The sequence below is a fragment of the Notolabrus celidotus genome, chromosome 21 (assembly GCF_009762535.1).
Source record: "Notolabrus celidotus isolate fNotCel1 chromosome 21, fNotCel1.pri, whole genome shotgun sequence".
Classification (NCBI taxonomy): domain Eukaryota; kingdom Metazoa; phylum Chordata; class Actinopteri; order Labriformes; family Labridae; genus Notolabrus; species Notolabrus celidotus.
In genome coordinates, this window is record NC_048292.1 from 1980893 (window position 1) to 2052981 (window position 72089).

At 41.3% G+C, this 72089-nt stretch overlaps 1 protein-coding gene across 6 annotated transcripts; it reads right to left on the minus strand.

Moving 5' to 3' along the window:
* Window positions 1-9907: 9907 nt before the first annotated feature.
* Window positions 9908-28612, minus strand: gata3 (GATA binding protein 3). Of its 6 annotated transcripts, none has more exons than XM_034673091.1 (7): window positions 22832-23125; window positions 22291-22677; window positions 20975-21457; window positions 18604-18660; window positions 18400-18446; window positions 14507-14632; window positions 9908-11446 (listed from the first exon to the last, which is right to left on the minus strand). In XM_034673091.1, exons 2-7 carry the CDS (start codon window positions 22520-22522, stop codon window positions 11168-11170), a joined length of 1224 nt encoding a protein of 407 aa, XP_034528982.1. In that variant the 5' UTR covers window positions 22523-22677; window positions 22832-23125; the 3' UTR covers window positions 9908-11167. The 6 variants fall into 6 exon arrangements, with proteins under 6 accessions (XP_034528982.1, XP_034528980.1, XP_034528979.1 ...); XM_034673089.1 differs by having other exon boundaries at window positions 20918-21457; XM_034673088.1 differs by lacking the exons at window positions 18400-18446; window positions 22832-23125 and adding an exon at window positions 28478-28612 and having other exon boundaries at window positions 18515-18660; window positions 20918-21457.
* Window positions 28613-72089: the final 43477 nt, after the last annotated feature.

Consider the following 72089-nt stretch of genomic DNA (forward strand, 5'->3'; position numbering starts at 1 on the left):
TTACAGTGGAGAGGAAAAACTTCCTTTAACAGGCAGAAACCTCCAGCAGGACCAGACTCATGTTAGACACACATCATGCCTCGACCGAGTTGGGTCTGGAAAGACAGATAGAGGGGAGTAAGAGACAGAAGTGATAGTGATGAGACGAGTCGTAGAAGCTGTTGCCGCTGGAGTCCAGCACGTCCGTATCAGCTGGAGTCCAGATCGTCCGCAGCAGGAGGACGTCTACGGCAGCTCAGAGGAATCTACGAGACAAGGGAGCTCAGGGACTCCAGAAAGGTCTATGGTTAGTAACTTTAATGGGACAGGCAGAGTTAAAGTAAGTGATGAGGGGGTTGGGGGGGAAGGGGGTGAGCTAGGATCCCAGTGTGTCAGTGTGCCAGTTCCCCCGGCAGTCTAAGCCTATAGCAGCATGACAAAAGCTGGTCCAAGCCTGATCCAGCTCTAACTATAAGCTTTATCAAAAAGGAAAGTTTGAAGCCTACTCTTAAAAGTAGAGAGGGTGTCTGCCTCCCGGACCCTGACTGGTAGATGATTCCAAAGGAGAGGGGCCTGATAACTGAAGGTTCTACCTCCCATACTACTTTTAGAGATTTTAGGTACAACTAGCAAGCCTGCATGTTGGGAGCGTAGAGTTCTAGAGGGGTCATAGGGCACTATGAGCTCTTTAAGATACAAGGGTGCCTGATTTTTTTTTGTATCATCTGCATAGCTCTGAAAGTTGATGCCGTGCCTCCTGATGATACTTCCGAGGGGTAACATATAAAAATTAAAAAGAGTTGGGCCTAAGATTGAACCCTGGGGAACCCCACAATTCATTTTGTAACTTTTTGATAAAGTCACTTTTTTTACACTGTCTCTTGTTTAATCTTGCTTCACATTAAATTCAAACACATTTCAGGATTCGATGATAAGGAAGTATCTGTGTTGGATAAATTGCTCCTCTTTCCCCTCCCTGCTAACAACATGTTTACCTGTCTACTCTGAGTTCTCTCTAAAATATTCCACCTCTCCTTAACCCAAATCCTTCGCTCCTTCATGCCTCAACTGTTTTTCTCTGAAACGCGTCACCTCACGCTCTTCAAGACCCTCTCAGGTCTTCATTCATTCTCTCTGACATTTTCCCTCATAGACCTCCGAGCTGCTCCTTCAGTGAACCTGTGAACTTTTTACCACCCCCCTGTTCTCCGTAGTTCTCCTTTGCAGAATCTCAAAGAGGTGAGAACACACACATTTAAAAGAAAAGCTTCTCACATAAAAAAAAATCTGTTAAAAAGACTCTGTTTTTCATGCTGCAGATTCACACATTTAAACTCATCTGTTGACAAATCTCTCATCACAGCAGCAGCAGCAGCAAAAGCCTGTTGCAAGTCTGAGTGTGTGTGTGTGTGAGTGTGTGTGGGATGAGGGTTTAGGCACGTTGTCTGCTAGGCCGTCCAAGAAGCCCCAGGGCACCTCAGTAAAAGAGATAATTATCTTTTATCTGCTGTGTTGTGACGGGAGATTATGGTTCAAATTTACGATTGTTAAGGAGACAATGCAACGCGAGGCTGCTCTTTTCAAAGTGGCGAGGGGGTCTCCAACAAGTGAGAGAACTCCCACAATGCCGTACGAGCTCATCCCTCATGTTTCAGGCTTCAGGTCTTTCTAAACAAAGGGGAAAGGATAAGAACTACAAAAGCCATTTACCTCCTAAAAGGGACTGCAGTAATCCCATACTCATTTTTAGGATACTATATAAAGTGTGTATTTAATCTGGTAACAGAATCAACATGAAATCAGAGATTAGAGATACCACAGACTTCAGCACAGCTCCTGTTTCCTCACTGTGGAGCATCAAATACTCTGAATATCTCCAGTGTAAAGCTCATCATCGTCTGCAGAGTTTTCTTACTCAACATGACTTCACTGCTTCTTAATTAAAATCAGAATGTTTACAGGCAGAGTATTAGAGGTAATAATGAAGGAAATAATGTCCATTTTTGAGTTGTCCATTTTTGGCAAAAAAGTTGTGGATTCAAGAGAATAAAGTTCTAAATTTGAGAATATGTTGTCATAACTTTCCAGGAATAAATTAATATACTTACAAACTATTACTCATTAAGTTTGATGGCTAAAGTTTTCATAAGTATTCCTGTAATAGTAAAGCAATGAAGTTGTTAAGTTGTGTAAACAAGTAGATTTACAAGATTGAAGTTGTAAATTTGTGTGAAAAAAGTTGTAAATTGATGAGAATACAGTTTGTAAAGTTGCAAAACTAGAATGCTAAGTTACAAGACTAAAAATGTAAAGTTGCAGGACTTAACTTTAAAGTTGCAAGGCTAAAAATCGTCAAGTTATAAGACTAAAATCGGAAAGTAAGAGGACTAAAATTGTAAAGTTACAAGACTTAAATTGTAAAGTAAGAAGACTAAAATTGTAAAGTTGCAGGACTTAATTGTAAAGTTACAAGACTAAAATCATTAAGTTACAAGACTAAAATTGTAAAGTTACAAGACTAAAATTGTAAAGTAAGAAGACTAAAATTGTAAAGTTGCAAGACCAAAATTGTAAAGTTGCAAGACTAAACTGTAAAGTTACAAGACTAAAATCTTAAAGTTACAAGACTAAAATCGAAAAGTTAGAAGACTAAAATCGTACAGCTACAAGACTAAAATCGGAAAGTAAGAAGACTAAAATTGTAAAGTTACAAGACTAAAATTGTAAAGTTACAAGACTAAAATTGTAAAGTTACAAGACTAAAATTGTAAAGTAAGAAGACTAAAATCGTACAGCTACAAGACTAAAATTGTAAAGTAAGAAGACTTAAATTGTAAAGTTACAAGACTAAAATTGTAAAGTTACAAGACTAAAATTGTAAAGTTACAAGACTAAAATTGTAAAGTTACAAGACTAAAATTGTAAAGTTACAAGACTAAAATTGTAAAGTAAGAAGACTTAAATTGTAAAGTTACAAGACTAAAATTGTAAAGTTACAAGACTAAAATTGTAAAGTAAGAAGACTACAATCGTAAAGTAAGAAGACTGAAATTGTAAAGTTGCAAGACTAAACTGTAAAGTTAAGTGACTAAAATTGTAAAGTTGCAAGACTAAAATCGGACAGTAAGAAGACTAAAATTGTAAAGTAAGAAGACTAAAATTGTAAAGTAACAAGACTGAAACCGTAAAGTTACAAGACCTATATTAGATGGATGGATAAAGTTATTTTTTCAATTTGTAAACATTGTAATAAATTAAGCTGTGGTTATCAAACAGATTTACAAGACTGAAGTTGTAAATTTGTTCAACCAAAGTCGTAAATTTTACGCAAACACAGTTGTAAAGTTGCAAGACTAAAATCGTAAAGTTGTATTGATATATCTGTTAACAAGTAGTTTCAGATCTTAACTTTTGGCAAAGCTTTGCTAGCTTAGCTTAGCTTTAGAGCACCTCATCAGAATCCATTGGCAGCTCTGTCCATGTTTTCCACAGGCTGTTTTTAAGCTAACCAGCTGCTAGCTTTAGCTTCAAACTTCGAAAGCAGTATTGTTTATTTTATAAGTAGAGCGCTTTTTAAAAAGCATGTTACAATACAAAAACAATTTGTACAAAAAATGTCCACATTTGAGGTTGAAGAGAGTGAGAATATATCTCTAACTGTTGTTGAACACCTTTCTAACAGTCCAAACCTCATATTGTAACACATGCTGACTTCTAGGAGAGTCATTTAGAGAGACCTCTAACCCACAACACACAGCAGCCCCCCTCACCTGTGACCACACTCACTCAGGTGGGTGTGGCCTTCAGACCAACACTACTAATAAAAAGACCTCTGTGTATTTATATGTGTGAGAGGAAACCGTCACACACCCAAACACAGGCTGTTTGACAGAAACCATGGGCACTGCAGAGAGAGGTGTCGACACATCCTGTAAAAACAAGTTTCTTCCACCTGTGCTCAGATGTTCATTTTTAGCTCTGTGGGGTAAAAAGGTGTGAAATGTGTTTTTTTTATTTTACTTTGAAGAAAAACGATACATATGAAACATACAGCTGAAGGTGTCTTCATCGTTTCAGGCATTTATGGAAATAATATTTCAGCAGTGATGACAATCATTTTTATTTCAAGAGACAAAGTGTTTAAAATTAAAACGTTCATTTTTAGAGCTCAGATTCTTTACTTTTTTTAATATTAGCTATCAGGACAGACAGAGTGTGAGGCAGAGGAAAAAGATCAATGCATAAACATAAACATAAAACATGCATTTTAACATTTTAAGTAATAAGATTTGTTGAAAGAGTTATTTAAAAGTTGATAGAAAGTTGGATAAAAAAGTAAAGGGTTTTAAAAAATGTTTAAAATTATTTGGGGGAAAAAGTTGAAAAAAATAGAAAATAAGTTTGTAAACAAATTGTTTTGAAAATTAAAAATAAATTGATAAAAATTTGAAAAGAAGTTGAAAATAAGTTTTAAACAATGATGAAAGCACTTTAGACAATAGACAAAGTGTTTAATATTAAAACGATCATTTTTAGAGCTCAGATTCTTTACTTTTTTTAACATTAGCTACCAGGGCAGACAGAGTGTGAGGCAGAAGAAAAGAAGCCATGCATTCAGACTTGTTTTTTTTTAACATTTTTAAGCAAAGGGGTCTGCATTTCAAAGTTGAAAAAAAAAAAGTTTTTAAAAATGTCAAAATTATTTGGGGAAAAGAGTTGAAAAAAGCAGAAAATAAGTTTGGAAAAAATGTTATAAAAATTTGAAAAGAAGTTGAAAAATAAATCTTAAGAAGATAATCTAAACATTCTAGTTTAGCTTAATTTAAAAAAAATTACCAAGAGGGATAAAATATATTGCACAAGAGGGTATGGCGATACCAAGATCTCTTTTTGTACTTTTATCTGACAAAAACTGTTTCAAAATTAACATTAGCTTAAAAAAATATATAATAATTAACATTTTATTCATCTGAGTTCTTCAAAATTTAAGCAATTTGTGCGAGTGTGTTGCATAAAAGTGGATGAACACATCAGGACTTATTGTTAATGAATCAGAGTTGCAAAGTGAGTACTTTATAATAAAAGATATATTTTAAAAATGCATATTTTAGCTTTTAATTCCTAAAATTATAAAAATAGCAACCAGGATTTATAGTTGCTGGACAGTCAGTGCATTAAGACTGATGTATAATCAACTTTTTGATGCAAAGTTAGATTTTTATGATAAAAGTTTGATGAAAAAAATGAGCATTTAAATTTTTCACAGTGTCAATGAAAGGTTGTGAAAGAGATAGTTAGTGTTGCATAAGAGATACAAAAATGTAGAGAGACAGATTTTTCAAGACTTAAGAAGGTTTTAGTTTTAGCATTCACATATTTAAAATTTCAAGCATGGCCACAAGTTTTAATTTCAACCTAACATTTAAGGACGAATACCAAAATTCCTCTGAGAAGTTGACCCCAGATCTGACCTGACCTCTGCTGATGGTGATGAAGACGGACTATTCCTCAGAGCCACAAATCTGTCAGCATCCTCACCTGAAAGACGAGAGGCAGACGCAGGAAGAGAGACAGACGGAGAGAGAGAGAGACAGAGAGAGAGAGAGAGAGAGAGAGAGACAGAAATAAGGGACAACGATGATGATGATGGAGGGCAGAGAAGAAGAAGAGATCACAGAAGAGAGTCCGTCATTCATCCTCACCTGAGTTGCACGTCCACTCACCCCTGGCAGACGACCACAGCCAAACACCACAGAAGAAGAGGTCAACCAGGGGCCATGGGGTCCCAGCGCAGGGCAGAGAGCTCTCCTCAATCCCTCTACACACACACACACACACACACTATTTCCATCCCCGTCCCACATGCCCCTTTGACCTCACTATTAAAACACAGGAGCAAATCTCCCGATTGGTCACAGCGGCTCAGAAACAAATGACGCCAAATACCTGACTCCTGTTTGGCCTTTTCCTGCAGGGAGGCATGAGAAGGCCACAGCCGCCGGATTTGGTCGTCCACTTGTGCAAATATATTCCAATATTGGAAACGTGGTTCTCCAACGGATCTCCACATGATTTAGATGATGGGAGATGAGTTTGATTCATGTGGAGGCCACGGGGCAACAGTTCAACAACAGCTAGCAAAACAAAGAGTGTGTGTTGCATAAGAGAGGATTAACTGATGATGTGCACATAAATAAACACTGAGTTTCCTTCCTTATTGGACGTCCTGATATTTACAGCTTGTTTTTACTCCAACATCCCAGCAGAGAAGTTACCTCAAAGTTCCAGAATCTTTGCGTGCATTAGCATAACAGAGTAAATATGTTGGTTTGGGTTGTTTGTGGACTTTTGTATGTAAGAGTCTGACTTTAAAAAGTGAGGAAGTTCTTTGTGTAACTATGTTTGATTCCCACATGAGGCTCAGCTGTGATTTGTTGTTGATTCAAGCTGCAGAAACTTTCATTTCAAACTGCAGAACAGCAGAATAACAGAGGTTTATATTCAATGTCATGCATCAAACTTCCACATGACACCATGTTTGTTTTATGTACTTTTTAAAGTTTGTTTTATCAGTTTTGCTTACATTTTTGGAATTTTTACTTCTTTTTAATTGTATTTTTTTAGCATTGCATGACAACATTTTGTTGTTTTTTATGATCTAGAGTTTATTATGAATGTATATGAAAAATACATTATTTTATTATTTTTATTTTTTTACTCAACTTTGAAAACAAATAAATAAAGTTAATAAAAAGTTGAAAATAAAGAAAGAACGCTTTTTTTATGTTTTGAATTATTGGGGGGAAATTTGCAAAAAAGTTGAAAAAAAATAGAAAATAAGTTTCCATTTTTTTTTTTTTTTATGAAAATTTAAAAAATAAATTGATACAAATTTGAAAAGAAGTTGGAAAAAAAAGTTGAAAGTGATGAAAGCACTTTAGACAAAGTATTTAAAATTAAAATGTTAATTTTTAGAGCTCAGATTCTTTACTTTGGAAAAGTTGGAAAAAAATAGAAAAAATTTGGAAAAAAACATTTTGTTGTTTTTTAGATATAAAGTTTAATATGAATATATATATATTTTTTTAAATATTATTTTATTATTTATTTATTTTTAGTGGTGATGCAAAAAAACTGAACTTTACTGCTGAATAATTTTCTTTATTATTCATACTTTGTCTATATTAATAATAATAATAATAATCATAATAATAATAATAATAATAATAATAATAATAATAATATGTTTTAAGATTGATATATTAGTAATACTGATATTTCTCTTGTGCAATCTCCCTCTCCCTTTGCCTCTATCTCTCTGCCCCTCTCTCTGCTCAGCTGGTCGGTTCTTAGCACCAATTTCTTAACAAGATCTTTTCCTGATAAGACCCCCAACACCTTATTTTACTGATCAAATAACAACAGATTAATAGAGATACTACACATCATGGCGTTTCCTCCTCCCTCTCCTTACGGTCAGTTCAGCACGCTTGGTACCTTGACAGAGGTGACCAAAAAGCAGGACGGTACAGATCGGTTATTTTGGATCTGTCTCAAAGTTTCAACCATGGAAACCCAAATGATTGCGTATCAAAACGAAACTGAAATGGGCCGCTTGGTGGAAAAGAAACTTCACTACAGTGACAAGAAATCTGCATGACACATTCAACATCAGGATGAAGTGTTAAGGCAGAGTGTAAGATGCAACTTAAGATAAAATAGAAGTGTGTGTGAAGAAAGGAAGTAGATTCAAAAACAACACCAAGAAAAAAGTGAGAGGAAGTCAGGAGGATATTTGTAGAAAAGAAGATTATGTTCATCATTAGAACTGCTTTCATGATAACATGTAGATTACACTCAGTATTGGAATCTGAATGAAGCTGCATTGCTTAATACATGCAGAGGCTCCAAGACTTTTCAGCCCACAACCCCCAAAATATAGATGCCAAGGACTCGTGACCCCCGCTGTCCCTCAAAGTGTTTTAATGTGTCTTCATTTAGCTGGTCTGCAGATTTACCCTACCTATATGAGCATGTGTCTGTGTTTCCTGTGTGTTATGAATGAACCTGCTGCTACTGATGCTTTAGATCATTAACTGTTCACTAACCCTGAACTTAGGAGTCATCTGGTGAAAAGAAAGGCAGAAATCTCATTACATGTTCTATTTTCAAGGTTTTATTTCAAGTTGAGCAACTATTGTTGTCGATATTTGGGCCTCAGACCCTCCAGGGGGTCCTGGCCCACACTTTGGGAACCCCTGCCTTAATAGACCGAACTAAAAGAGGATGGTTTGTTTCTTGAATGAATTAAATCGAGTGCAGCTTCTGATCTGGTTTGGTAAACTGCTTGAAAACTCCACTTTATTGTGCATGTCGGTCTCAGCAGATGTGAGTCTGGTCCTGCTGGAGGTTTCTGCCTGTTAAAGGAAGTTTGTCCTTGCCACTGTAACTTGCTAAATGCTGCAAAGTGCTCTGCTCATGGTGGATTAAGATGAGATCAGACTGAGTCCTGTCTGGAAGATGGGACTTGATCTTGATGTTGGGTCTTTGTTCATAATAGATCATAGAGTACGGTCTAGACCTGCTCTGTAAATGCATCTTGAGGTGTTGGGATTTGGTGCTTTAGAAATAAAGATTGATTGATTGAACATTTAAAAAATAAAGCTACCTTGCCTTGACTTATAGGGATACACTTTAATATGATGCATGAAAGAGTGTTCAGGTGTTTCTATTTTTTCTACATTCTCATTACGAGCTCCTGCAACTTCAATCATTCATTATTAACTTCATTGGGATCCTTTATTTGTCAGTCACTGTTAAAGGAACCTGGGTGTTAGTTTACTGAATGAAATATGCATCAAAGACAGATATGTTCTGCACTTATATGCATGCAGAAAAGCAATATTAGAGTAAACTCTGGTTGCATTTTCCTAAGATTGAAGACGAGAGGACGGCGATAATGCAGCTCTCAAAACTCACTGATTGTCCCGTTTTCCAGCTTCTGAAAGTCAAAGTAGTCCCAGTACAAGTTCACATCTGATGTTTAAGTAGATGTATCTGACGTTCGATTCAGATTCAGTCCCAAAGCGTTCTAACTCTATATAAAGTCTTCTATCAGAATATCTGCGGCGACCTCTCTGCAAGAACAAAACCAACAGAGGCTTCTCTCTGCTTCCCCTCCCTGCTGCATATCACAAGCAAACCGTGGTGCACTGTGCAATGTGGTCATGCAGTTTATTTGTGGTCTTTTAAAAACCAGAAGTATTTGATCTGTGGGCTTTCTTCAAACTCTTCTTCTTTATTTATTTATTTATTGAACCTTTATTTAACCTCCTCTGACTTCATCCTGATATCTTCCGGGGGGGGTTGCACAACGAAAAGTTTCAGAAGTATTTTGATCAAATTCAGCGAAATAGTTCGCGCAGTTTCCCCTCTGACACTTTGAATTTACTCATCAGCTGTAAAGTGAGATTGTGAGATGAGTGTGATGAGATCAATCCTCAGTTTTAGAGATAGAGAATGCGCTGATGATGTGTTTAGGTTTTAGGTTGCAGGTAAGAGGGAAATGCCTGAAATGATGCAGCTTCTTGATGAATCCTCCTCTTGCATTGACTGATAGCTGTTTGATGTGTGTGTGTCGGTGTGTGTGTGTGTTGGTGTGATGAGACAAAAAGCCCCTTCAGCCTCTCTGACCCTGCTGTTTGATTTCTTCCTACGTCCTACGTCCTACGTCCCCTCTGTTTATTTCTGCTCTTCCTGTTTGTGCTCGCCTGACCCGCACGGGCTGCCCCTGTGAATGCTGGGTAGGGGATGTAAAAATAAAGATGGCGGTCGCTGCCGCTCGCTGCTCACGCTCGTGGGTGGAGAGAGAGGGTGTCAGAGATCACACAGAAAAGACGGCTCTGGACCACAGCGCTAACATGTCAACAGAGATTAAACTAGTTTATTATTTTCAAAGAGGGAAAAAAAATTACGAAACAAAAAAGCAGTCATATTTTACACTAGTGATTATTATTAAATTTTTACAACCATTCAGTCTGCATAACATAAAGAAATAATTCTACATCTTTGTTTATTTCGTATTTTTGGTACTCTGATTTATACATACAAATAACAAATACAGGAACTTTTTTCACAATGCATATAATCTGTGGGCAGGAAGAAAGTCTTTCAGGTGTGAGTGTATGTATGTGTGTGTGTGCGTGCATGTGTGTGTGTGTGTTTATGCAAGTGTGTGTGTAGGTGCAACACAAACCAATTGCCCGAGACCTATAGCACATCCAAAAAAACAAAAAAAAGAAGAGTCTCCTGCAGCCGGAGCCGCCGACTCTCTGCAAACTTAATGCAATGCAATTCACGCAGGCGAAAACAGAGGCCTGCCCTTTCTCAAAAGTCTCTCCTTCTTCCTCCTCCTCCTCTTCCTCCTCCCTTTTTTCTTTCCCTCCGAAAGGCGTCCTCTCCACCTGCCGCGACTCGTACCCTTCTCATCGTTAGCTGCCCGGGGGCATGTTTTCCTTTTTTTTTCTTCTTGCTTAATTAAAAAGTCTTCATTAAATGTACTGTATTTCATACAATTTGTACAAATATATTCAACGTCTGTCTCTCCTCGTTGAAGAAGAAAGGGGAGGAGCTTGTGAGGAGGGAGTGGGGGGGCGGGGTTTTCCTGTTACACAGGTGTAAGGGAGGGAGAGAGAGGGAGGTGGGGTTTTGGGGGGGTTTCAGGTTTCAAGGAAGGGGGAGAGTAAAAGTCTTTTTTGAAGTGTTTTTTGTGATGAGTGGAAAAATGGCTTTTTGTACAGTAATGGAGGTCCTGTCGGTGTGGAGTCAGCCGGGAGGAGAGCCTCGATGCAGGAGTGGCGGTTAAAGGGGGGAGAAAGTGTTCTTTCTCTCCCCGCGTTGGAGGAAGAAAACTCTTCCTCGTCGGAGGTCAGTGCGCCAAAAGTTAAAAGTCAGGTCTGCAAAGCATTCACGACGCAGAGGTACACTTTGATTTTTATAAAAATAAGATACAACCGAGGACAAAAGGAGGCTGTTGTCGTGGCACCGCAGCTCGCCGGTGAGAGAAGAAGGGGGGGGGGGGCGTCAAGGAAAAAAGTGTATCTGTCTTTCAAAGAAGCGTGAGCAGGTCAGCAGAGGTACCGAGGGGTTAAAGTGGTGCGGGGAAAGAGGGGGCGTCAGGTGCAGGTCTTTAACCCATAGCTGTGACCATACTGGAGGGGTGGTGTGGGGCGAAGGAAGGGTGCATGGGTGTCGGGGTGGTCAGCATGTGACCGGAGTGCGAGAAGGGCGGGAAAGAGGACATGTGGCGGGAGAGGGCGGCCGGGCTGAAGGAGCTGCTCTTGTCCATCAGGCTCTTGGAGAAGTCGTCCATGCTGTCTTGGGACTTTTTGCTCTTCTTGGACTTGCTCGACATCTTCCGGTTCCGGGTCTGGATGCCTTCCTTCTTCATGGTCAGAGGTCGGTTGATCTGCTCTCGAAAGGAGACAGAAAGGATGGCAGATTAGTATTTTGTTGAAGGAAGGATGTTGTTTTTTTTGAAAGACAGGATTCTTAAAAGTGGAGATCAAGAACGGCAACAAAAAACAGAGTTGGAGGCAAAGGGAGGGACTTGTTTTTGGGATGATTCAGCCAATAGTGCTCAGGTTGGCGCCCATCATTGTCCGTCAGCTTCCAAATAAAAACATTGAAACATTCTTTGTTTTATCAGTGATCTAAGGGCTGCCACACTTTCATTTCTAGCTTTTAAAGTTATGAATAAAGGGCGTAAAGTTTGAGTATTATTTCAATAATAAACGCCGTGATTACAGGGTGTATAATCAGATTAAATACCACAGAGATTAGCTGCAAAACTTCTGTTTTAGTCCCCACTGAGCCGGACATATTGGTAACAATTGATCCAAACATCATGTGAATAAATAAAGCTGAAACATGTGTGTGATTGATCAGGGTTTTAAAGAGAAGGGAGAGTCTAAATATTTGAAAATAGAAGAGAAAGTTCTGTTTCTGGGGCAGATTTTGGGGTTTCGGGCAACATAAGGCCGTGTAATGGAGTCCCATTGTAACCGAATCTGACTGTCCCATCCTAAAACACAACACTGTTTACATAAACGCTGAGTGAGTGTGTGTGTGTGTGTGTGTGTGTGTGTGTGTGTGTGTGTTATTGTGTGGTATCTGAGTCTGCGCTCATGCCAGAAAGAAACAGAGAGAAAGGGAAAGGACGGAGGAAGAGATGGAGAGTGTCTGGCAGCTCATGTGCGAGCCAGTCGACCACAGAGACACATGGCCACGACGACCGCCAAGTTCTCCCCTCTCTCTCTCTCCTTCTCTCCTTCTCTCTCCCTCCCTCCCTCCTCAACCGCTCGGCCCCGTCGTCTCCTGGCCAAAATGGCCCCAGCTGCCGTATTCCAGCATCGGTTTAGCCGGCAACGAGAGCTGGATGATGGAATTCGGGGCTGTGGGCAGGATTACGAGGGGAGGTGGATGAGGCCGACTGGCTTCCTGATCTTTCTTCCCGGGGAAATGGGAGCGGGGATTTCTTCCTCGTTGTCTGAGACGGTTTCTCTTTTTTTTTCCAGAGTGGCCTGGATGATTAGCAGAGGGCAGAGATCTGTGGTTTCACTCTCTCAGATGTGGCTCACTCTCTCTCTCTCTCTCTCTCTCTCTCTCTCTCTCTCTCTCTCCTGGTCTACCTCACTTCCAGCTCTACGCCCACCTAAAAGCCCGGTCAGGCCCTCTTTGATGCCTGAGATGTCTCACAGAGGAAACCCCGGGCCTCCGGACTTGCACTAAGGCCGCCGCCCGCCCCCCCCCCCTTAGACTTCAAACAAAAAAAGCCACGCCGAAGTGTTTTTCAGTCAATGACCGCCACAGAAACACAGCACAGACGCCCCGACACCTTAAACCTCAGCGTCCACACAAGAAGGTGTAAAACGCAGAGATGCAGACGTGAGAGAGAAGAAGACTTCACAACCTCTGAGGAGAGCCTGTCAGACTTTCTGAATGCTAACCAGACAACAGGCGGCTTCCATCAGGTGTTTTTTGGACACACATGCACTAAATTCCCCGTGAAGAATGAGGAATTTGTTTCAAAGGGAGAAATCCAAAACAGAAGTCTGGATTTACCAAAATAAACTTCCAAATTACGCCTCAAAGGTCAGGGTCGGTTCAGATGCTAATACGCAACAAGGAAATATTATTCTCTGTGTTCTCTCTCTCTCTCTCTCTCTCTCTCTCTCTCTCTCTCTCTCTCTCTCTCTCTCCATCGTCTGCTGAGACTGAAAGTTGGAGCCAAAAGTAACATGGGAAATTCATTTAACAAAGAGCACAGGGAGGACACTGAGCAAATACTTCATCCTGGTTCTGAAGTCCACTTTTCAGGTTTCTACACTCCTCTTTCTTCTTCCCGTACTTTCAAAACATGCTTTCTGCGCTGATATCTTTAATTCTGCATGATTGTGTTCTTCCTTCCAAATCAGGCCTCTGCTGTTTCTACTTTTACAAACACCTCTAATGTCTCCTTGGCACTTTTGAAAACAAACTCATCACATTAGCTGTCATTAGCCTATTGAAACCTGAATATAAGAATTCAGAATGGAGAGTAAACGCACTTCGTAGGCGTATGCATGAGTGCAGAACACATGCAAGAGACGTAACAGAACAAAAACACCTTATAGAGGAAAGTTTGGGTTCAGTGTTTTCTTTCTTTTCTGCAAAATATGCACAAAAATAGCTAAAAAACTCCCTCAAAGGGATGCTTTTTACTTTAAAACATGTTTTGCATTAAAGTGCATGTCTTTTTTTAACTTTTACACCCTCTTAGAAGTTAAATCAGCGTTTCTACTTTTACATAAGTGTGTATTTTAGCTGCACCTTTCTCCTCACGCACCTAAACGTATAAATATGCAGCCTTTATTTGTAGTCTGACGGAAGGATGTTACCTCAGCCTCCCTTTATCACCTTTCTTATTAGTTTAATCTGCGGTGTCAGTCAGATTCACAGTGACAGCTTTGTGCTGCAGAAATAGGGGGGGGGGGGATAAAGTAGTCCCTGGGGTTTTCAGATTGAGGATGTGAAATGATGTGATGAGGCGACCCAAAACGAATCAGTGAGGATTGGTGGTCAGAGAGGGGGGGGGATTCTAACTCCTGAAGAGAGGAGGAGAGGAGAGGAGAGGAGGAGAGGGAGAGAGGAGAGGAGGGGGGAATCAAGCTGGAAATTAATGGAATTTTAATTAAGCCCCCTCCTTCTTTAATATTCAAAACCACGGCAGGCTGCGGGCTTAGTTCACTCCGCTCTTATACATTTTAGATTCGCACTTACTGCCAATAAATCATATTAATTCTACAGTATTTGTTATCAGTGTGGCCCGGAAACTCTCTGCAGGGACGAGGCAGATAAATATTCACAAGGAGGAGGAGGAGGAGGAGGAGGAGGAGGAGAAGGGAAGGTGCCCAGCAGGACGTGAGGAGCAGAAAGATGCAGGTGCAGGGAAAATAAATGTATTCACAGGGAGGTGTTTTCTACTTACATTGTGCAGTTTGAAGTAGAGGCCGCAGGCGTTGCACACCGGGTCCCCGTTGGCGTTTCTCCGCCACAGCGTCGTCGTTGTCGTTTGACAGTTTGCGCATGACGTCCCCGCCCGCCTGGCTGCAGACTGTATAAGACAACACAAGAATGGACAAAACAAAAAGAAGGGGGGGTCACATGACAGCGAAATCACCCAAATCAACATGGACTTTATTGTGACTGACTACACACACCAAGATTCAGGGCGTTAAATTCCTGAGAGCTTTAAAAAATGTGAAAATTTAACAACAAACAGGCACTCATGATGAGAAAAAAGGTGATTAAATTATAAGTTAAATGATTTAATGGCTCTTTTAAGTCTTGTTTGCATTGATTCTGACTACATCTGCCATGAACGCGCTCAGTAAGATTACAAATAAGTGTTTAGTCTCATGGTTTGGCCAAATCTCTCTGAAGGAAAGGAACTCTTTAAACCAGATTGTTAAATGGTCAAGCAAGTTGATTGGTGAGCCACAGGCATCCACAGCATCCCTGTACACTAATCAGTTACAGCGGATAGCCACCTCTATTTTAAATAACGCCTCACACTCCTCTGTGACAGTGATTTCCAGCTTCTACACTCTGGACGATGGGTTTAAGTCCCAAGGTGGAGCAGGACACAGCGTCACAAGAAAAGCTTTGTTCCTGCTGCTAGTACTTTTTATTTTCTCACACAGTCAGCCCCCAATTTTAAGACTTGGACCTAGATTGTCTTATTTTTTATTCATGTGATTCTATTGTTTTTATTGGTTGACTGTTCTCTGATATGCATTTTAAATGGAACCTTCAGCACTTTTAGTATTTTATCATGTCTATTCTTTATACCATTTTTAGTGTTAGATTGCTTTTAGGATATTTTTGTATGTTTTGCACATTAAGTAGTTTGTTCTGTCTGAAGTCTATCTTGTAATTTTTGTATCAACCTAACATCTCACTGGCTGCAAAACAAGTTTGGTACAAATAAAGGAACCTGAACCTGAACCTGAATGAGCGTCTCCATTTTACGCACATGCGCACGTCTAATTAAAATCCTCAAGACAGCACAGTCATGAGATTTTATTTTATTCTATTGCAGCATATAGTTATAGTTATGCACACTATTATTCTTTGCATTAACTTGAAGCTGCAGAATTTAGAGAATTAAAAAAAATAAATATAAAAAAAAACCACACAGAGCTGCTTTCACTGGAGGCTAAAAATAGCCACAGAGCGCATACCTCGTGCTGAATAAATATTTACAGAAGACATAAAAGCAGTGCCTTGAAATGGGAGAGCTATTAAATCTGATTAAATTTCCCTCCTTAAAACGCGTGGCCTGTTTTTAAAAAAACGCCGACCTCGTGACGCTTAAAGAATCCACATGGGAAAGAAAAGAAAGAAGGGAAAAAGAGGGCCTGGGCATTATCGAATAAAAGGCTCTGATGTGAAAGGGAGCAGGCTTTTTGTCTTTTTTTTTTTTCTTAAAGATATAAATTATGAATTCATAAAGTAGTGAAATGAATCACGTGGTGATAATTGCACGCCAATTAAAAGCATGATAAAATAGAAAATGCGGTTATTTTGAGGCTTCGCTGCAGGCAGAGTGAAAACCCTCCTTCATCCTGACACACTGAAAGTCATGTCTTCTCATGGATTTAGCTGCCTGCCTGTCTGCTGCTGCTGCTGCTGCTGCAGTGCCTTTGACATTGATGTTATAATCTCTAAAAAACAATCAATAGACAGGTGACCGCAGAGGACACGCTAACGTAAAGGACTACATTATCTCTCGGAGGGATTTCCAATTATACACACGTGGTGGCCTAATAACCCCTGCTGCTGGGGTGTGCTGTGCATCACCAATAACCCTAAAACGTCTATATGTGACGATTTGACTCCTTAGTTTTGTATTTGTGTGATTATTTGTGTGATCCATACCATTCCTGCATTGACTCTCTTGACTGCTGCTGGCATTATAATGCATAATATACTGTATTATAATTATCTGTGCCATATTATATTATGTTATATTACAGTATTATTCTAACTACAACTCATAGTCATAATACATACCCCTATTTAATCTGTCATTATAACAATAATCACACCATGTCAACCTGTCACTACTGAAACATTTTTAATACTGCTTGGAATTACTTCTATTTAATCTAAATTACATTTTGTATTCTAGCTTTATTTATCTATTTTTATTTTTACTTATTTTATTTTATTTTACTTATTGAAACTTCTTCTTGATTGTACTTCTGTCTGGGTTGCTGTAACAACTGAATTTCCCCCCAGGGGATCAATAAAGTAATATCTTATCTTTTCTAAAATTACGCGTGTGCCATTCTCTACTTAAATCCTTTAAAGTATTACCTCCTCTGCACATAAGAAGCCAAATGTGACGTTTTAACAATATATTATGTGTTCCATGTGATTAATCACCACGGGGATAATCGAACTCTCCTCTGGTGTCACTTTTCTAGCCTCCAAATTACAGTTTAGCGTCTTTTTTCTCAGTTTTACGCGCTAAAGTAAAATCTGCAGCGTCAACATTGGCGTGGAAATCACCTTTACCTGACCATAATCTTTATTTAAGGAACAACACTAACAAATCTGGAGTCGTGACTGTGTGCCTGGCTGTGCTGGGGCTCCGCAGCCCTGCATGTTATGACTGGGGAAGCGGGGCTTGTGTTGTTAAAAGCGACTTATCTGCGCTGCTCAGATATCCGGCAGCCCTTTCCGGGGAAGCCGGCTTTTCACATTATGGAGGTCCAGAGCATGCAGGACTGGACTGGACTGGACTTGGGTTTGCACTCTGCAGCCATGTTTGCCTCGAAAGGTTTTTTTTGTTTTTTCTAAAGAAAGGCAGAGAGGAGGAGTCCTCTTAAAAAGCTCTGGCTGATGAGATTAAGGGGGTTTCCCTGCAACAACAACAAAAAAAACCAGCTCCACCTGAATTACAAACGTTACTAAATACTAAATTCTAAATATCGATACTTCCGATACCAGATCTTTCTGCTCTAAAATCGATTCTCAAATCAAAATATGGATACGTTTGATCCTTCAGTCATTTGAGGGGATGTGTATCATTAACAGGAACACAGTGGAAAGTAACTAAACCATTGAGAGCTTGTCTAAATGATGCACGGTTGGTGGGAACTGCTTGTCCTAGTTCTTAATAATAAACAATAATTTATTTTAATGGTTTTATTATTTTACTTATTTCTTTTTTGTGTGTTTAAAACACCATTTTCACATATTTTGTACGATTGTGTCCTCTGTTTGGTTTTTCTGTTGTATTAGCTCGGCTACATGCACCATTGTTGTGAGGCTGGGTGGATGTTTATTGTTTATTGTGGTTATACATGTATTCCTGTACAGGCGGTGGCAACAAATCTCCTTATTAAGGACAAATAAAGATCTTTCTATTTATCTATCATATTGTAAATGAGGCCGCTACTACAACATACTTATGAGTTTAAAAATAAATAACTCAGATTTTTTTTAGATTTATGCAAAACACATTGGATGTATTTGCACAAAGTATCGGTATCGGATCAGTATCGCCGATACCAGCCTGAATGTAACTCAGTATCGGATCAGAAAAGGAAAATCGAGTGGTATCGAACATCACTACTTAATGCAACTCAAAGTTCACATGATGGAGCTCACAGTGTGTGCTATGAATGCAGGCCTGCAGCTATACACACTGCAACAAAAGCTGCAGAAGCAGCATTCAAAGAAAGAGGCCTTTATTGTTTTACACTCCGTGGATCAATGACATTTTTTTGCAAAGAAAAAATAGCATCGTCATTGCATTTAAGGAGAGAAAAATGTGCAGTTTTGTCTAATGTAGTATCTGAAAACAGAGACCTGCACTTGTCGAGTCAATTTCCTGCAGCTAATAGGCCTACTTCTTCCTGGATAGGGGAAAAACAGAGAGAGAGACGGAGAATGTCGTCAATAAGGAAACGTGGAGGAGACGTACCAGCCGCCGCTTGGGCTTGATGAGAGGGCGATTCTGCCCGTTCATCTTGTGATAGAGTCCGCAGGCGTTACACAGATAGTGACCCGTACCGTCCCGCCTCCACAGAGGAGTCGACGTGGCCCCGCAGTTCACACACTCTCTACCTTCTGCAAGAGCACACACACACATATACACACACACACACACAGAACATGGACAAAGTGCACCGGTCAGTTTGTCCTTAAATATATAAACACTCTTTATGCATGAACATAAGCTGTGAGTTAAAACAGGTTAGAGGTCAGATATGCAACATTTATATATCATGCAACATCATCAAATATCAGTTAATGCAACAGTACATGTATATGCATGACTTCTTATGCAGCAGTTATTTTCTTCTTGTCCTCTTCTTGGTTTTTGAGCTTCAGGGTCGCCTGAAACTGGATTGTTTAATTCGATTGGAGGATTTCAAAACTAGGATAAAGGATGATCTGTTTTAAGAGCTTAACACTGATCATTTATAAATTGATGTAATACTTGTCACGTGTTCTATTTTGGTGAAACTTTTTAATGCTGCTGTCTTGGCCAGGACTCTCTTGTTAAAGAGACTTTGTATCTCAATGGGACTAAAATAAAGGTTAAATAAAAAAATATATTTATTTATTTATAACGCAGACACACTCACACACACACTTAAACACGTGGTTAATGTTGGTGTGAACACAGCATCAGTGTTAAGGTCCTCTCTGTGAACAAACCACAGAATCTCCAAGCTGTTTAAGACGAAATGTAATTCAAATTTCGACATTTTTTCGAAACCCTAACAATAACAGATTATTTCTTCCTGTTATTAGTTGATTTTTCAATACCATGAGATATGAAATCCATGTGTAACAGTTTAAATGAGGGGCTGTGTCCCTTTGTTTTGAAGGATTGAGGGGCTTTGACTGGCACTTCTCTAGTGACACCGACAGGTGAGGCGCGCACTAACAGTTTGATTATAGAGCAGAGAGAGAAAGGGGCCCTGAAACTGAAACAAGTGGAGCTGCCACATTATTTGAAAGCAGACTCTCACACAGCGCTTTTGTGCTCACGCCGAGAGCCTTTTTGCATTTTCATGCAGCCGCACTTCCCCCTTTTTTTTTCAACGCGAGCTGCAAAAACAGACCGACTTCTTCTTCTTCTTTACAAAGACTCACAAGGAAAGAAGAAGAAGAAGAAGAAGACAGATATATGCGCGAATCTGGCTCGTTTAGATGTGATAGACATGCAAGCACCTGGTGAGAAGTGCTTCTTTACTGCTGCTGGAATCAAATGAAGAACTCATCCAATGCAAACATACACGACCTGAGATTTAAAAAAAAATGCAGGCTCTTTTGCATTGAGCACAATTTAGCTTTCAGACAGCTTTAATGCTGTGAAAGTTTAAAGGGAATGCTCACATCTTTAAATGCACATTATCTCATATTATCCTCGAATTAAAAATCTTGATTTGCATTAGTGTATGATGCAGAATAATCCCGATGATATGCATCAGATAATCCACTGTTTTCAATGCTCCTATCAAAAGCTCTGATATTAATCTCATTACTGCAAACTGGGGTTTTCAGCTGCAGAAATAACCTTTAAAATAATTACCAGCTCTCCTCTTCTTCCTCATAAATTGGAAAATATCTCCCTCTCTCCCTCTCTCCCTCTCCCTCTCTCTCTCTCTGTCTGCCCTCCCTCTCGGTGCAGGTTCGTGCTCTCTGCCTCGGCGACGGTTCACCCGCTTTTTCCCTGTGAATGAACATGCAGCATCCGGTGCTGAACCGCTGGGTAAACAATGCAACTGTGGCGCGCACTGGTCTGACAGTAATGGGATTATCTTAAACATATAAACGGGGCGACACAGCCCAGAGAGCTGGCTTCCCCTCTGTCTCTGTTTCTCTCTGTGTGTTGGTGTAGAGGAAGGTGGAAAAAAATGACCTAAATTAATCACAGAGTTTGGCTTTGGACTCTTTTTTCATCTGGATTTTTTATTTTATTATTTATTATGGTTTGGGAGAAATTCAATAAAGTCCAAGAAAATATTTTTTATTTAGTATTTTTATTCTTTAAATATATTAATGTCTATTTAATCCTTTTGAAAACGCATTAAATTATATATTTAATTGTATTAACCTGAAACATATTTGTGTTATTGTTGGTGTTTTTATCAGATGATGAAAGAAAGAGCTCTCAGGCATTTTGAAGCGTCTCTACAGAATCAAGGTTTAGCCTTTAGCCTCAAACTGAGAGCTTTCTTGTTCATGTGAGGGATGAATGAGCTGCTCGTGGGCATTTTTTAAATATGAGATTAAACATGGCTGATCATTAAGGCTGCAAATCTGGGGAATATCATGTTAGATCAAAAGGGAATGTAATAAAGCGCACGCCTACCTGAACAGGACCTTGTTTTTGGTCTCGTTTTGGAACCATAACTAGAAGATGACCCACCTATCAGGCTACTTGGTGGGAAGAGGCCTGGGCCGTATTCAGGGACATAGGATGGGTATGCGGCGATGGGGTGGTGGGCAGAGCCTGACCCTGCTCCGATTGATGCCATGCTCCGGCTATGAGCTGACTCCAGTTTCATACTCTCGGCCAGGGTCACCTGGTACTTTATGCTCTCTTTGTCCTCCTGCCGCAGCGAGCTGCTGGAGCCCGGGGTGGATATGCCCGGGTCCGGGGACACGTCTTTCGGTGGGGTGGGGGGAAACGTGAAGAGGTGAGGGCTGGTGTGGCCGGTGGACAGAGAGGAGGAGGAGGAGGAGGCCGAGGGGTAGACGGACAGGCTAGCCGGGGAGCCATGGTGCAGGGGGTTCTTGGGGAAGGGGCTCAGGTTCCAGGGAGAAGTGCTGTGGTGCGGGGCGATGCCTTTGCTCCCCTCCAGCCAGGGCAGAGAGCCGTGCAGTAATGAGGGACGGCACACCTGGCTACCTGAGGCAGCACAGAAACACAGGAACACATTACGAGCTGCACACTATCATCAAAAATACACAGTCTTACATTTCATTATTACAGGATAAGATTTTGGAACACTTTTACGCACAGATTCACATTTCAATCTTTTTATACGTTTGGCACAAAAACTCTAAATTAACAAGCGTCCAAAATAATCTCTGAGGAGGTGAAGATGAGGTTCCATGTACGTAATTTTTCCCTTTTTCTTTTTCCATTCATCAGGCCTTTAGTGCAACAACCTGCACGTCAAGAATTTACATCGTGATTGATTGTTGAGGAAGTTAAATTGTAAAATAAAGGAACCTCCACAGTGACTTTTACGCGCATGGAAAGCACATTACAATAAAGGTAAACATGGCGCAAACACTCCACAGAGCAACTCCTAAAATATATATTCTGTGTCCAAACATGTAAAAGATTAAAATCCATAATTCAACATTAAATTGATCCAGAACACACCTTTTTTTTTACGCGCGTCATTTCTTCAAACACCTCAGCTGGATTTAATATTTGTGAAGTTTAAACTGAGGTGACAGAAACCAAAGACAAACTCGAGGTAAACCAAGCGTGTTTACTGCGTGGTTTCACAACACTTAAAGCTCTCAGGTTTTTCAGACAAAGTCAATTCAGGCCAAAACCGAAACCTGGCCCGGATAAGAGTCAGATTATACAAATAATTCCAAACACGGTGACAGTAATTGAATATTTGGAGCAGGGTTTTGAATTACGCGCAAGGATCCAAACAGGATAATGTGCACATAATTAAATAAATAAAAGGCCTACTAAAGAGGCTGTTTTCTTTTACTTACTGTGAGGAGGAGGAGGGTACCTCTGGACGGCTCGGACTGGGTTTCCATAGTACGGAGAGACGTGGTTCCCCTGTCCATCGATATTAAAGAGTACATCCACATCGTCAGCGAGGGGATACTGCGAAGGGTCCATGTAAGAGTGGCCGAGGCCCGGGTGATGTGAGCCGGGATGCTGCTCGTTCAACGCGGGGTGATGGGTCATCCATCGTGGCTGATCCGCACTTACTTCCATGCTTTTTTTTTTGTTGTTGTATATGTGTTTGCTCTTTTTCTCTCTCTTCAGTAAGTGTTCATGCAAACCGGCACAAGTCTCAAGAGAAGAAAGAATCAGTCCAAAATCCCTTTACTGTTGTTAAATCCACAGGTTCCGCGCGTGCTTCCGATCACCTGGAGACAGAGAGGAGAATTTAAAAGTCTTATTTCTTTAAATTTTTTTGCTTTCACATGCAGCACGGCTTTAAAAAAAAAACAAACAGGCACGCTGAAGTCAATTTACCAACCACAAAAAAAAAGAGAGAGGAAATTCAAACACGACACATACCCCACATTACAAATGCGACAAAATAAATACGTCCAAAATGGAATCCAGTCCCACGCAGAGTTCCTGAACTTCTTCTTCCTCTTTGCAACAAAAATATATTTCAGCTTCAACAAGTAGTGCGCAGATTCACGCAGAGGAGGCTTCACCGCACTCTGAGCAGCACCAGCACCAGCAAGTTAAACTCACTGATCAAATCTGTGTTTGTGCGCTGTTGTAGCCTCTCTCTCTCTCTCCATTAACTCCTCTCTCTCTCTCTCGCCCCTCTCGTCTGTGTGGCTCGTGCTCGCTCACCCTTGCTCTACCTCTCTCTCTCTCTCTCTCTCTCTCTCTCTCTCTCTCTCTCTCTCTCTCTCTCTCTCTAGCTCCCCTCTCTTTTTTTTTTTTTTTTTACAGTGAAGGCATTCTTTCAGGATGGCGCCAGGCAGCTCAATGCTTGCAGACAGCTGTGGCGCGACGCAACTTAAGGAGGGTCTGTCAGTGTCATCAGTTAAGGGGAGGGGCCTGCCCTAATTGAATATAACGTGGGGGCCAAGGAGAGATGCAGAAGTGAGTGCTGCAAGATTTTTTTTTTTTTTTTTTTTCAATGACCTTGCCAAAAAAAAAAGATGTTATTAAAAATGAGGATATTTCTTTTTAATAGGCCTGATAATAAAACTTTCACCTATATTACGCATGAAAACACAGAAGAGTGCTGAATTAATGCTTTAGGAAGTTATTAAAATATGTGACACCTTCACAGAAATTCATTTAAATACATTATAAACAGAAAAACAAACATTTTTAGATTTTTTTTAAAACTCTTAAAAGCTTCAAAAGCAGATTCATTCAAAATAAATAAAATAAATCAGATGTATTTCTGTTAAAACTCTTCACTTTTGCTGCAGTTTCTCTAGAGAGAGGCTGCAGCCTGCAGAGCCTGTTGCTCGGGGGCCAAAGGCAGGTTGCGGGACATGAACACACACACACGCTCTTAAAATTGTGACAGTGCGTCCTCTCGCGGTGACAGCCACATTATTCTAATGGCACCATCCAAAAAAAACAACTCAGATCTCCTCAGAGTGAGGCAAGGACGCAGGAGCTTAAAGTCTCAGAGGAAATACATATATCAAAATTTAATGTATGCTATTATGGGCTGTCAGTGAAGACACCAGTAACCGTGCTGTAACCTTGCAGCAACTCGGACAGACAAGCAACAATGGAGCATGTCATTATTTATTCAAAACAGTGCATTAAATGTAACAGGATAGCGCGCGCGCTGGGAGTGATTTAACCCCTCTTTCGATTTCCATCTTTTTTTATTTGCAAGTTCAACATTGAAGCACTTCAAAGGGCAGACCTCTCTCCTTAAATCAGAGACGAGTTCACCCCTGCATGTTCAGCCTCAAACGAGCGTTCCTCACCCCGGCTATAGAGGGCTCCTCCATGGGGAGCTATTCTATGACCAAAGGAGGCTCACTTTGGGCTTCTCCATACACTTCCAGATTTGTAGCGTGTAATAGTAGAATATGTTTGTGTATGAGTGTGTGTGTGTGTGTGTGTGTGTGAGAGAGAGTGAGTGGGGGCAGCCTTGGCGACGCCACTGGATGTGACGTCACCGCGGTGTAAACAGTCAGGAAATGAACCCACTTCGCAGAGCTTGTGCGTATTTTGGCAGCGTGAGCGCGCACGCCCTTTCCCTTTGCACGGCGTAGAGGTATATCAGTAATATTCTGTCACTGTCTAACACCAGGTGAGGGTCGGCCTAATGAATTAAGACTGAGGATGCATGAAATATACACAACATGAAGGGTGTGGAGATTCTCTGACATGATGTTTCGTATTTTTCACAGCTGAGATTTTAAATCTGCAGGTGATGGCTGCATTATTATTATTATTCCTCCTTTTATTTTGTAGTTTAAATGTTTTTTTATTGAGGTAGCAATAATAGAACATTCAATGTTACAGATATTTTCCCCCTTTCTTAATTAAATGAAGAAAAACATAAACATATAGTGAGTAACACTAAAAGAAAAACAACCACAACAACAACATAGAGGAAAAATAACATTCAAAACCCACCCACACACCCTGTACTTCCTGCCACTCCAAAGGAGGCCATTAATGTTATGTTGTAATTAGTTTAGCTTGTTTTTTTCCTATACATTCAATATATTGAAGAAGGGGAACCCAAGTCTTGCCATATTGCCCTAGATTGTTTATCCTTGTTTTAAATCCTTGTTCCTATTGCGCGTTGGGAGCATTGACTGAGGCAGTCTTGGCAAAGCGTGTTATTTTTCCTCTCCAGGATAGCCCTACACCTGGAAAGAGAGAGATTGAGAGAGAGAGGGAGGGTGAGAGAGAGAGAGAGGGAGAGAGAGAGAGAGAGAGAGAGAGAGAGAGAGAGAGGCAGGCAAACCTGAGACTGAACTTGGATGCAAACTGCTGTAGCTGCCATTGTCAAGCTGTCAGCGGACTCGTGTAATTATCCTCTTGAAAAGTATCGCAGAGGCCATTATCCACAAAGTCCCCGTTCTAGGTGCTCAGAGGCAAACACATGACGGTAAATGTAGCCTAAAATCCCGATTATGTTTTTTTGTTTCTTGACTGGATGTATCGAAGCTTAGAGAATGGGACATGGAAGCCGTCCCATGACTTGATTCCCCAAGCCTCGGTGTCAATAACGCCGGAGCTTATTCAGCGAGGAATAAGGAATAAAAGCTGGCTCTCTTAAAAAGTTGTCATTTATAATCCTGAAAACTGTCTCCACGGAGGGAGAAACGGTGGCTTCAGCTTTCTTTCCCTCTCTGTGTGTGTGTGAGAGAGAGAGAGAAAGAGAGAGAGAGTCTCTGTGAGTCTGGGTCTATTTTGGAAGTTAATGGCCTACAAATAGCAGCGCCGCGTCTGTGCGTAAAGGTTGATTCATAAAAGCAGGCGAGGGGCCAGTCCGGCTCTGTGATTGCAGAGATAATTTCTGAGTGATTATGTCAGCCAGCTTTGATTAAAATCACGACATGGCACAGTTTCTTCTTCTTCTACACCACGGCTGAGAATTTAAGACACGAACGGATTATTCCACTGCCAGTGTGTGTGTGTGGGGGGGGGGGGGGGGGGGGATGAAATGTTGCAGATAACGTCTCTTTGTACGTGTGTGTGAGAATAAGAGAGATTGTGTGTGTGTGTGTGTGTGTGTGTGGATGTGTATGTGTGTGTGTGACTCCTCAACCATTATAGAGTCTGTTCTCACCATGATTTATAATTTCCTTTCGTCATCTGATTAATCAGAGGTCAAGGAGATAAAATCACACAATTGTAATAATGCATTCATCACCATAACTACTACAGCAATAATGCTAATAAGCTAATGATGGCATGAATCATATTGTTGTGTTTTTTAAAAGGCTAATTTGAAATATTAAATACATTAAGATCTTTAAAAAAACACATTTTATATCTATTTATTTTATTATGTCAGTGTAATCCGGATTTAAATAATGGGGCCTTATTTTACATATTTTTCAGTCATTTTAAAAATCCACAATTACAACATTTTTTAACCCTTCATTTAGGCAAACATATATATGATAAAATAATAGAGAGTGTAAAGCTGCAGATGTTGTTTGATACCAACAAATAAGCCCAGTCACTGTTGAACTGAGTAATAATGTTTAAAGCCAGCAGTCATAACGGTGTGATGCGTAATTGTGAGGACCAAACGCTCATTTCTCGGCTGTATTTTGAAACCGGTAGCTGTCTCCTAATGTAACAGTTCCTCTGCACCTGACTCATTTGTCAACCTTTCTAGTCTTTTCAAGAAAAACAGTCTTGCTATATACTGGCTGTCAGCATGTGAACACACACGGCTTCTTAGAACAAAACGAGGGCGTCAAATTCTGCGCCTGGAACTGAAAACTGAACAAAATTTCCTAGAACGATTTAAATGAGAGCACGAACATAAATCACCTTTTTTTTTTTTTTTGCTTGTGAGTGTGAAAAAAAAAAAAGAAAAGTAGGCTAATTTGTGTCATTCCTCCCATCGAGAAAGAAAACAAAATGGTCTGCCAATTTTCTGACTTCTTCTGATGCTTATCTGCGTCTATATCGCAGCTCGCCAGACGCACTGATGTAATCTGTGATTTAAAGCACGTGCAGGGCCAGAACAGGAAGAAAGTGAGTTCATTTTTTGGATTTTATTTTTCTTGTTTGGACTACAAAATGAGTCCTTTCTGTTTGATTTGACTGAATTTGAAAATTTAAATAAGGCTCATAACTAAGCAAATCTTTCCCCCTGCTACTGCCACCTTGTGTCGGCCATCTGTGGATCTGTCCTGTGTGTGTTTTAACTTGTGTTGTGTTGTATATTCGTTGTGTGCATTTGTTGCTCAGTTTAATGATTGTGTACAACACTGTTAAATGTTGTCCTGTTCTGTCTGCTTGTGTCTTCCTTAACATTTCCTTATTCCTCCTTCCCTCCGTGTATTTCTCAAAGACTGTCATGTCCTCTCCTTATGTAGCTTTTAATCATTTTTAATCCTATGTTCCTATTTCTACTTTTCTTTTCCTCTCTCTTTTTTATTTTCATTTTATTCTACTTCATTTAATTTTTATCATTTAATCTTCATCTTTTATAGGGAGCCTTTTTTTTAAAACATCTGGCAAGGGACTAAAATGTGTAAACTAGCCTTTTGGCTAAATCTGTCATATTTACAGAAGTGTTAATTTATATGCATGGTCCTTTTTAAATCAGAAATAAATAAATAAAAAGGGAATAAAACAGTAAATCGACACTGAAAGCTACGGATTCAAATGACACCACTACCTGCTGTCTCTTTGTCTCCCTAAAAGACAGTCATCTAAAGCTTATTATCACTGATTTATAATAATTTGATACGAAATTTTTGATTTAATTAATTAAAAAAGACGATTTCAGTCATTTTTGACGATGAAATTGTTTTTAAAAAACAGCCTTTGGGGTTTCCATTCAAGTGCGCGTAAGATGCCCTTAATTTGGCGTCCTCTTCCTCCACCATATCAAGACATATCGACCAACCCCGAGATGGAGAGAGCTAATAACGGAGGGAAACGCAGCTTCAGCAAGCCTGACTCCTTTTTTATGACCCGCCGGCAAGGTAATCAGATCAATTTCACGGCTTGTGTGAGAGTCTGCCTATTCCAGCAACCTGCGCGCGAGGTAATAGGTCGTTAAAACCCCCTCATCTAAGCTATTTGAGGGGGGAGGAGGAGGAGGGGGGGGGGTGTCTCGGTTTGGAGATATGTGGTTAAATATTTTTAGAGAAAGCTGTCAGTGTTGGAGCGAGGTTGACAGTTGTGGCGTCAACAATGGCGGACGTTATGGGTGTTATAGCCGGTGTTATCAGCACCACAGCCCCCCCTTTTACAAGCAAGTGCACACACAGTACAGTGGGGAGGAGGTGGAACCAGGCGGCTTCATTCATTAGCTTCACGTTTCTCCTGTTTTTTCGTTTGCTTAAATATTTTTCTATCAAACACAAAAGTTTCCCATCATTCAGAACGCGAGCAACATCACAGAGCTCTCATATCAATACAAAGCCACAGCACGGGGAAGAGGGAGCAGGCGGCAGCAGCAGCCCACAGGACGCAGCGTGGGGTTTTAAGGAGGCTTCACAGCGGATCTAAATATTTACTGACCTGTAGTTGTGGACCTGGACCTGGACCTGGATGCTGGTCGGATGATGGAGGAGGTTTTTTTCCCTGAAGAAAGAGTGACATAGAGATGGCAGCGCCGATGGCATTTGGAGAGAAAGAAAGAGAGGGCGAGAGTGAGAGCTGTGTGTGGACGAGGGGAAGAAGAGAAAAAACACACACACACACTCTAGTCTGCAACAGTGGTGGTGGTGGTGGTGGTAGTAGAGGTGGTGGTGGTGGTGGAGGAGGTGGTGCGCGTCCTCGGTCCTGGAGTCACAGCGTCATATAACGAGGAACAACACGCGTGCACATAGGCTACCGGGCAGGCTGTGCGCGCATATGGGCCAACCAAAGGCAGGCCTGCTTCACCGTGCTTACTGTACAGAGCACGCCTGCGCTTCCGGGTCTAAAACATCACAAGAGAGAGGGATAGAAACCAAAACAAAACCAAGACAAGCCTGACAATTTAATACATGATTGTAATCCAATAACTAGTCATATTTATTATTTAGTCTTTTTTTTTTACATGAAATACTCCCTATTTTTATTCTAAATTAATTCCTGTGAATATTTTCTCTACTATTTCTATTTTTAAACTAATATTTCTGTGCAAAACTACAAAATATGCATTTTTCTTTTATAATAAATACTTTTTTGTCATTACAACGAAGAAAGTGGTTCAAATGATGACATTAAGGCAAAATATGGTTCATTTTCTGCACATTTAATGCAGATTTAAGTGTATAATCTGTAAGTGCATTATAGGAGAGACTGGTATGACAACCACCTCCTCCAATAAGGGATAACACAAGAGGACTTGCATGATTTATTTAGTTACTTTCATATTTATACAGAAATGTGAAGAAAAAAACATTTTGAGGTGAGGAAGTATTTATTAGATCCAGAATACTACATTCTTAATTTTTATTTTAAAGTTAAATTTTTGGGCTTTTAGCCTTTATTTTGATAGGACAGCTAAGGGGAGGACAGGAAATGTGGGGAAAGGAGAGTGAGGGAAAACCTGCAGGAAACCAGGACTGTAGCTCCTGTATGTGGGGCACTTAGACCAAAAGTGCCCAGAAAACTACATTTTTATTGTGTATTCCAATTCAGATAAATTCAAACAACAAATATAAAATATAATGCCTTTATTTACTATCTCATTTTAAACCGCTACACTAACACAGCTTGCTTAGAGGTGGCTGACAGCATGTAGTGGGTTGTAGTTCATCTTCAAAAGGTGCTGCAACCATCCTCTTACATTCCACTCATGCATTGATTTCATAAAACCCCCTTTAGAATAAATATTTCATGTGTATTTTGAATTTGAAGTTTGACCCATGTCCTATTTGTTCACATACAGGAGGCGGGGTTTACGACCCATACTGCAGCCAACCACTAGAGGGAGCTCCAGATGCTTTTGGCTTCACTTTTTAAGAGGTGCCATGCCGTCAGCTTTTTATACAGAACATGGATGTGTCCAAAACAACATACTACAACCACTTCACACTGCTTACTGCAGGATAACATCACCGTAAGTGCTGCTAACAACATGCTAATGCACGATATTTCAGGGTCACGTGACTTCATCAATCACATATGACTGGTATGAGCTACGATGGCGGTGCTGGGCCATATATGAAAGTGAGCATCAACACACAGATGCATCTATTATTTAAATATATGATATGATATTTCTGCATATAAATCATTTAAAGTATGACATGATGTCCCCTCTGTTTTCATAGGGTGTAAAAAAGGACCACCATGTATTTGACATCATCTCATGGAGTCTAAGGTATGCTTGCAGAGGTTAGATATGGTTCCTTTTGTATTAAACACACTGTGTGAAATAATGATAACAGTAGCTTAAAAGGTGCTGAAGCAAAAAAGTGTTACACCCAAACCTGGTCTCCCCTATGTCTCTGAAACCAGGACTACTTTTTGGTCGTTTTCTATATAAAAACTGTGTCGGTGGTTCAAACCAGGACGTTTATAGTCTGAATGTGTTTAATTTTGTGTCCATGTGATGCAGATTTCAGCATGTTGTGTAAGTGTATTATCTATATATCCATCCCTGTAAGAATGGCGCAGATATTGCAGCGCAGAATACAACATCTCTGCGTGACACACAAAATGTTGCACCTCCTTTTGTGCTGCAAGAGGAGCCTCTTTCTCTCCTCTGCCACAAAGGGACAGATGAAGCCGTAGCTATAGCTCGGGTGTCTAATCAACACAGGAGATCCGCGCCAAACTCCACAGCAATTAGAGCTCCATTTGAACAATGTGCGAGCAAACAGAATCTGAAATCTTTGCGTATCGATATGCTAATGTGAGATTGGAGCTGCTCGCATTGTGGCCCTGCATGGCTTGTGTGTGTGTGTTTTTTTATTTTAGCAGTTGGAGGAAAATAAAAAATGGCACATACATCCAGCACTAACCCGGAGCATATAGAGGGGCCCTGCTAGCCTGCTTATTGACACCATGGTTCATTGAAAGGAGCACCAAGCAAATCCGATCCTTCTCTGTGTGAAATGCACTGAGGAAAAAAAGAGAGGAAGAGGAGGAGAGGGAGGATGATGCTGGAGGCTTGGTATATCTCTCGTGTTGCGCCTTGACTCTTCGAAGGAGAATGTAAACTGATCACACCCAAATCTGTCTTTTTTTGAGGGGGAGAAATTCAATTAAGGTAATAAATGAAAGATAATTGGCGTTGTGTGAACTTAGGAATGCGGATGTGTCTTTTTTTTTTTTTTAAAAAGGGATGAATTATTCAGTTTTTCCAGAGTAAGCAGAATTAATAGAATTACAAAATAACACATGCAACAGATTGTAATGATTTATTAATCTGCGTTTTAAATAAAGTGCCAGATTCCAATGTAAAGGTGGATTTGATAAATGCGCATATTGATATGCGCAGATAATTAAAGCAAATTATAGGTGTTATAAAAAGATTAATTATGAGAGGGGTGGGGGGATCAATTTTGGTCTTGTTTAGTCTCGATACAATTAAATAAGAAGGGGAAATAAAATGTGCTTTTGAAGAGGAGGGGTGCAGATTCAGATTCTGTGGAGTCAATCCTTAATTAATTCTAAATGGAGACAGCAAAAGGCTGGGATGCCGTTTACCTCACACTGGATCGCGTTAAAGAGGGAGAGTCTCCTCTTCTTCTTCTTCTCCTCCTTTTTTTTTTCTTGCCTTCTTTTTGCAGAACCAAGTCCAACTCCCCTCTTCTCCTCTTTCGCGTGAAATCGCGTGATTAATGTAGAATTTGACGCGAGAACCCGCGTGACAGCAGAGTCTGACAACAAGCTGAGCACAAACCCTCCCGGTAGCCTCCACACACACATTCACACACACACACACACACACACACACACACACACACTGCACGGGCCGTAGCAACACGCAGAGCCCGTGCGCGCGCGCACTGGCCCTGCTGCTGCTGATATTTATAATCTCAAACTGAAGCGTCACAATGTCACCTTTATGTCCTGATTAAACACTGCAGCATTTTTTGCTCACTTTTTCTTGAAGGGGTTAATTTTGCAGTTTTGAAATCACAGTGGAGCATCCACCACCACATCCTCTCTTTATCTGCTGCGCCGTGGCTTTTCTGCACCGTTAGTGCATAAACGGAGGAAATCATTTATGGTCAACTGCTTTTATAGCTTCCCTGTGTATCCTAAATTTTATTAGACTTCCCACTCCAAATGTGGAATAAACCCTGCTGTATATATCTCCCTTTTTGTCCCCCTGCCTACACGATTCTGCGCTGTAAATGTCGAATAAGATGACCTTAATTTGAGACAAAACACCTCCAAAAATGTATGGGCCACGCATTATCTATTTCCTTATTTATTTCCCTCAATGTGTTTTATTATTCTCGTCCTGTGCAACCCTCCAAACGTTAAGCCAATGTGTGTTTTCCTTTTTTTTTTTCCTTCTTTCCCTTCACGCCGGCTTCTCCCTGCGATTTTATTTTAAAATATTAGGCCGAGGTGGGGAGAATTATAAACGACTCTGCTCTTATCTGCTCCCTTCACGTATCCAGGATCACAGAAGCTGATTAAGAAAGAAGTCACAGCCAACGCTGGATTCATAATGATTTGGAATAATGAATCCTTATCTCCCCTCTGCAGATTATCAGCCTTTCAGCTCGCCATGTTTTGTTACATGGGATAATTTATTGCATCTAATACATCACAATGAATCTGATGGGGGAAAGTGATGGCCATGTTAGGAGAGAGGCAGCCTTTTTTTATCCTGGGGCAATGAAATGCCTTTACGATTTTTAATTGGTAAAATATAAGGGGGATCTGATAAAAAGAGAAAAAATAGAAGCACAGAGGTATAATCTTGCCTGCTAGTGTTCCAGCAGCACTCTGCACTATAATTAGTGTGTCAATTTCAACCTGAAATTAACAGCATCGACCTGCCATCTCTGCTTACGCCGGTGGAGTCAGCTAGATCCTAATTTCGCATGATTTATTTTTCACCAAGAAGAGATAATTAATCATAAACACTGAAAACAGTGCAGCAAAGTGGAGATAACAAAATATTTGCATCTAAAAAGATTCGATGAAGCTAATTCGTTTTCACCCTCCCCTCCACCCTCCACCCTCCCCTCCATCCCTAAGCCCACCTGATCTACTGCAGTCCTCGTGCAGCACCTCCAAGTTTTTTAATTTTCCATGATTAATCTTTGGGAGGTGGTGTATCATTAATCACTACACAAGATGGGGGGGAGACATGTAGCCTCCCCTCACAGCCCCACCTCCCTCCTCATCCTCCCTCCTCATCCTCCTCTTGCGTAAATAGAGGCTACAGTGTGGGGAACTGTAATTGTTGGATTGTGGATGTGGAGCAGGATGTGCATGGTGGTGTCACTGCTGTTGGGAAATGTGCCATCTTCTTTTTTTTTTCCTCCTCCCAAGGAAAGGGGGTAGAGGGGGTGTAGCCTAGAGTCTGACAACCACCAGGATGCAATGGGAGGAAGCTTTAAAGTCAGATTCATGACTTTAATCTCAGGATTCGGAGTTTATTTTTATTACTAAGACAGGTGTTTTATTTTTGTCTTTTGTTAAAAAGTCAGGATTCTGAGATTTAAGCCAGAAGTCTGAATTTAAATCTCAGACTACTTGTGTTTATTTTTATGTTATATCTTTAGATATTACAAATTCTAAAGTGATGCAAAAAACAGAGATATGGGACTTTAAATTTAGAGTCTGAAATCTGGGATTAATGCAACAAATTTCAGATTTAAGTCTGACTTTTGAATTTTAAGCTATTTTATTAATTTAAAGTAGAAAATCTGGGATTGAGGCCATAATTCAACATTAAAAGTGGTGTTTTAAGATTCAAAATAAAGTCATAAATCTGGGTTCAAAGTTGAATTATTTAAGTCTACAAATAAAGCCAGAATAACCAAAAAGTCAGACTCAAAATAAGATATCCAAATCTGTAGTTGAAAGCCAGAATTCTTGAAATAAAATCAGAAATTTCTGGATTAAAATCCAAATTCTGAGATTAAAGACAGAAGTCTGAATTGAAACCTGGATTTTGACCTTAATCTCAGATTACTCATGGTTATTTTTTTATATCTTTAAATATTCAATTTACAAAACATGATTTAAAAACCAGACTTTAAATTTAGAGTCTGAAATCTGGGTTTAATGTGCCAAATTTGAGGTTTAAACCTGAATTAAGAATTTAAAGATATATTCTGAATTCAAAGTATAAAAATCTGGGATTGAAGCAATAATTCAACGCTCAAATTGGGGTCATGGGATTAAGAATAGAGTCAAAAATCTTGAAAAAGTTGCATTTTTTATGATGTAATCAGAATTTAAAATCTTAAAAGGTAATCAAAACAATAAAGTCAGATTAACCAAAAATCCAGACTTGAAATAAGATGTCAAAATCCGTCATTGAAACTCATAATTCTTGAAATAAAATGAGAAATTTCTGGATTAAAGTTCAAATTCTGAGATTAAAGACAGAAGTCTGAATTAAAACCTGGATTTTGACCTTAATCTCAGATTACTCACGCTTATTTTATTGTGTCTTTAAATATTCAAATTACAAAACATGATGTAAAAACCAGACTTTAAATTTAAAGTCTTGAATCCTGGGTTAACGGACAAATTTGAGGTTTAAACCTGAATTGAGAATTTAAAGATATATTCTGAATTCAAAGTATAAAAATCTGGGATTGAGGCAATAATTCAACGCTCAAATTAGGGTCATGAGATTGAGAATAAAAGAAAAAAACCTTGAAAAAGTTGCATTTTTTATGATGTAATCAGAATTTAAAATCTGAAGAGGAAATCTAAAAATAAAGTCAGATTAACTAAAAAGTCAGACTCTAATTAAGATGTCAAAATCCATCATTGAAACCCAGAATTCTTGAATTAAATCAAATATTTCTGGATTAAAGTCAGAAATCTGAGATTAAGTTAAAATCTGAGATTAAATTCTGAATTAATAAATTAAATTTGGATGTTTTCGTCTTTATTCTGACTCTTAGAAGTATTTCACATGTGCCCCCTCCTTTAATAATAATACTGATTATTATAATATAGAGGTTATTATTATTATTGGATAATGAGTCTTTGTTTGGGAGTCGTCACTGGCAGCGTGCCCGTGCAGCTCTGAGTTTTTGGACGGCGTTGTGTTTAAACTTGGGTGTGCTCACCGTGCCAGGATAAATTTGCATTTTATTTGCAGCTGTAATTAGCTGATCAGCATCTCTCTCTCTCTCCCTCTCTCCCTCTCTCACTCTGCCCATCTTTCTTCTCATTATGATTTTCTGTTCCCTCTTTCACTGCCCCCACCAATCCCTCATTTTCCAATGTCCTGGCAGCACCACCAGATGTTTATCGGTTTTATACCCAGGGACAGTGCCATGTCAAACAAACCGGGGATGGACACTTACAGGCAGGCGGCTGGGTATCCAGGCAAGCCCTCCCTCCTCCACCTCCTCATCATCATCCTCATCCTCCTCCTCCTCCTTCTCTTCCCTGGCTGAGCAGAATAATCCTGGACTGGGTGGGCCAACTGGGAGTCCAGTGAGAGCCTCATATGAAAGACCAGATCACATTGGTTGTTGCTTAAAAAAAAAAGAAGGGGAAGGGGGAGGGGGGGTTGACTGAAAATAGCCTGATTTTCTCTCCCTGTGAAAGGAAATCTTAATCTTTTGTCACATCCAGGGGAGGCTGATGCTGCGGCCCTGATCCTGCAGATAGAGACGTGGAGATGAGCTCATAATGAGATGCGAGTCTGGGGACAAACATGCAGTCAGGAGTCCTCCCAGGAGACACCCTCACAATGCGACCTGCCTGTTATCTGCTGGGGGAATGTACTCCCTCTTTAATGAGCCGCCGTTTATTAAAAACACACACTCTTTTAACCTCATAATTGAAAAATTGGCTGTGCAGGAGGCGTTTCCTCGGGCCCCCCCAGCGCTGCAGCTGTGCATGCATACAGTGGCTCTATCTCAGTGTAGATCACCTGTGTTGCAACAATCACAACAACATGGCAGAGGGTTTTGCAGAGCCCCCCCTGGTCGGCCATGATATACAAATATTTATCCACTGATAAGGAACCGCAATGCGAGCAGATAACCTCCTATTCCACTGCATCAGGACTCTTTGTCTGTCGAGTCTCAGCTGTTACAAAATATCTCCCTTCTCCTTTTTCCTCTATCAACTTCTCCCTGGCTTTAAATTCTTTATTATTAGGACTCTCCCTAAGCTGCTTTAGTCAATGACTGTTAGTGAGGAAGCAGAAGAGGAGGAGGAGGAGGAGGAGGGAGGAGAAAAAAAGAATGAATGAAACAGTAACTTGATTTTCCTCGCAGTCCATGGAACAAATAGCCAACATTTAACGTTTACACCCTGCCTGGCGACTCACTGGCGCTGCAGGGCCGAGCCGAGCCGGGCTAAAGTGTCCCGAAAGCCTTTGGAGGGGGTGTAAGTCCCCGGATATCGGGTTCTCCAGATCCCCTTTAAGTGACTGTCAAAGAGGCAAATATCAAATTGCACGGGGGTCTCACTCACTGCTCCCCACCCTCCTCCTCCTCCTCCTCCTCCTCACACTCTGTGAGGACTCTCTGCCAGCCTGGCACCAGGAATGTGTTACTGTAATCTGATTACTTCTGCAGGAGCAGGAATTAAACCTTTATTAAGAGAATCTTTCATTTACGCTGAAAATAGACTTCAAGAGAAATTAGGGAGCTTTTATTTGAAAAGAAAGATATTTAAGGACAATTTCCTCTGATGAAGAGTTAGATCGGGTATCTGTTTCTAATAAATTATCGTGTCTATCTTATCAGCTGTCTATTAGAGCTCAAGCTGGTGGTTTTCAGCATCATTTACTCAAACTGAAGCCCAGATTGAGACAGAAATATTAGAATTTGGGGTCAAAATGAACGGTGGAGGAAAAATAGTCTTCGTAGTGAAATTTGTTGCAGAGGAAAGTGGTTTTATTTTACATCCTGAGCAGAGTATGTGATACTTTTGTGACTCTTAACTCACTTTACTCTTGTATCTTTGAGGTAACAGGTAGAAATACATTCCTCATGCAACTCTGACATTTGAAGGAGGTAAATCAACACTCTGACTCTTCTCTCCTCCAATTAGAAACCTTAAAAGGAGGATAAAGCTTGACTTATTACTGCAATTAAAAGAAAACTCCACTACAGTATCTCTAATTCACTCCATCCTGACGTCAGCAGCTGATCTCGTAGGTCTCCTCACTTGTTGTCTCTCATGTTAGATTGAAAACAAAAGGTGACACTGCCTCTGAATTTGGGCTCTGACACATTCCCCGTGCATGCATGCTCTGCTGTCCTTTGCAGGCGCTTTATTTCAGGTGGCTTTTCATCATTTGATGTCATTTTTGCAGCTCTGTGTCATGGGTTTATTATTATTATTACTGTTCTTCTTTATGAAGCACTTTGTGACCTTGTTGGCTCTACCAAAAACCAACAGTAAGGATAACTTCCTTACTTAAGTAGCGCCTCTTAGAGACACCAGGAAACCAATGACTTTATTTGTTATGTTGCCTCTTAGATGGAGAAAAGCATGCACATGATTAGTTTGTGAGAATACTTATTTTTGAGACAGGAAATGTGGGGAGTGGAGGGTGGGGGATGACATGCAGCAAAATGTCGTGACTGGGAGTCAAACTAGCAACCTCTTTAAATAGGACTTTAGCCTCTGTACACACAGGGTGAGAATACATCTTAACATCTGTTGTTTCTACACAAATATAAAGATTCAATTATTCACAGCTTTGCAAGAAAAACAAAATGCATCATGCAAGGTCTCATGATGATGTCAGGATACTTTTATAAACACCTTGCTTCTGAATTTCTGGATTATTCTGCAGGTTCAAATCTCAGAAAAGTTTCATTCAATAAGTTTCTAAATATTATATCACTCTTTCTACTATGACCGCTGACCAGAGCACTTAATATTGACTGTTTATATAGGGGTGGTTGATCCACTCTTTAGTATGCTTTGGTGTGAACAAGATCTCCTGATTTCCAAATGTATGTGTATGTGTGTTTATATATGTGTGCATATATGTATATAGATATTTTTTCTCACTATGATTTTTCTTTCCACATATAAACATGTGTGCATTTTTTTTTTTTTCATTCTTTTTATTTTTTCTCTAAACATTATTTGTTATGTAAGCTGTCAAACTTTTTGAAGGTGATACATCTCAAGGGATTATTCCTAATAAAATATCTTCATCACAAATACCGGGGCCTAGAGGTCTACGCATGTGCCCCATGGACGAGGCTGTAGCCCTCGTTCCTGCAGTCACAGCTTGGACTCCTAACCTTGGTTATTTGCTGCATGTATTCTCCTGCTTTTGCTCCCCACACTTCCTGTCTCTCTTCCACTGTGAAGGCGAAAATGCTCCAAAAATAAATATTTGTAATTGTTGGCTGAGACTTTTTCTGTAGTTATGTTTTTGGCCATTTTTGCCTTTAATGACAGGAGAGCTGAAGAGAGACAGAAACTGTGGGGAGTACAGAGTGAGGGGACGACATGCAGCAAATAGTCCACTGGTCGGGAGTCGAACCAGCGACCTCTGCAACGAGGACTGTAGCCTCTGAGGCATTTAGACCACTAGGCCAACTCTGCCTGAGACTTTGACATCAAATTTAATCCTATAAAATTCTATGAGATGCATTCAAAAGTGGCCTTTTTTTTAGTTGAATGCAATAACTCCAAGCAGGTAACAAACACACCTGCAGCACTGAAGACAGACGAGAGTTAAAGCTTCAGTCAGCGTTTCTTACTTCATACAGCATGTTGCTTTGAGACAGCTGACTAACATGGTCGGTTTGTTTAACTCAGTGCAGTGGGAGAGCGTTGATGCATGAGTCTCTATTTTGGTTTCTATTTCACACACAAATAATAAAAGTGAGATATCTCGACTCTGTTTCAGGAAGTAACACTAAAGTCAGTGAGATTCCCCTCCCTCTGATTAATGCAAATCCAAGCTGTGAAGTCTCCACTACAGAGTCATTTTAGGAGGGTTTAACTTCAACCACAAGTTTCCCAAATTAGACACACTCTGGTGTTGAGAATAACACATCCTTGTTAACAGTGCACAGCTTATCTACACAGCGGCCTATGCATTGTCATTAATCTTCACCAGGCTAATTAAATTAATCCATCGCCTCTTGGCATTGGAATATAACGACCAGCACTAAATCCTCTGCAGGATAACAGATTTGTTTTTAAAAACCAGGAGAGTTTCCTGCTTTAATAGCTTACAAAAAAAAGGCCAAATTCATTATCATCAGTGTCATTTATTCTACACCCTTTCAAAATAAAACGCACCTTTTCAAAGGTTTTTTTTAGTTTGTGTAAAAATGGAGGGGAGGTTGGAGAGCGGTGCCTTTTGATTGACAGTCCGTCCGCGGGATCATGTTTAATCCCTGCCTCTCTCAAGCCCGTTCAGAACTCATTTCTCCACCGCGAGATGGGGGACTCAGATGGTTGCCAGGGCAACGGTGATAGTGCTAAGCCATTTCCATTTTCTGCGAATGAAGGGGTGGAGGGGTGGAGAGGGGTGGAGGGGTGGAGGCGGGGGGGCATCTGCAACAGAGGTCGCCACAAAGTCATTCACAAACACAGGGGAGGGAGGGGGGGGGGGGTCATTACTCTGGAGGGACAGATTACTCGTTACTTCACTGAAGAGGAACGAGACCCCATCCTCAGGTGATCACACCATGAGGAAGACTTCACCTGGAGGGACAAGTTCAGCTCTTAGAGGTCCACATCTTCACTTAAACTACAGAAACATCATCATAATATTTAGGAGGGGAGAAGAAACTGTCCCCCCGTGACTAATATGTCGATATAATCTGTGTGTTTGTCAGTAGATTGAAGTGGTTTCCAACTTCAGGGTTCAGTCCCCCACAGAGAGTCACAGAATAAATCCAACAGACCATGAGGTGATTAATTGAACGGGGGAATAAGAAAAACACAAGTTCTCCTGCCAAAGTTTTATTACTCTGTTTGAATACTCACAGAAAAACACTCAAAGACTTCTAAAAGTGTAGTTTTTATGAGCATATCTTCATTTATCTGAGTGCAAATTTAGAATCTGCAAAATCCCAGGTGACGTTTGACCATAAATTGAGCATGATGTTAGTTCAGTTAGGCCACAAGGTCAAGCTCGGCCTACAGAACATCAGCTGCTTTGCATCCAAGCTCCTCCTTTTCTGCTGTGTCTTATTTCACCAGTGTCATATGTCTTTGCTGATGCTCTCCCTGCCTTGGCTTTTCATGTATGTGCTTGAAAGAGAGGTGAGGTGTGCTCTCCCCACCTCAGGCTTTTGGCAAACTGCTTAGCAACCCACCTTCAGCCCAGCTTCTCTTCTCTGCTGTGTCTAATTTTACTCGTGTCATATGTATTTTCACTGATGCTCGCTCTTTTCTTTATCCTGGGGGTCTCTGCTGCTGCTCTCCCTGCCTTGGCCTCCTATGTCTATGCACACGAGAGAGAGGGGAGGTGTGCTCTTCCAGCCTCAGGCTTTTGGCAAACCACTTTGCAACCCACCTTCAGCCCAGCTCCTCCTTCCTGCTGTGTCAGATTTCACCAGTGTCATGTCTTTGCTGATTCTCTCCCTGCCTTGGCATTTCATAAATGCACGTGAAAGAGAGTAGAGGTGTGCTCTTCCCGCCTCAGGTGTCTGACAAGTCGCTTTGCAACCCTCCTCCACTCCAGCTTCGCCTTCCTGCTGCGTCTGATTTTACCAGTGTCATATACAGTGTATTGCCACTGATGCTCTTTGCTGCTGCTCTCCCTGCCTTGGCTTTTCATGTATGGACATGAAAGAGAGGGGTTGGTGGGAGGTGTGCTCTTCCCACCTCAGGCTTTTGGCAAACTGCTTAGCAACCCACCTTCAGCCCAGCTTCTCTTCTCTGCTGTGTCTTATTTTACTTGTGTCATGTATTTTCACTGATGCTCGCCCTTTTCTTTATCCTGGGGGTCTCTGCTGCTGCTGTCCCTGCCTTGGCTTCCCATGTCCATGCACACGAGAGAGAGGGGAGGTGTGCTCTTCCAGCCTCAGGCTTTTGGCAAACCACTTTGCAACCCACCTTCAGCCCAGCTCCTCCTTCCTGCTGTGTCAGATCTCACCAGTGTCATGTCTTTGCTGATTCTCTCCCTGCCTTGGCTTTTCATAAAGCACGTGAAAGAGAGTAGAGGTGTGCTCTTCCCGCCTCAGGTGTCTGACAAGTCGCTTTGCAACCCTCCTCCACTCCAGGTTCGCCTTTCTGCTGTGTCTGATTTTACCAGTGTCATATAAAGTGTATTGCCACTGATGCTCTTTGCTGCTGCTCTCCCTGCCTTGGCTTTTTATATATGCACATGAAAGAGAGGGGTGGTGGGAGGTGTGCTCTCCCTGCCTCAGGCTTTTGGCAAACTGCTTAGCAACCCACCTTCAGCCCAGCTTCTCTTCTCTGCTGTGTCTAATTTTACTCGTGTCATATGTATTTTCACTGATGCTCGCTCTTTTCTTTATCCTGGGGGTCTCTGCTGCTGCTGCTCTCCCTGCCTTGGCTTCCCATGTCTATGCACATGAGAGAGAGGGGAGGTGTGCTCTTCCAGCCTCAGGCTTTTGGCAAACCACTTTGCAACCCACCTTCAGCCTAGCTCCTCCTTCCTGCTGTGTCAGATTTCACCAGTGTCATGTCGTTGCTGATTCTCTCCCTGCCTTGGCTTTTTATGTATGCACATGAAAGAGAGGGGTTGGTGGGAGGTGTGCTCTCCCTGCCTCAGGCTTTGGCATTCCATGTAGGCAGGTGGAAGGGCATGGAGCTTGCAGAACAGAGATAGCCAAATATAACTTACTGCATGTAAATAATTATTTTGATGAAATAGGTCGTGACCGAATTGAAAATTGTGGATTTAAAGTATTTTACCCTTAAATGAAGCGGAGAGAGTTAAAATAACATACATTTTAAACAATGGAAACAGTTAAAGGAGCTGTAATTTAAATAAATCAAGCTTTATTGATAGATTACCTTTCACACAAATTCAAAGTGCTTTACAGCGATTGAAAAAAATCCAAATCCAAATTATAATGACTAAATATAAGACAGGAATGGATTTATAAGTAGAGACTAATGCACACATATTAGATAAGATGTATATAAATAAACAACAAAGGGAAATAGTTAAGAAATAAGTAAACAAAAGATAAATCATAAAAGTTTAGACATAAAAAAGGTAAAAATAAAAGTCTAAGATAAATAAAAGCACTAAGATAAATAGAAAAATTAGCAGTTAAATAATACAAATTTAAGACTTCAAAATAAACAATTAAAATATATAAAGTCATATTAAAATGCTAAATTAAATGAAGTTATAAAAACCCTACATAAAAGCCAAACTAAATAGATGGGTCTTTAATTCACTTTTAAAAGTCTCAGTATTCCTGGCTCCTCTCAGATCCTTTAGCAGGTATGTTTCAATCTACTTTGTGTCATTCCATCATTGATTTTAGTTTATTTTTCTTCTTGATTCTTTAGCTTTTATAATATTTAAAGATGTGATATCTAAAGCTAAGATAGTAGGGATGTGTGCATTTTGTTGACTGCATGATTAAACATCAAGGAGGACCTGCAGATGAACAAACCATCACATTCAAAGGAGTCTGGTGGCTTTGAGGAGAGCGATGTATCTCCTGTCTTTGAAAGAGAAAAGGATCTTTCGCCTTAAAACAAAGGTTACAATCATTTCTGTGATTTTTCAGACACCTTAAAAAACAATCTGAGCTTCAGTGGTAAAAACTTTTACAGTCCACTGGAGCAACTCATCATTTCTGAATCTATTCCTTTTGTATAAATGTATAAGGTTTACATAGATAAGTCATATCATTCATGATGAAGGTGAAGTTTGGTTCACTAATTCCATTTTCCTTCCACCTTATTTTCTGTCTCTTCAGAGAGACGGCATCACAAACGTCTGGTGATGGCGTCCATGAGAAGGTAGAGATGAACCGGCCTTCTGATCAAAAGCGTCCGTCTTTAAAGCTCCAGACTGGCCTTGCTTGGCGGGTATGTCGCCTTTTATTCTGCACACACACACACACACACACACGCACACACACGCTTCCCTTTAACAGTGAGAAATGCCTTCAATCAGGGCGCACAAAGCTGCCATCTTTCTTTCTGGCATTTTAAATCAACTCTGTGCTTCACCTGCATCTGGATTCCTGCTCCCGCCTCCCCGGGGTGCTGCTTACTTCTAACCAGATTGACAGTGTCAGTGTGCCGGCAGGGTGTTAATGCACTGCTTGTTAGTTTTAATGAAGTAGCCTATAGCCTGGTGATCAGTGAGATCAAGGGCAGTAATTTAAATAAGAAGCACACCAGGTCTCCAGCAAACTGCAGGCGAGAGAGTTGGCTCCAGTTCTGCTGCTTTCCCCTCCATCACCTGGCCTCATTAATTCAGAAACATCTTTGCCTCTCGGTCCAAACCGCACCACACCTGTCAGGAAACAGAGCCCGCTCCTCAGTCAGTCCTGGCATCGGTGGTCTGCTAATTTTTATTTACACAACCGACCAAGTTTGTGTCTCAGCAGAGAGCCGAGGGCGTCTGCAGAGTTTGTTTGCTCTGTGTGCGCACGATAAAGAGGAAAGTTAGGTGAAGGACAACAATCAGGAGGAGGAATAATGATAATAAGGCTAATAAGGTATCTCTCCGCAGCACATTGTTGAAGAGTTTGCATGTCGCCTATGAGGCTGCTTAAATTAAGCCACATCCAGCAGCTTTTTTTCTTCTTGAATATGCAAACACACATTTGACGACGAATGGTGTAATTGCGGATGATGCTCTAGGCCTTTCTTTAAAGAAAAAGCTGTGCGAATATTCAAACTGCCCTCCTTTCACATCTCACCCCCGAACAGCTCCTCTGAAAAGCTGATGTTTTAAAAAGAATTGATAAAGCGGAGAGAGAAGATCCGCGGGCAGGAGAGATAGAAGAGATGCTCTCGGGGTGAATACAGTCTGACGCAGTCGACACATCTGATGAAAGGTCGGGAGATTGTTTCAAGAGTAAGCAGAATGAGACGGAAAATTGCAGATCGTCGGGAGGAAAATGGGGCAGCTTGAACTTTTAGAAGAAGAAAACACTTATCAACAGATTTGGATTGGCTGCTCTGTTACCTCACGTTACTCGTTGCACAAAATATGCTGCAGTTATGATACACTTGACATGTTAAAATGCATGTTAAACAACAGTTTAAGCTAATGCATCAGTTTTTCTGTGCATATTATCATCCAGAGTTTGTTTGTTTTTGCAATTTCATAAATCAAGCTTCACAACGACACACACTGAGACTGTTTTAAATCGTTAAAGGATGTCCTTATGTCCTCTAATAGTGAATGTTGACTTCTCGGGGTGTTGGTGGCCTTGTGTTCTGGGTGTGTCCAAGTGGCAACCTCCGGTCTCAAACGATGAAGCCCATGCCGAAGTGTAATAAACTGCAGTTCATCAAGCCGCTTGAGGCTGGCTGCAGAAACACCGGAAACCACATAGATATGAATGGGAAAAAGACGATCTTTGCAGCATTAATAAACATGTTTACAGCCTGGTTCAGAAAACGGCTTGGCCCTATGAAGCGACACACACTGTACGATATTAAGATTACAAGTTTTTGACCAAGTAAGGACATGACTGACATGACTCCCGGTCAGGAACACATAGCTGTTGGCTAAGAGGCTCAAACTCCGCCCCTTTACATCACTCTGCCTGGTTGAGTTCCGCATTTCCAATATGGCTGCCGCCATCGATTGGCTTCAAATCAGCTCTCAGGAACAGATGGGTGACGTCACAGATACTAGGTCCATATTTTATACAGTCTATGGGTGCACCCCATGTACAGAGGATAAAGTCCTTGTTGCAGAGGTCGCCAGTTCGACTCACGGCTGTGACATGTTGCTGCATTTCTTCCCTACTCTCTGCTTGTGTAACGGGTGTGAGGGTGAACCCAAAAGCAGCACACTGGAGCCCGGAGGAAACAGCAGGTAACAGTGTGTTTCGCTGTGTGGAGGATCAGGCTGGAAACAGACGAGGAGCAGGCAAATCTCTTGGTCGGGGACAGAAGGCCGAGGTAGTTACCAGGGCAGAAACGAGGAAGGAAGGTCGGGGACAGGCAGGGTCGAAACCGGGAGATCAGTCCGAGGAAAAGTGCTGGAGAGTCTTGCATTTGCAGAGAGAACAATCTGGCACTGAGTGAGCTGAAACCGGGACTTAAATACTGGCAGCAGGTAATGAGAAACAGGTGATTTGTGTTGGCTTAATGAGGAGAGTGTGGTTCAGGTAAACGAAGGGGAGTGGAAATGTAGTGGGCTGAGAGGCTGAGCAGGTGTGGCAGGTGATAACTGTGACAGCTTGCTTCGTTTCCTGTCTCTTTTCAGCTGTCCTGTCAAATAAAGGTGAAAAAAGCCCCGAAAATATAAGTTAAAAAAAAGAAAAGAATATAGACTACTTAAAATATCCTCAACACGGCATGTAATTGAAAGATAATAATTGAAAACACATTTATAAGAGTAAACAAAGCATCACTTTTGAGTTTTTCTAACGATTTTCTTATAATTTCAAAATAAAAGTAAAGAAAAACCTCCTTAAAATGCATAGCTTTAATTTTAATCTTCCAAAATGTCGTCAAACATTTAAGCAATATTATAAACTTTATAAAGATGTCTATTTATGTGTCATCTTAAATGTTTTCAACAGTCGTAAAAGCCAGATAAGTTTAATTTGCTCACCTGTTTTCTTAGGAAACAGGAAGCAGCAGGTGACACCTCGAGGAGAGGATAGAAGGCAGACATCTCCTTACGTTTGCTTTCTTTACTTGTGGCTATTTTATTGGAATGAAATGAAACAGAGTGAATAAATAAGAACAAAACTTTGCATGGTGGTTCAGTGGTTAGCTCACAACAAGAAGGTTTGAGTCCCAGCTGGAGCTTCTCTCTGCAGACTCTGCATGTTTGGATAACTGTTGACTCTAAATCTCCTGTAGATGTGAACGTGAGTGTGTGAGTGTTGTCGTCTGTTTCCATGTCAGCTATGTCTTAGTCCTGCAACCTGCCGAAGGTGTTCTTCACCTCTCACCTATCTCTCCCTGAGACCCTGAAAAGGACCCGGGTTCCCCTTGTCCTCAAACATGATTCCTTTTAAATCATGTAAAAGATTTCCATCAGCAGTTTCAGCTCTTTCATGAGAAGTTCCCATGAGCTCATACTTCTTCAAGACGTCATCAGACGACTTCTTTTCTTGTAGTTTTCATTCAGAAACCCCTCGAGACATCATACAAGGCGGACACTGCTCAATGCTTTGGTCCAGTTTAGTCCTGCAGACCTCTTAGAGGAGAACTCATGATCGCTGCAGCCAACTGAAACACATTAAGACATCATACTTGTGGAGTCACTGTGATTAAACCACTTTAATACTTCACCCCAAAACCCCTCAGACTCAAAATCACAATAACTCTTCTAACATTTAGGTCCCTGCTGCTCATTACACACTTTAATCTTATCTGCTTCTCCTCCATCACAAACTGTTATCCTTGAAAACAGATCGTGTTTTCATTAGCGCTCTGTACCCTCAAAGTATTTCTTCCAACACAAACAACAGGTGTTAGATGAAGAGCGTGAGGACAGGGGACGTGTGCTGTTGTTTTACTGTTAAACCTCGTTGACTCGGCTGACCTGGAGTCTGCATCTTGGTGTCAAAGTGTTTCGGCTTTCTGAAACAGCGTAGAAGCGTAGTCGAGGTCTGCTTCCACCTACAGCTAATAAACTTCATGTGAACTGCTGCTATAGCTCCATACATATCAAACATATACATCAGTGCACGCTTAACAGATCTGGCTCGTGTTGCAGGGACTTCAGTTTGAGATGAGAGAAAAACACTCATGTGGAAAACATTCCTTATCCATTCTCCAGCATGCAGCGCCAAACTGCTACCGTCTGTCTGCGCGCTGAGAAGAAACAGGAACACATCCCAAAAATAAAAGAGCCCTAATTTTCCTTTGATTGCTCTTATCAGGTAGCAGAGATCTCAGGCTGTTCTTGCTCACTATTAAGTCTGATCAGAGTGTGGGGACATTGAAACCAAATGTATGAAAGGTTATGAGAGCGATCGAGGGCAGCATTGACGTCATGAGCAGCGTTATCGGACTCTCAGTGAGTCTGCACGGCAAAATGTGGAGCGAACTCTCTGTTTGTTTTGAGATGCTGTCCTCAAGCTCGGAGGTTCTTTTAACTTCTAGGACCATGCACCGCAAAGCACAACATATAATTTAAGTAGGACAGCTGAGGAGAGACAGAGAATGTTGGGATAAGAGTGGGAGACATGCAGGAAATGGTCGTGGCTGGGAGTCAAACCTGCAACCGCTGCAATGAGGACTATAGCTTCTGTGCATGGGGTGTACTCTTGCATGCCAATGGTGCTCCGTTTGAAAGTGTTCTTTAGTTTGGCAGACTAATCAAAGCAGGTTTTACAGGTTGTGCCAAACCAAGAGTTGAAAAATGTGTTGACATAACTTCTGGACAGTTTCACTTTCAGTTGTCCAACTTATAGAGATATCATCCGGTGGGAAAAATACTAAACAACCACATTGTTCTGAATATAAGACAGTTTTTTGTCCCTTTTAAGATGCACGTTAAAAAGTGGGCTAGTCGGGGCGCTGGTGGCCTAGGGGTCTAAGCGCCCCACATACAGAGGCTACAGTCCTTGTTGCAGGGGTCGCCAGTTTGATTCCCAGCCGGTCGACCATTTCCTGCATGTCTTCCCCCGCTCTCTACTCCCAACATTTCCTGTCTCTCTTCAGCTGTCCTATCAAATAAAGGCAAAAGGGCCAAAAATATAACTTTAAAAAAAAAAAGAAAAGTGGGCTAGTCTTTTATTCAGTGTACACTTTAGCATACTGACATTCTTACACAACGGTGCAGTGAACACCAGATTTTTTTTGCATTCACCTATACACATCATGTCACATTCTCTGATTGGTGTAGCCACACAGGGAAAACAGTAGGGCCTCAATGCTCCACAAAACAGCAGCATATCGTTTCTCTGTTGATTTTTAAAGAATGAGTGGGGACAAAGTCTAACTTCAACTTTTGTCGGAGAAAGAAGGTAAAAAAAAAAGGAGACACTTGTACAGGGCCACATTAGCTGTGGAGCAGACTAGGGTAGCAGCCATAGAATGTATCAGGAATGGACGTAGTATCCGTGACATCACCCATCTGTTCCTGAGCGCTGTTTTGAGGCCAATCGGCGGTGGCAGCCATATTGGTAATGCAGAACTCAACCAGGCAGAGTGTGATGTAAAGAGGCGGGGACTCATGTTAGACACATCTGCTGAGACCGCACAAAAAAAGTGACGTTTTCAATCAGTTTACCAAATCAGATCAAAAGCTGTGCTAGCTTTAATTCATTCAAGAAACAAACCATCCTCTTTTTTTTTTATGTCAATTAATTAATGCAACATCCTAGCGATTCCAACACTGACTGTAATCTACATGTTATCATGGAAGCAGTTCTAATAATGAGCATAATCCTTATTTCAGCAAATATTCTCCTGACTTTCTTCCACTTCTTTTTTTTTTTTTTTTTTTTTTTTTTTTCTTTTCCTTCTTTTTCTTTCTCTTGTCTGCATATATGTTTCTGGTTTGTGTCATGTTTGTCACAAACCGTCAAATATTAATGCAATTTGATCTTGCAGCAAAAGAAAAGACAGAAAACCTTTTTCTTCTGTGCTTGTGACTGTGTGCATGAGACCATCACCATCCCTCTTAGAACTCTGGCCTATCTTTTATTGACAGCTAATATCATGTTCTGTAAAAGAGGGCGTGCACACCTAGGTGGGCCAAAAAATAAATTAAAAAAAATAAGAGAAAGTAAAAGAAAGATTACATAAGGATATACAAAGGGACAGGGAAAGAGAAGGAGAGAGAGACCTAAGACACTTAGATGGAGAGGGACCATCTCACCATGATGCCAAAAAAAAAAATCTGTGTGGTGATACTAATGATTAAGCAACCCTTAGTGTCCACAATCATTACTGAAGCTTGGGTCGCAGAGGGTTGCCGCCGTGCTGTGTTCTATTTGTGTAACAAGACCACCACTGGTGCAGATGAAACCACTTGGGTCAGATCAGCCGAGCGGTACGGCCCGGCACCCGCGAGAGCAGTCAGACCGAAGGACCCAACCCGCCGCGGGAGACCCAGGCCAGGGGACAAGCCAAGGACCCAGACCGGAAGCAAACAGGTACCGCCGGAGCACCTAGGGCAACCCCCAGGTCACCCAGTAGGAGGAAAGGGGGGCGAGAGATCCCGCAGCCCCCCCAAGGGACACCCCCACAACACCGCGCCCACAACCCCCCAAGACGGAGCCAAAGGAGCCACCAGGGCCGAGGGGGCCCGGCACCAGGAGCAGACAGCCAGGCAGACGGGCAGGACCAGGACCAGAGCCCACCAACCGGCGCGCCGGAGCGGGGGGAGGGCGGAGGCGGCAGGGCCAATCCCCCCCGCCCCCCCCAGACGGCCCGACCACTCCCCCCACCCACGCCATGCGACTGATGGACCAGGCCGCGGGGGCATGGAGGGACACCCCAATGGCTGCCGTAGTAACACCCCCCCAGCCGCGCGCCACCCCACCCCCCAAAGAGGACAGCGAGGGAACCCCAGGAAACCCGGCCCGAGGGCAGCCGCGGACCAGGCCCCCACAGGGGAGGGGGCAGCAGGGGGACGGAGGGTGACAGGGACACCAGCCACCCACCCAGCCCCGATGGACCCCCAACAAGTAGGGCCGAGCCAAACACTAAGGCCCCGCCAAACTTCTTCCACTTCTTTTGTGCCATTATTTTTTAGTGTCATCTTACAATTGCCTGTTCTGCGTTAAAACTTTGTCCTTGTGTTGAATGTGTCTCTTTGAGAGACCTTAATCCACCATGAGCAGAGCACTTTGCAGCATATAGCAAGTTAAACTTCCTTTAACAGGCAGAAACCTCCAGCAGGACCAGACTCATGTTAGACACACATCTGCTGAGACCGTGTTGTGTCACTAACTTGATATCAAAACTTAAATCAGGTTGTGGCTCCACCTGACCGCAGAGCCGTGCAGGTTCAGATCTGATGCTGTAGAGGAAGTTGTGTTGTTATAACTCGAGTTTGAAAGACTCTGAACAAGCTGCCATATTTTGACAAGTCTGGAGCGTGAGCATGTTGCAGCATTAGGATGTTTGTGTTTAATAAATGGGCGATTCAGTCGTATCCAAATAGCCCCAGCAAAAGGACAGAACAACCTCTTGTGAGGAAACTGCAACAAAAGCCGGTCTGCTGTTTTGTATTCAGGGACGTCAACTTATCTCCGGGAAAGTCGAGGGAGATTGATGAAAAAGGAGAGGAGACTGAATAACTCCAAGCCCTGCAGGCATCTGCCACTCATCTGCCACTCAACCGATGCAGATCCAGTTTGATTTTAACTCCTTAATACTTGATTGTATTATCTGGGGCGTGATAAAAATAAGTCACTGTTTCAGCCCAGAGCAACAAAGTGTCAGTCAGAAGCCGCGGCGCTGATATGCTAAAAGGCTTTCTGTGCTAGTGGTGCAGACAAGCAGATACAGAGCAGATTATGCTTTATTAGCTGTTCATGGGGACTTAATTGTGAGATCAAAGTTAACAGTGTTGCATCGGTGCGAGGCAGAGCAGATTTCATTAGGCTGAGAAATATCAGTGCAATAATAGTATCATCTAACGCGCGGCACGTTCACAGCTCACAGTGTCTTCATAATGTTTCTGGACAAATTGGAACAGCCGCTTGGATGAAGAATGTATTAAGAGTTTACGACTCAGGGACGGGTTCTTAATGACAAATACATTCAGTTTAACAAAGAGGCTGCCTCCTCAATCACGATCAGACCGTGACAGAAACACATAGATTCAACTTTCACATCATATTTAGGTCATACAATATTATACAGACATGAAGAACTGATGTGGATATTCACAAGGAGGGATGTAGCTGTGGGAGCTGTGAGTTTTGAGATAGTCATGATCAACACTGAAATTATAAACAACAAAGGAAGAGAGGATTTCTTTCTGTGGGAGCATTTTTATTTTGAACAATGAACAGTGTTTCATGAGTTGGAATTAAAGAGTTAAATTATAGAGGCTTCTCTTTGTTGTAATTTAAGGCAGGACAGGTAGAAAAAGGCACACATGCATACATCTCAGAAGTTTATAATGTCACTTAGCTGTGCAAAGCATGCTGGGATACATAGGGATGCAGGCCAGGCAGCTTTTCTCCCTCTTTAGATCATAACAGCGGTATCAGTGAGTAAATAAAGCTAATGGAGAGCCCTCAGTTTAATATGTGTTCCCACCAAATGCAATACAATCATAAGTGGGATTTGATTAGATGTAAAGTCAATGTTCAATTCAAATTCAATTCAAAATACTTTATTTATCCCAGGGGGCAATTAAAAGGCCAGAGAGCAGTGGTATAAGAACAAAGTTAGGTCAATAACTGCACAGCATCAGTACATGCATTCTCACAATCACACATCCATCCATACGTACATACCAAAGTTTAAATATACATTTATAATTAGAATTAAAATTAGAAAAAAAAATTGGAAACACAAATTCTTGCTAGGCGGCAAAAATTGAGAGATTTGCCCCAATGATGCATACAATTTCACGACACGTTCAACGCTCCAGTCGCTGCATACTTATGAGTTGAAAAGTCTGAACTTCAGTGAATCATTCGCAGCTAAATAGCCAATCAGCTTGCAGATCCTCTGGTGATGTCTGATGTTACTGAACAGACCGGCAGAGGGTCATTCATTAGGAAAATAAAGAACATATTGATTGTATCTCTGTGCTGCTTCCCCAATATAAATAGGTTAGATTATCTGGTAAATTGTGAAAACCTCTGTCTGTCACGTGATTCCAGCTGTTGATTGTATGAGCAAGTTAGCTCCGCCCCCTTTAGCATAACCGGCTTCATCACATGTCAATCAAATGGAAGGAACCCCTCCCCTCTTGCAAGACCTGCGTCTTTTGGTACATGATGTGAATGAAGAGAGTTATTCACGCATATGAAGCGAGTAAACACAAATCAGTCTAGCATTCGAGAATTGGCATTTGGTGTGAACGCAACATAAGACAACCAGTGACCAGCGGAGGTCAGTGACTACAATGTAGGTGGATTGATCACAAGCAGTGGATCCATACCTCACAGCTAACAAAGTGAGCCTGGGCTCAACTAAACTGTCGTACCTGCAGCTAGCAGGATTGCAAACTCAACATGATGGAAACAGAAGGGACTAGAAAGACTAGAAAAATGTTGCAGATTGAAAAGAGCCGCCGAGTCTAAGTGGGCTCGAGTTCGTGACGTGTCTTAACATAAATCAAAATCAAAGTCCATGAAAGGTTTTTCAGTAACACTTTATATTAACTACACACTTTTAAGCATTAATTAATACTTAACTCATCATCTGTAAAGCATTGTTCATACATTAATACTCATTTATATATCATGTATAAACACAGTTATAAATGTTTTATTATTCATGAATATGACTCTCTATAATGTGTTAACTAACTCTTTGTTCATACTTTATAAATGATGGATTCACCAAATACAAATGAGCAATTATGGTCATTATAAAGCAGTTATAAACACATTTACAGGTTATGATTCTAACATTTATTAAGGGTTAGTGAACACCTTATTACATAGCAAATTATGATTAATTAAGGTAGTCACAAAGGACTTATAAGCTGCTTGTTCATGGTTTTGTGAGCTGATCTAAAGTGAGGACTTTTTATGCTTTACAAAGAATTCATTAATGAGATTTAAGACCAGCAGCACCTTAAAACACAGAATCCAAGTTATTGTTCAGTTTTGCTGCTGCATTTTAACTTGTGTTTACAAATGGTTTAATACAGCCAGCTTTTAAATGTTACTGTGCCTTTTAATATAATTGATATCTAATATTTTATTTTAGTTTTTCCACTGTGAGCACCTTAAGTTTGAGAGATTTCTTGTTCAGTTGCAGAGTATTTTGTGACTACCATGATTAATCATAATTTGCTATGTAATAAAGTGTTCACTAACCCTTACTAAATGTTAGAATCATAACCTGTAAATGTGTTTATAACTGCTTTATAATGACAATAATTGCTCATTTGTATTTGGTGAATCCATGATTTATAACGTATGAACAAAGAGTTAGTTAACACATTATAGAGTCATATTCATGAATAATAAAACATTTATAACTGTGTTTGTACATGATATATTAATGAGTATTAATGTATGAACAATTTTATTTATTAGTTTATTTGACAGGGGCCATGCAAAACAAAAACTGTCAAGCCAGAGTTAGCTATAAGCTAATTTTCATCTGTGGTCCCTGGGCAGGAAGATGTTAACAAATGTACTTGCATTTAAAACAATACATAGACTACTCAACACAGTCCATCACTAATAAAAACACATTTAAAATTACATTTCATTGTCTCTGATTTGATGCATTCAGATGATCACCTGATTGTTTTTCCTTGAGCCATAATTTCAGTTTACTTTTAAAAACACTGAGGCTTGTACAGTCTCTAATATGGGTCGGGATTGAGTTCCATTTTCCTGCTGCTCTGACTGAAAATGCAGACTGTCCAAATGCAGTCTTCCTACGTTTAGCTGAACAGTCTCCTCTTGTTGCTTTACAGATGATGAATTAAGTATTAATTAATGCTTAATTAATGCTTAAAAGTGAGTAGTTAATATAAAGTGTTACCGGTTTTTCTATTTATTAACAAAAGACTCGAAATAATCAAATATCCAAAAAAGATCTAAATATATGAGGATAATGACAGTGATTAAAAATATTCAAACCCACTCACCTTCTTTGTATGCCGCCCACCACTCAACTGAACAGGACCACACCCATGAACCCAAAACCGTAAATGAAGTCAACCATATAAATAATCATGATTAACAAACAAGACAAGAAAAACAACATTATGGCGCCTACAAAGAGCTACACAGCTGCACAGAACCTGCACATTTTAGACCCTTTGGAAATCCCCAAAATCAGACTGTGCCATGTAAACCAGAGCAACATATATTCTGGATTTTACATTAAATCATCTCCTAAATGATAAACCAATAACACCTTATCTCAGCTTTTAACTCGGTCCATAAAGCAAACCCTTCATCCTTCATCTGTCTTAAAAACATGGACTTAGTCTCACTGACCAGAATCCTGCAAAGAGGTGGACTTGAGCAGCTTGGTCTTCCGTGAGTCCATCATCCTAAAGTGATAGGTGTAAAATAAAGTCACAGTTATGTAACCCGACTCCACATGTACGTCTGAGCTTCCTGTCTGAGTCTACCGTGTGATCGACAGGCCTCATACTTACAACACAGAGCGCAGGAGGAGTGTCAGACTGCCTCTGTAGCCACAGCGTTGACCTCAGGTGACCCCTGCTGTAACGAGCCGGTCTCACATGACCCGCTCGTTTTTTTTTTTTTTATCTGAGCAACAACGTTGTGTTTCTCGCCACCTCGAATCCTCACGCACACACATATCGGTTTCCTTTAACACATCGACAACACACACATGTGAAGTGTGTGACAGCTGTGTGACTCACGCTGCAGATAAACAACCATCGTCAGTAAGAGGAGGGGGGTGACCTTTGACCTTGTGAAGCTGGAGGTCAGAGGGCGGGTTGGTGTCATTAACAGGGTTTTGTTCTGTAAATCAAGAAGTTTAGACTTCAAATTTTGGGTTTCAGTTTTGTCTCCTCGTCTCCACGGCGAACAACAGTGGCTAAAAAAAGATCAATACCCTCTCCTTCAATCCATTCAACCTTCATCTTTCACCTGCTTAACCCCGAGCACACACACGGCCCCTTGTTTAACTTTATTCCACACACACATCAGACGCTGCGGCAGGTGATCCATTGTGTTGTATTCATGCAACAAGTGTGTGACAATGAGTCCAAATTAAAGCTGCTGCGTGAATCAAAGAGGGTGCAGACTGAGGGGGAATAATAGTGTCGTGTCACTCTGCGGTTTTGGGGGGGAAAGAGATGAAATGAGCTTTTAGTGGAGGAGGAAACCGGGGGGGAATCAAACACTTCCTGACTTTAAAGTGGAAACAGCGCAGACTTCCTCCCTCATGCAGGTATGAGGAGGCTCCATCGGGGACGAACAAAGACGTAGAGTCTAAACACCGGGCTTTACGCCGTCACCATCCTCGCCTCTAGCTCTAGCGTGTGTGTGTGTGTGTGTGTGTGTGTGTGTGTGTTGGTCCCTCTTGGGGTGGTAACACACACCGCAGCGTTTACTGGGGGGCTCAGCGACGATTTCAGTGGAGCTCATTCCACAAACCGGTCACAGGGTTAAGTGCCGCAGTAACACACACACACACACACATGTAGACGCACACACGCATGAACACTGGAGCCATTGAGTCGAATGTACAGAGTAGACGCCACCACAGGGGGGTCCTTCACACACTCACAAACACACACACACACATGCAGACGCACACATACATGATAGACGGGAGGAGAGTTTGCCCACACACAGACTGAAGGAGACTTAAGTCCAACATCCTTAAAGTTTTATGTCATACTGAGCGACTTCAGGTACTTACAGAAGAAGAGAGTTCACCTGGTTTAAGGTCTTTTACTGGACTTTAGTGCTACATCATGGATACTAATTTGGGTGTACCGGCCCTTTAAGACTAAGATTCATGCATTAGCTATGTCGTTGTACACCATATACACTTCTAAGTGATTTCATAGTCGCCATTATTCCCATGTTGGAATAAAATGTTGATTAGAGTTATCTTTGGGATGAGCTGAGCTTCCATCATCAGCTTCCGTCGATCATAAAATCAAGTTAAAGCTCTCTAAAGTCAGACTTTTCCTCCTCTAGGTGATCCAATTAAATCAACACGTCTAATCCAATCTGAAAGTTTTGGTTTGTCTAAGGAAGGTAGGAAAATTCAGTGTCAGGAAATAGTCAACGACCAAAAACTGGAATCTCTCAAATCAATTCACTTGATGATATTTGATTCTGATTGGTCGATACTCCACAGCACTGGTCTGTTACTCCTTGATAGCACACTGTTGCTATGGATCCGTCTGTAATCACTTCCTCTGGTGGACTCACTGTTGGGTGGGATTTGTTGACAGGTAGATTTCCTCTCCTCTACTTTTCTTTATCTTCCTTTCGGCATTCAGTTCCTTTTTTTTAAGTTATATTTTTGGGGCCTTTATTTGATAGGACAGCTGAAGAGAGACAGGAGATTCAGGGAGCAGAGAGTAAGGGGAAGACATGCAGCAAATGAGCGAGGCCTGGAGTCAAACCTGAGCCTCTGTACAAGGGGGACGCACCCAGACCTCTATGCTAACGGCGCCCAGGCATTCAGATTTTATCCCCACTTCTGGTCAGACTACACTAAATGCATCTCATACTTCTGCAAGAAGATGATGCAAGTTGATCTTCTGAGTGTCAAGTTAACTTAACATTCACTTTAAACAATACCAATTACCTAGCTCTCAAAGTTTGCAAGAAGCTACATAACCTGAGTACTGATAAAAAATTTTAAAAAGGCAACAAAACACTTCCTTATTTTATGGAGCAAAAAAATCTAATGAAAATGTCAAGAGTGGATCATGGAGGTATTGACAACCAGCAGCTAGTATCACCGGAGCTCACACAGGTGGACGCTGCTGCTTTACATCCACCTCAACCACTGCTCTCTTCACTTTCCCACTCCAGCTAGATTGGAGGTTGTCTCAAACCTGCCTCCTTCACAAGATGGAAAGAAGAACAGAATAGCTTGTAGTTAAAGATGGGTTCTTAAGTATCAAATTTGTTCTGATGTCCATGCTTTATTTGATAGGACAGCTGAAGAGATACAGGAGATTCAGGGAGCAGAGAGTAAGGGGAAGACATGCAGCAAATGGGCGAGGCCTGGAGTCGAACCTGAGCCTCTGTACAAGGGGAACGCGCCCAGACCTCGAGGCCAACGGTGCCCAGGCATTCAAATTATATCCCCACTTCTGGTCAGACTACACTAAATGCATCTCATACTTCTGCAAGAAGCTGATGCAAGTTGATCTTCTGAGTGTCAAGTTAACTTAACATTCACTTTAAACAATACCAATTACCTAGCTCTCAAAGTTTGCAAGAAGCTACATAATCTGAGTACTGATAAAAAAATTTAAAAAGGCAACAAAACACTTCCTTATTTTATGGAGCAAAGAAAATCGAATGAAAATGTGAAGAGTGGATCATGGAGGTATTGACAACCACTATCTAGTGTCACCGGAGCTCACACAGGTGGATGCTGCTGCTTTAAGCCCACCTCAACCACTGCTCTCTTCACTTTCCCACTCCAGCTAGATTGGAGGTTGTCTCAAACCTGCCTCCTTCACAAGATGGAAAGAAGAACAGAATAGCTTGCAGTTAAAGATGGGTATGGTATCAAATTTGTTCTGATGTATGTGATTTGGGTCCACTAACACAGGAAAGGGTTCTTATTAATCCAGCATTCATTGACGGGATGTCAGCTGAAACTGCTAAAAGTGAAATAATAAATCAGTAAACACAGAAAGTGTCAGTCGGACTTAAAGGTGACATATCACGCTTTTTTCATCAACATATATTGGTCTAAGAGGTCCCCAAAACATGTCTTTAAAGTTTATGCTCAAAAAAACACTTTGAAATCAGATTTTGGTCTGCCTGAAAAACCCTTTTCTTCAGTCCTCCTCAGAACACTCTGTTTTCTCTCTAACCACGCCCCCTCAGGAAGTGGATGTGGCCTCGGCTCTCCAGCACGTTGATCTAATGTTTACATGTTGGCTGAATATACACAGCTGCTCACAGACCCGCGTTACTTCAACCCTCTGAATCTGATCCAGAATCTGATCCTGACGGAGAGGCGCCTGCAGCAGGACCTTTCTGAACCATTGGTCATAGATTTAGTGTTTCTTGTTGTTTTATTTATCAGTATGTAGATGTGTGTCTTGGTACACAGCTACCAACATGTAGCTATTTGGCTATGCTAACTAGCGCTAGCACTTATCCATGATAAATAAAAATCATCCACTAGATCTTCAAATCTGCAGACGTGGGGAGTCAAAGCGACCTCTGCCAGAAAGGCAGCGGGACCTTTCTGAAGGATTGGTCACAGATTTAGAGTTTCTTGTTGTTTTATTTGTCAGTATGTAGACGTATGTCTTGGTACACAGCTACAGCTACAGCTACAGCTACAGCTACAGCTACAGCTACAGCTACAGCTACAGCTACAGCTACAGCTACAGCTACAGCTACAGCTACAGCTACAGCTACAGCTACAGCTACGACATGTAGCTATGCTAACTAGCGCTAGCACTTTTCCATGGAAAATAAAAATCATCCACTAGATCTTCAAATCTGCAGACGTGGGGAGTAAAACCGACCTTTGTGTTTATTAAGACAGCCTACAACTAGCATGCCTCCCTCCTAAGCTCCTTGTTAGCACACATGTGTGCAGGTAATGAAAAACGGAGGAAGGGTTGAGTTGTATTTTATACAGTCTATGGGCTGAACAAGCTCCAAGCTCTGACTTCCTGTTACAGACCGGATATTGTTGTTACGTAACAAAAACACGGAAGTCTGAAACGGCTGGTTTCACACACATTTACAGAAAGGTGGAGAAATCAGAACAGGGGCAGAGTGGATTTTTTTCATTATCTGGGGGTTTGTAGACAGGGACACATATTTCAGGTAGAGAACCATTAAAAAGTCAATTTTGCATGATATGTCACCTTTAAAATGTGCAGAACCAGACAGCTCTGCTAAGACTCAAGATGTCATAACAAAAGTTAAATTATGATGATCATAGTATCATTTTATTGTTCTTAATTCCATTTTGGGGGAACATATCCTCCTCAGATTTTTCACAAGTTGCAAAATAACAGTGCACAGGAAAAAGTCTGGTTGGTTTGTTCATGTTGGGGAAAAAGAAGAGAAGACAGGAGAGGTTAAGAAACAGAAAAGTCTCCAAAATGTGAGATGGCACATGAAGTAACACTAACAGGCCAGGGTAGGGGATACAGAGGTGTTTAAGGAGTGATTCATGAAAAAGAAAACGTCCCAAACTCGAACGGTGACGAGGCAGAAAAACTAGATCAGGTGTGACGCTGATTCATGCGTCACTATTGGTGGAAATGTTCAGTTTAATGTGATAACAGCCGAGATAGCTCATTTTAAGAAGGCTGTGGAGTTAAAGAGGCTCTTCTGAAACCAGGATCAGGATCATGTATAGTGAGCGGGTTGTTCTAGAGGAGGGACGCCTCCAGAGAGAGAGAGTTGGGGTTGAACCTCTTACATGTGAGCCTACAGCTAAAGACAACACCCTCTTTAAACCCCTCACCTTTGGGGCAGGTAAACAACAACAGAAGAGTTACATTTCAGAGCCGTGTTGTTCCACCGCCTCAGACGGGCGTATTGTGGATGCTGCTCCTCTCGGCTCCACTGAAGCTGGTGTGTTACTGTAGCTTGGCTGGGCTGCAGAGCATCTGTCTTTGTGTCTTTGTGTCTGGGGTAAACCCCTGCTGCTGCCGAGCTTTTGTCTCCTCCTGATCGCCTCTAATGCTGCAGCACTAATTGTTTAACACAGAAACACGTCTTTTCTCCCTTTAATGTTTTTGTTTTTATTGTCGTCGATGCATTTATTACAAAACCTTTGTGGATTTTGAACACACGCCTCCCTCCCTCCCTCCTCCTCCTCCCTTCTTCATCATCCTCTCTCCCTCTCTCCCTCACTCTCTCTCTCTCTCTCTGTAAAATGCCCGCCCTGAGAAAGAGAGGAAAAAAAAAGAAAATGTGAACATCAGCAGAAAAACGGATGTCTGGCAAGTTGCATCATTTTCAGAAACAAACAGTGTGAAACCGTGTTAGCCAGCCTATTAGCATATATACATAAAGAGCGTGTGTGCGTGCCCGTCTCCAAAATAAAAGGAAAACACAAAAAGAGGCAAACGTTACTCTCCGCTACCCGTGACGGAGGTTTCTCAAAGAGATAGCGCTCTGGGTAAACATGTGATCGCCACAGATCCAATCAGCTCAAACAAAGGGGATAAGCAATGGAGCCGGGTGTGTGTGTAAGTGTGTGAGTGTGTGTGTGCGCTGTAATGTAGGTGAGCGCCCGTGTTGTTGGTAGTAAAAGTGCAGAAGAAAAGGGAGAACGAAGGCAGCCAGGCACCACTGTTATCATTTGCATCATAATGGTAAACTGATATGAATAGTGCTGTGTCGATGCTAAGCTCTTAACGTGCATGGAAATTGCTTACCTTCAAGAAATGTGTCGCCACATTTTGGTGTTTGTGTGCACGTATTGTTTCCGGGTTTCATCATACTTTCTCTCACACAAAAACACAGCCGAATGAAAGTCTCACCGAGGTATCGTAGGAGTGATTTAGAGATGCAGCAGCAGCCGCCGCCGCCGCCGCCGCCGCTGCCATCGCCTCCTGAAATAGGTAACATGAATATAAAAAGACAGGAATCTAGGTGAATCAACTTTCTGTTCCGGCTTTGATTGTTGCTTCAGAGTTTGAAACTTTGAGCGTAGGAGAGATCTGCGTACAGAGAGGCTGAGATTTACCTCGATACCTAGATTTAGTCACAAAGGGACTCAAACCTACACGCCTTCTCTTTAAAGACTCAAAGGTTAGACCCAGTTTCTCACAACCTGGATTCTCCTTTTGAATGATCAAGTATGATTCAAACCATCAGATGTGGAAAGATTCAAAGAAGTCCATCACATGAAGAAACACAAGAAGTCAGAGAGGTTGTAAACAAACTCAGAGGTCCGTTAAACTCACTGAAAGAAAAACAGAAGTTAGCATCAAGAAGGGAAATGATCTCTTAACTCTCAACTGATGAGGCCTTTTTTATCCCCTGATATCAACACCATGTCTTTGTCTCATTGTTCATCACACAGCAGCAAACATATGTCATTTTCTTCCAGCATGTTTCCTGCTATGATGTATGGATACTCTGACGTCTCTCATCTGTTTCTAAAGCCCTGTTTTGAGGCTGTTTGTCGGTGGGTGCCATATTGGAAATGCTGAACTCAACCTAACTTCTGTTGAGCTAGTGTGAGCTACAGTGTTCCCGCCTGTCAATCAAGTCAGCCACGCCCTTATTTGGGCAAAACTTGTAAGTTTAATATCTTCAGAAATAACAAGTAACAAAGAAATTCACGCCCGTATAGTGTGTGCCAATAGAGAAATGTACGGAAGAGGATTAGGGCCACTGAAAAAAAAAGGTCAAAAAATTTTTTTTTTTATTATTATTCTCAGAAAAAATGTCAGAATTCTGAGAATAAAGTCAGACTTTTCAGATTAAAGTCAGAATTCTGACTTTAATCTCAGAGTAATAATAAAACAAAAAAAATTGGACTTTAATTTTTTTTTTTTAGTGGCCCTAATCCTCTTCCGTAGAAATGGGCTATTCAGACTATTCAGACTTCTACTTGGGGGCGGCAGTAGATCAGTCCACAGGAACTTGAGAGTCGCCGGCTCAAGTCCAGAGTTTGGTAAGTGGACTAGTGGCTGGATTGGTGACCTACCTGGTTAAATAATTAAATTAAATAAAAGGTGCTCATCCATTTGCCTCGGCACTGCCAACGTGCCCTTGAGCACAGCACTAAACTACCAACTGCTCGGTTAGCGCTGGTTGATGGTAGCCTCCTCACATTGGACGAACATCTCTCCTCAGTGTATGTCCATAGCATGTTTGTATGCATATATCGAAGCATGATAGCATGCCTGTAGCATGATCAAAAATAGAGCATTAGTTAAAAAAAAGTATGTTTACCTTACCTTAAAATCCTTTTTTGAACCAGGCTGTAAACATGTTTATTTCTGCTGTAAAGATTGTCTTTTTTATGAATGGGTGTGTATGTGGTTTCTGGTACTTCCGGAGCCAGCCTCTAGTGGACACTTGAGGAACTGCAGTTTGTAACACTTCTGCATTGGCTTCAATTCTTGCTCCAAACAAGCCTCATCACTCAGTTCAAGAACTTCAAAGTAAACACAGGTTCCTTTATTGTAAATATAATCACAACTTGGTGGGCTGATACCTCCAATGGATGAGGTCATTGCTTGAATAATAGCCGGCCTTCTGCAGGAGTTATTAGATGAAAAAATTAAGTGCATTAAAACCACTTCATGCAAACAAATTGATCAGAATCAGCAAATCAGAGTGGTTTTGTTTGCTTATTTCTTCAGTTGAGATGAGAAGATGCAGCAACTTTTAAAAGTAATTTACAACCTCAAGATCTTTATGTGTTTAAATCAGGAGCAGTATTTCTTAAAAGTTGTATTTAGCGTCTCTAACACAGCAGAGTAACGTAGATGTGAGACATATGAAGCTCAGGTTTCAGCCTTAAATCAACATCAGTGAAAGTTTATCTTCTAATATTATTCTTCTGAAGGTATTAAAACATTAGAGGACACATCCAAAGACACAGCTTGTTCAACGAGATCCCCCCCCTCCTCCTCTTTCCCATTCACCCCCACATCCTCCTTCCCAACCATACCCACCTCTGCCTCCTCCCTCCATCTTCTCCCCAGGAGGCTACAGAGGCCCTGTACATCCCTGATAAGACCTTCTCAGAGGGACAAAGGAGGAGGAGGAGGTGGAGTGTGAGGGGGGGGGTTGGATGGGTGTTGGTTATGGTGGTGGTGAAGGAGGGTGGAGGGTGGGGGGGCTTCAGGGTCACCTCTATGGCACGCTCCTGATAGCGCTATCAGCTTATGCTAATCACCAGCTAAGTGTTTCAGGACGAGAGGGAGCGGCGTGGCGCTATCCTAAAACATGCGCCTCCTACTTAACCTGCGCCGTATCGCGATGAGCCCGGGCTCATTCAAACCGCCGCTGCTCTTTATTTAAAAGTGACAACAGTGACGAGACAGAAAGAGAGAGAGAGAGAGAGAGAGAAAGAGAGAGAGAGGGGTCCAAATTGATTAATCGTGTCACAAATTGATGTTAAGCACCATCGCTGATACGAACCCTCTCTCCCTTTTTGACCATCTCGGCTTTTTGAGGGTATTGTTCTGCCAATAATAGCGAGGACGGGAGGGTGTCGGAGCCGCTTTGGATGTCTGACGGGACGGCGTGAATACAGAGCGGGCGTGTAATGTAATGTAAGGCGCCATTGTTACCCGGGCTTACTGTACATGACAGGTGAAAGATAAAGAAGTGCGCAGGGCCAAGCTCCCCTCAACCTATATTTCAAGATGAAAAACCGGGGCTGATAAACGCACCTGAGGAACAGAAGATTTAGATAAAAGTCCCAGGGAGAGTAGAAAAGGAGACTTCAGCGTGTAAGTGAAAGACAAAGATGAGACCTTTTAGCTCAATCACTTCAGGGTATTCATCTGGAATCTCTCCACAGACTTCCTGTCTGCTTATAAATCTGATTTACATTCATCTAAACCTCCTCCTTCAACTTTACTCCTCTCTAACTTTACGCCTGATCCGTCTGCCAAACGCCAACTTAAGGGTTATATTTATTCTCCTTTCTATTGCAGTACGCACGCTCTAAATCCTTCATGTTACCCCCACTGTGACAAAAAACACGCCTCATTTAAAGACGTACCTTTAATTTATTTGGGGTTGTTTCCCTATTTTATCCACAAAGTAAGAACCCTGCTCTCTTACAAACTGTTGTTTCAATAACTCTTGAGTAAACTCCCTTTTAGTCCTTTGTTTTAAATGTTTGGCTTCTCCAAGAGGAACTCTTCTTTTGGTCTTGACGTCTTGAAGCAGTCCTGTCCTTTTATTTATCTACCTTTAATTTGAAATCCACACAGGAAGTGCAGCCTTTCAGTGACAGTGATGTAGCAGTGGCAGAGTCTGACCCCAGTCTTGACTCTCAGGACTCATGACCGGACTTTGGACAAAGACTTGAGAGTTTTCTGCATCATGGTTTGGAAGATGGAGAGGAAGACTTTGCATAAGGCTCAAATATTATCTTCAGTTACAATCAAGCGGCAACCTCCGGCCGTGAGAATTGAAGCCAATGTGGAAGTGTTACAAACTGCAGTTCATCGAGTGTCCACTAGAGGCTGGCTCTGGAAGTACCGGAAACCACATACACACCAATTTAACAGAGCCGATCTTTAAAGCAGAAATAAACATGTTTACAGTCTGGTTCAAAAAACAAGTGTTGTCTTGATAGCTTATTTCTCGATCAGCACACACTGTACGGGGGGTGAATTTGTTCATAACACCGCTGACTTGATTGACAGGCAGGAACACTGTAGCTGTTGGCTAGGAGGCTCAAACCCGCCTCTTTACCTCACATTAGCTTGACAGAAGTTAGGTTGAGTTCAACATTTCCAATATGGCTGCCGTTGACGATCGGCTTCAGAAACAGATGGATGTGTACTACACACTGTACCTTTAAGAAACTACTTCAACAACCTGATTGACAGCAGGTTGGCTGCAGGTATATTTGAGTTTATTAGACACCTGCAGCCATCAATGAGTGTAACTCTACTCCCCTTCCTCACTCTTCATCATGCAGGCTTGGGTTTAAAGGGGATCAAGATAAAACCGATGCAACAATATACAGGTTTACTCAATACAGATCAATATAACAGCTCATCACACATCAGCCAGACAATCTGCAGATATCAGGACACTAAAATGCTCCAACTCATAGTGTTCTTAATGTTTAAAGTCATGTCTATGTTCATGTGTAGGTCCTGAATATTTACAACAGGGTCATTCAACCAGAGAAGGATTTTATTCATCAGACGTCTTGAGATGATGTTCAGCTTGCATCTCCTGAAGTTACACCAAATAGAGTCAATGTGACACTAAATTTAAGGAGTGATTTTACAAGTTTTAATCTCAGGGTTTGATTATTACGAAGGGAAGGAACGTTTATGGTCCTAAAAACTAAGCTTAAGGTGTTTGCAGAAGCTCAGCTTGCAGCTTTGTGGAAACACTGATTTTTTTCCTTAATGCACCTTTAATTCTGGATGCTGTAAGAGAATGAAAATGCAGCCCTTGAAGGGAATTCACGACAACTTTAGCACCTGCAAAGAAGCTTTATTTTAAGTCTCTATGGGGTCTTCAAGGCTTTGTCAATACAACTTTAACAACTTGCACTGATAAACATCAACACTGATAAATGTACAGCTGCAAAGAGTTGCAGAAGCATCACATTCGTCACTTCTTCTTATCCATAATTCAGCATTTTTATAAACTCCTGTCCCTCCGTGTACGATGGACGGATAGTCGTGGAGGGAATGTATAGAATGTATAGAAAGACTTCTGTAGGTGAATTAAACCCGAGTTGTAAAAGTCAGGGGGACGAGAATAGTATTTTGAGAAGTAAGGTGGACATGACCCCCCTGTCCCCGCTGGAAATTGCGCCTTTGCCGCCTCCTGACAACGTGTAAACTCTGAAAATGAAGTTTGGTGCGGCGCCATATCTCCTCCCGCTCCTGTCCGTCTGTGTTTTCTCCTCCTTCCCTCCATCTCCCCTCCTGTTTCGATAGAGGAGCTTTGGGGAACCTGGGGGGACAGGAGGTGAGGTCCACAGATAGAGGACCCCATTGTGGTCCAACGGGAAATGCATTGTGGCTGGATTTGTCCAGTTTTATGTAAAAGCAATACTCTTTTCACCTGAACTAATACAAGCTGTGGCGTAAGCCCCTTACTGCCATGTGCTGCATTTTTCCCCTAATCTCTCTGGATTCAGCAGCGTCCCCACATACCTCAGGGCACTCACTGATAAAGCCTTAACTCCATACTCCTCTCCCTCTCTTCCTCTCTCTCTGCACTCACCCAGCCTTGTTTGCAGTCTCTCGCCCTTCAGCTTTTCCCCACTCCTCCTGCCCCCTTTCCCTCCGCCGTTCTGTTTCCCAGGACACCGATGAAGCAGCCTAGCAAAAAATTAAAGTGATCAAGAGATTTAGAGGAACGAGGAGAAAATCACTTTGTGAATTCCATCTAGGAGAGGAGATGAGAAATGTTTGAGGGGAAGAGGAGGAAGGAGAGGGAGAGAGGAAGAGTAAAGAGAGGCAGGGGATTTCTGAACTCAGAGTAAATCAACTTCAGCATCGTCTGCTTTAAAGGAGACACACACACCGTGTTCATCTGTGTGTTTGTGTTTCATTTACAGGTCAAACAGACAGAAATCAACCTCTGTCCCCAATCTGATACCAGCACACTCCATTATTCTGTCACTCTCTCTGGACACCTACGACTTAAACACAAAATATAAGAGACAATTATCACTCTTTCAGATTTTAAGACTATACTGGAACCGTGCATAAATTAAAAATGCACAGATTTAGATACGCTTTAAGTTAAAGACTGGAAAGAAAATTAAATTAGAGGAAAAATCAAACAACAAAGTAAGTTGATCCCACACATTAAAGAAGCTACACTTAAGCTGGACTACAGGACATCTCATGAGCAACCTTAAAGATGTTAGAGTTGGGACAGATCATGGTTTAAAGAAAGAAAAAGGTGCAAGCTGCAGAAACTCTGACAATAAAAGCGACGTTTAGGGACTGACTTTAGTCGTAGTTTAGAGAAACTAATGTAGACTTCAGGAGAAAGTCTGAACATAGTGCTGGTCATTCCCACTTCATAATTAATGTCAGGATAAAACTGGAGCATTTAAGGGTGTAAAAAGTTGTAAAGATTCCTCTACATGTTTATATCCTGCAAGAAAAACATGCAAATTTAGATTTTTGTTGCCTGCAAACTTATATATTCTAAACTTAGAGAGAAGACAGAGGCTTTTTTAATCTGTAAAACCAATGGTCAGGGATGTGCATGCAAAAAAGTAACTCTTTGGGCTTCACCACCACATCTCAAAGCTTTCAATAACTAGCCTGGCGTCGCTCAACCACTTCGCCTTGGTCTGGATCAATTCATATCTTTCTTTAGGGGGCACCATCGGCTGCATAAGGAAGTTCCTCTGGAAGCGATTGGACAGACCAATCAGAGCAACCAAGCGTGTGATGGAGACGTAAACAGATAGCAGCATGCATTTAAAAATACATGATCCAGTTTGTTTTGAACGACCACAACAGTGGATTCAACTTGCGACAGCAGCTGCCCTCTTGGTTGTTTACTAAAAGGTTGAACCAGCGCTCCTGTGTCATCATCTTTAAAGCCTGCCTCATTTCTAAATGAAGGATCATGATTGGTCCGTGTATGATTTTGAAGTTGAGCATCTGGTGTTAGCTTCAACCATTTCTAAATGAAGTGAGTCATGCTCACATTTCTGTTGTAAGAAACAATAACACTCTTTCCTTTAGCTGGAGTTCTCTCCTTCTCATTTCTGATTTAGATCAAGCTGCAACCTCCGGTGCTGAAAAATGAAGCCAATGCAGAATCAAAATCAAAATCAAATCAAGCTTTATTGTCATTTTGTTCATACCAGAGTAAAATATAGTAATAAAAAAATAGCCTGAAGCAAACTGTTAACCTCTGAGCTAAAAGAAGGTAAACTACATAGTCTCCTTCCAGGTCAGGTACTGCTCAACTACACGTTAGGACTGTAAGAGCCAGCTGTTTGCCTGGTGGTGTTAGTTGAATCCTGTGTTAAATCCCACACTGTTACTTAAACAAGAATCTGGAGTAAAGGAGTCCCCGGTCGAGGGTTTGGTCTTCATTGCAAAAACTGCAGTTCCTAAAGTGTCCACTAGAGGCTGGCTGCGAAAACCAAGGAGACCCATAAACACCCATTTATAGATGCTAGTTTTTACATTTTTACCCTTTTTTAAAGAAAATAACATGTTTTGAAGATATCAGTGCTTCTAGATTTGCATAATTAGAGGCGTGGTCACTTTGATTAACAGATGGCTGTGTTTGCCAGAGTGTTAAAGTCCCGCCTTTTTTTGCACATTTCACAGGAATAAGAGAGGCAGAAAGAGACTCTACATTATCCCAAATAAAGAGTTAATGATGTTTATTTATTCAGACAGTTATACAAACAGAAACCTTATTTTCGAAGTAAATTCGGAGCCTTTTCCTCTGTTAAGTCCTGAGGTAGTCAGCCCTATTTTTCCTCCCACCTTGATTCCTAAGTCAAATCTTGGGTTTCGGGGCAGGCTCAGGTGACATGTTCTCCAATATTTACAAAAGGAACTTTTTAAAGGTCAGAGTCACCTGATAAATCAAAACCTACTCCCTACTGAGAACACATTTTTATCACATCCATAAACAACATTATAAATATTTGCCTGTAAGTGTACTGTATGTTGGTGCAACCTCTCATTTTATGTAACATCATCTCTGTACGTCTGACTGAAGCAAACCTCAAACATGAAAATAAAAACACTTCCTACTAGTCCATCCTGTAAGCCTCTCTAATATCTCTCAGACATGTTTCTCTCTGCAGATTTTGAAGTTAACGCCGAGGTGTCTCAGGTAGGACGCCGTCTTCCTCCCATCAGCTGCGATATGTCAAAGCAATTTGAGCTCCTGTAGGTCCTCCTCTTCAGCGAACCGGCAGCACACGCCGCTGACAGAATCTTTATTCAAATGAAGATCCTGTCAGGAGAGATTAACTGTTCACGAGCCCACACAGGGATCTCTGAGCCAAAAACTACAGATATTATACCACTGACTCTGCTTCAGCATCACTTCATGTCCTCAGAGGTCTTCCTCCCTTTCCTGCTCTTGAGTTTGACTTTTAAAAAACCTAACTTTCTTTTTATGTTCTGTATCTTCTGATCTACCTCAGGCTTGTTTTCCGTCTCGCCATCGCGCGTTTGTTGTCTGGGATTGGAGAGTTAAGAAATGAAGGCGCTGTGAATTTCTCCTCTCTCTGAATTGAAGCAAAAGAATAAAATATCTCTCTTCTCCTTCACCTCGTCCTTGCTTTGGTTGCTTCTCTTCTTCCCTCGCTCGCGCTCCATTTTATCTCGTCCTTGTGTTCGTCCTCTCCCCTCATCCTCCTCCTTTAAGTGAAGAGTCCTTTGAAGACGGTTTTTATTTTTTTGTTCTCACTTTCTTTCTCAGCTGTCTCAGGTGTTTGCACAAGAAACGCCACACACAGTCAGAAATATTTAAGGGAGATGTTGAATTTCTTTGTGTGGTTTGGGACTGATTCTAACTCTCTGTATCCGGCTCCTACGTATATACTTCCCTTCTTAAGGCTGCAAGTTGTGGCAAATGTTAACAAATGACAACATTTCCACACACCTTTTTTGTTCTTCCATTTCCTTTAATCCCTCCAAGACTAAAGAGTATTTTTAAACTTAAATCTGTCTGTTTGATTGGAAATTGATTAATTGTTTCTACCATTTATCTTTAGCAGACTAGACTACTGTAACGGGGTCTTTACAGGACTCCCTAAAAAGTCCATCAGACGGCTGCAGCTCATACAGAATGCTGCTGCTCGAGTCCTAACAAGGACCAAAAAAGTAGACCACATTACTCCAGTTCTTAGATCTCTACACTGGCTTCCTGTCTGTCAGAGAATAGACTTTAAAATCCTGCTGATGGTTTATAAAGACCTGAATGGTTTAGGCCCAAAATACATTGCTGATCTGCTACTACTTTATGAACCACCTCGACCTCTGAGGTCATCAGGTACTGGTCTGCTTTCAGTTCCTAGAGTCAGAACGAAACATGGTGAAGCAGCGTTTAGTCATTATGCTCCACATATCTGGAACAAGCTCCCTGAAAGCTGTAGGTCTGCTCCAACTCTCACCTCTTTTAAATCAAAGACTAAGACTTTTTTATTTACCACTGCCTTCCTATCTTAGATTATTTTAACCCACTTTAAATTAAAATTTTAATGTAATTTTTAATATATTTCTAATTTTCCTTTTCTTTTCTGTTTTATCATATTTGTCATTTTAATTGTGTTCTTTTATGCTTGTCTGAATGTCTCCAATGCTTTTAATGTGTTAATGTAAAGCACATTGAGTTGCCCTCGTGTATGAAATGCGCTATACAAATAAAGCTGCCTTGCCTTGCCTTGCCATGAAATACCAGAAAGTGTTTGTTTCAGACTGTCTTAACCTTTCCATTTACTGCAAACTTGTACCGTGTAAAGCAGGCATGTCCAAAGTACGGCCCGGGGGCCAATTGCGGCCCGAGGTCCATTTATTTATGGCCCCAAGCTTCCATCTTAAATAAAGAGCTGTGTACAGCTACGAACGTGTAGCTATGTAGCTATGCTAACTAGCGCTAGCATTTATCCATGATAAATAAAAATCATCCACTAGATCTTCAAATCTGCAGACGTGGGGAGTAAAACCAACCTCTGCCAGAAAGGCAGCAGGACCTTTCTGAAGGATTGGTCACAGATTCTGTGTTTCTTGTTGTTTTATTTGTCAGTATGTCGACGTGTGTCTTGGTACACAGCTACAGCTACAGCTACAGCTATGAACATGTAGCTATGTTGCTATGCTAATTAGCGCTAGCACTTATCCATGACAAATAAAAATCATCCACTATATCTTCAAATCTGCAGACGTGGGGAGTAAAACCGACCTTTGTGTTTATTAAGACAGCCTACAACTAGCATGCCTCCCTCCTAAGCTCCTTGTTAGCACACATTTGTGCAGGTGATGAAAAACGGAGGAGGGATTCAGTATTATTTTATACAGTCTATGGGCTGAACAAGCTCCGAGCTCTGACTCCGTGACAGACCGGATATTGTTGTTACGTAACAAAAACACTGAAGTCTGAAACGGCTGGTTTCACACACATTTACAGAAAGGTGGAGAAATCAGAACAGGGGCAGAATGGATTCTTTTCATTCTCGGGGGGTCTGTAGACAGGGACACATATTTCAGGTAGAGAACCATTAAAAAGTCCATTTTGCATGATATGTCACCTTTAAGATAAATATTTACGAATATAAGGATGATAAATAGTTAAAGTTCATAGTGATGTAAGTAATTCTCATAATATTGAAATGGTATGTGGATGTGTGATATAGATTGTCATGTGTTGGAAGGGTGGCTAAAGCATGCATGCTGTAACTCCGCCCCCTTGTTAAGTTTCGTTTTTGAATTAATGAGCAGTTAGACAAGCAGAGAGAGTGGAGCCACACAGTTTTTTGACCTCTCTCTGAAGCTCTTTTATCCTTTCTGGATTTTGTGGATAAAACTTGGATAATTGACACCTTTCTGTACTGTTCTATTATTTTTCCTCAAGTAAACAGTTGAACTTTTCATCAAGTTGTCGAGTGGAATTTTTTGGGAGATTTTGAGAGCGTCAAAACTACGGCTTCGTTCAGTGGAACCCACATACAGTATGCACCAACCAGGATTTCAACATTGAAATTAGGTTGAAAACAGATCTGAACGTCTGACATCAACATGTCTGTAAACACAGTTGTGTGAAAGGAGGACGGAAATAATACTTAGAACTGATTACTATGATGGCATTTCTCAGAAGTAATTTCCCAGCCGTAATCAAAATGCTGACTACGCAAAAATGTTATTTCAACATATTTCGTATTTGCATACAAGGCTTGTTCGTAGGGTTTAGGAAGCATATCATAGTTTAAAGGTGACACATCATGCAAAATTGACTTTTTAATGGTTCTTTACCTGAAATATGTGTCCCTGTCTACAAACCCCCTGAGAATGAAAAAAATCTATTCTGCCCCTGTCCTGATTTCTCCACCTTTCTGTAAATGTGTGTGAAACCAGCCGTTTCAGACTTCAGTGTTTTTGTTACTTAACAACAATATCAGGTCTGTAACGGAGTCCGAGCTCGGAGCTTGTTCAGCCCATAGACTGTATAAAATACAACTCAACCCCTCCTCGGTTTTTCATTACCTGCACACATGTGTGCTAACAAGGAGCTTAGGAGGGAGGCATGCTAGTTTTAGGCTGTCTTAATAAACACAAAGGTTGGTTTTACTCCCCACGTCTGCAGATTTGAAGATCTAGTGGATGATTTTTATTTGTCATGGATAAGTGCTAGCGCTAATTAGCATAGCCACATAGCTACATGTTCGTAGCTGTGTACCAAGACACACGTCGACATGC

Excerpts from the sequence above, each read along its gene's own strand:
- gata3 (XM_034673088.1), bottom strand. The coding sequence starts at position 22,522 with ATGGAAGTAAGTGCGGATCAGCCACGATGGATGACCCATCACCCCGCG. Across the intron at positions 21,458-22,290 it reads GTACCCTCCTCCTCCTCACA|GTAGCCAGGTGTGCCGTCCC; the intron begins GTAAGTAAAAGA and ends GTGCTGCCTCAG. Across the intron at positions 14,633-18,514 it reads TCAAGCCCAAGCGGCGGCTG|TCTGCAGCCAGGCGGGCGGG; the intron begins GTACGTCTCCTC and ends TGTCTTATACAG.